This window comes from Ovis canadensis, chromosome 11, assembly GCF_042477335.2.
Source record: "Ovis canadensis isolate MfBH-ARS-UI-01 breed Bighorn chromosome 11, ARS-UI_OviCan_v2, whole genome shotgun sequence".
NCBI lineage: Eukaryota > Metazoa > Chordata > Mammalia > Artiodactyla > Bovidae > Ovis > Ovis canadensis.
This window is the reverse complement of record NC_091255.1, coordinates 40652638-40724329: the sequence shown is the minus strand read 5'-3', so window position 1 is coordinate 40724329 and position 71692 is coordinate 40652638. Positions and strand designations below refer to the sequence as shown.

General features: G+C 47.7%; 1 protein-coding gene and 1 long non-coding RNA gene across 2 annotated transcripts in view; both read right to left on the bottom strand.

Moving 5' to 3' along the window:
* Positions 1 to 8062, bottom strand: part of LOC138414986 (uncharacterized) — a 20876-nt gene extending 12814 nt beyond the window's left edge. Inside the window, exon 1 of the long non-coding RNA XR_011247036.1 lies at positions 7945 to 8062. This is a non-coding gene — a long non-coding RNA (uncharacterized lncRNA). The remainder of the gene's footprint in view (positions 1 to 7944) is intronic.
* Positions 8063 to 25002: 16940 nt separating this feature from the next.
* LOC138414985 (heparan sulfate glucosamine 3-O-sulfotransferase 3B1) lies at positions 25003 to 66124 on the bottom strand. Its single transcript, XM_069542915.1, has 2 exons — positions 64284 to 66124; positions 25003 to 28811 (listed from the first exon to the last, which is right to left on the bottom strand). Exons 1-2 carry the CDS (start codon positions 64829 to 64831, stop codon positions 28193 to 28195), a joined length of 1167 nt encoding a protein of 388 aa, XP_069399016.1. The 5' UTR covers positions 64832 to 66124; the 3' UTR covers positions 25003 to 28192.
* Between the last annotated feature and the right edge of the window lie 5568 nt (positions 66125 to 71692).

The following is a 71692-nucleotide window of genomic DNA, read 5'->3' as shown; positions in this document are numbered from 1 at the left end:
ACGATACCTTCCAGAAAATTCGCAGCACTCTCAAGTAGAAATATGCCAGCCTGTTTTCCCCATAAACATATTTGCCCAAGTCCTAATTTTTTATTCCCAAACTGTGGTCACCTAGGTACAGACAACATCCAAGTCTTTGGTGCTTTAATTGCCCCCTCCTGGGCACATATGAGGTCCCAAATGCCCATTAAAGGAGATTATAGAGCTGTCATAAATGGTCAGAGTGTGTAAATTGATACAACTTCTACAGTGGGCAGTAGAGCAAAATCTTTCAGAATTGCAAACATATACATGCTTTGTTCACGAAGTTCACTTCTCAGAATTTGCCCTACAGATACACACACTCTCCGATTTATGACATCACCTAGTCACTGTAGCTTTGGTCAAACAGCAGAAGATTGGAAATTACCTAAACATCTAGTAAAATATGTTATTGTAAATGTGTACAATATTCAGTCATAGCAAACATGGAAACTTTTTATGCATAGATATGGAACTGTCTCCCAGATATAACATGAATTTTTCAAAAGTCAAAGTGAGGGACTTTCCTGACGTTCCAGGGAGTGGAGATTCCATGTTTTCAATGAAAGAGGGCACAGGTTTGATCCCTGGTCAGGGGACTAGATCCCACATGTTTCAAGGTGCTACCTGCCCCCACCAAAAATTTTTTTTTCTGCACACACTTTCCCTCTTTCCTTGTTTTTAGGGTCAGTCTGTACACACTGTCAGATCATATAGCCATGGAAAGTGCCGTCCTGTGCACTTTTTAACTCCCCTTTAATCTTAGTTCCACAGTAACTTGATGTTGAAAGCTCTGCACTAGCCCGGATGCCACTGCTTCTGACTGTTTCAGTTCTCAGCGCTCATCTTCTAGAACATTCCTCAGTAAGGGATTGTCTTAAAGATGCTCTGCCTTTCCCTGCAGCATAAAACCTCATGGTCAAAAGCTGATAATAACTGAATTCTTTTCCTGAGTGCCTGGCTACTTTTACCTCTCATCCAAAAGCTTTATTTTTTTAATCCAAAGCCTTTGCTCGAATATGTGTCTGTGTTGGTCATTCCGGGTTGATACTCTCAAAGACACGGTGAATTTCAATGTGTAATTTCTAATCTTGTCGTATTTCAGGAATGTTCTCTTACTTTATAGTTCCTAGTTCTGAGCAAATCACATTGCTTGTTTCCTTGGAGACTCACGTTATCCTGAGGTCAGACGCCATGGCTGCACACCTTGGGTTGCACACCTCCAAACACAGCCCCTTCTCTCTCTCTCTCCCTCTCTCTCTTTTTCTCTTTCTCTCTCTCTTCCAGGCTCTTGCTGACTACAACCCTCACTTTCCATTTTCCTCCCTCCCTGCTCTCTCTTTACTTGATGGGTTTTTTTTCTCTTTTTCCTAAAAAGACCGTACACCCCTTAACAACTCAGCCATCATCTTTTCCATCTTTTCTGTAGCCCAAAACTGTCCTCAGCCACACTGCTCTGAGCTCCCTGAGGATAGCCATCAAATATTCTTGTATTCAAATCAAATAACCTCTTTGCCCAGAAGTCCCTCTGACTAGCTCTTGGTGGACAGTAATCATCTTCTTCTTTCAGTGAAGGAGGGGTTGTGATAGAGATCTGAAAGCAGAAAATGCCTTCAAATTTTCAGTAGGTGTTTGGGAGTCATATGACCAGCTGCCCCCTCCTTGTGGGTCTTGCTGAATCTGCTGTCAGAATCCTGGTTGAAAAGCATAGGCTTCTTCTGCTGGGTTTGATTGTTTGGTTGAAAAAGTAGTGCATAGCTTCATATATCATTATTAACAAGGAAGAAAGGCCATTAAAATTTTTGCTTATGCTCGCTGGGTTTGTGGTCACTTTTCGCCTCTCTTATACACTTACTTTGTTTAATAACGTTGTTCTCAGAACGGATTCTATTTTTCATAATGTGAGTCATTTTTGTGTACTATACTGAAAACGGTCCCTTATTTTGTCTTTGACTAATATTGTGTTAGTGTACCCCAGATAATTAAAATAATATTCATAGTCTTGTTTTTCACCTATTAGATTTAAACAGTTTTTTTTATCTTTTCTCATTCCTAATCAAATTAGATTATTTTTATCATCCTTTTCCAAAATCATTTATAAGCAAAAGAGTTTTCAAATGCTTTTGCTGGCAGGGCCCCATCCAAAATATTTTGAAAAAAGCATTTATTAAAAAACCTTTTATTGCACATTTACATAATCACAAAAGTATCACTTCCAGCTCTTCATATTTTATGAACATTTGTAAATAAAACGGTTATGTCACTCAAAAAGTTTTTTCTTCAATAGGTCAATCTAATAAATACTCGGCAGTCTAAGGACTCTTGAGAGTCCCTTGAACTGTAAGAAGATCAAACCAGTCAATCCTAAAGGATATCAACCGTGAATATTCATTGGAAGGACTCATGCTGAAGGTGAAGCTCCAATGCTTTGGCCACCTGATGCAAAGAGCTGACTCATTGGAAAAGATCCTGATGCTGGGAAAGATTGAGGGCAAGAGGAGAAGGGGACAGCAGAGGATGAGATGGTTAGATGGCATCACTGACTCAATGGACATGAATTTGAACAAACTCCTAGGAGACAGTGGAGGATGGAGGAGCCTGGTGTGCTGCAGTCCACAGGGTCACAAAGTGCTGGACACGACTTAGAGACTAAAAAACAACCACCGCCATTTGTTTAGATTCCACATATGCGCTATCATGCAATATCTGTCCGTATATGTCTGGCTGACTCTCTTCAGTATGACAGTCTCTAGGTCCGTCCCTGCTGCTGTAGACTGTGCTGATGGCTTGAATTGCCTTGAATGACGAAGTGGAACGCCACTGACACAGGGCTTTGGTGCGAGAATCCTTGTACTACACCTGAACTTCCATGAAGATAAGCCCAACTCTGCAACATTCCACTGTATGCTGCCTCAGAAAAAGAACAGTATGTCCAGACTAGCCTTCAAAATGAGCCATCCTTCTGGTTTAGAGGAGGAATAAAGACAGCTAGTTCCCAGTGATTCTGAAATCTTCCCAGTCCAGGATGGATGCGAAATCTTCCTTGTTTCAGAAATGCCAAGAGAATATGTGCCTGAAAAGCTAGTTTTGTTGCTTGAATCAATAGACTTTTGGGGCTTCCCTGGTGGCTCAGTGGTAAAGAATCTGCCTGCCAGTGTGGGAGATGCAGGTTCGATTCCTGATCTGAGAGGATCCCACATTCCATGGAGCAACTAAGTCACAACTATTAAGCCCACAATGACTGAGCCTGTACCCCAGAGCCCGGGAGCCACAGTTACTGAAGCTCATGTGCCCTACGGCTGTTCTCTCCAAAACAAGAGGAGCCACCACAACGAGAAGCCTGTGCAGCACAACTAGAGAGCAGCCCCTGCTCGCTGCAACTAGAAAAAAGCCATGTGCAGCAGTGAAGACCCAGCACAGCCAAAAATAAATACATAAACAAGTGAATTTCAAAATAAATCAACAGACATTCAAGGAAGCCTCATCAACAGTAATGCTGGGCCATTTCTTCTAAAAGTGCATTTAGAGAAATGATTCCTCTCAAGAGCAAGAACTCTGTTTATACGTCCTCTCTCCTGAGCAAATTTACTCAAGAACATGGAAATCCTGATGCTATCCACATGCAAACACTCTCAAATCCAACCATCCTGATGCTATCAGACAGAGGCTCATAAAAAGAGTTTATCAAAGTCAGGGGGTCAATTAAGGTGAGTGAAAGAAGCCCAGGGCCAAAAAGACAAATACTGATGATTCCATTTGTGTAAGGGACCTGGAGGAGTCAGATTCACAGACACAGAAGGTAGGATGGTGAGGGCTAGGGGCTGGCAGAAGGGAGTGAGGAATTATTGTTTAATGGTAGAGATTCAGTTGAAGAAGATGGAAAGTTCTGGAGATGGATGGTGAAAGTTGTACAACAGTGTAGCTGCCTTTAATATCACTGAATTATATACTTTAAAATGGTTAAAATGGTTCATTCTATGTCCAACTCTTTGAGACTCTGTGGACTACAGCCCACCAGGCTCCTCCATTCATGGGATTTTCCAGGCAAGAGTACTGGAGTGGGGCGCCAGTGCCTTTCCAATATATATATATATATATATATATATATATATATATATATATATATATAACCACAAAAACTCGAATTGTGGTGCGAAGACTCTTGAGAGTCCCTTGGACTGCAAGGAGATCAAACCAGTCAATCCTAAAGGAAATTAACCCTAAATATTCATTGGAAGGACTCATGCTGAAGCTGAAGCTCCAATGCTTTGGCCACCTGATGCAAAGAGCTGACTCATTGGAAAAGACCCTGATGCTGGGAAAGATTGAAGGCAAAAGGAGAAGGGGACAACAGAGGATGAGATGGTTAGATAGCATCACTGATTTCAATAGACATGAATTTCAGCAAACTCTGGGAGATATCGAAGGACAGAGGAGCCTGGCGTGCTATAGTCCATGGGGTTGCAAACAGCTGGACACAACAGCAATGGAACAACAAGGAACTTTAAAAAAAAAACAGTGAACCACAATGAACTCGCAAAGAGTTGGACATGACTGAGCAGCTGAACAACAACGGCACAATGAATTTCATTCTATCTCTGCAAATGCTGAATGCAATCCAATATTCAAGCCTGAAAATATAGAGGAAGGTGGTTCGGACTTAATTTTCTTCCGTGTGGCTGAACTCAGTTCCTCTGATCCAGAACCTTACTCCTCAACCAGACCCCAGGTATCACGGTGAGTGGAGGCACAGGACTGTGGCCTGGGTGTGTGAGTGGGTGTGTGAAGGGACTGGGTGAGTTTACACAACTGAGCAGAGCAGAGATAAACACAGGGCCAAGGAGACTACACTGCAGGTCAGAGGTCATAGAACAGCATTGGGCAACAGAGATTTTTCCTACAGTAGAGAAAGCTTTTTGGAGGACAACTAGACAAAATGCATTTTTATTTTCAAAACTTGAAGATCTCATATCTACCAGCTCCACTTAGAAGAATTTATAGTCAGGAAGAAAACATAAGTATATACCCAACACTTCAGGCACAAGAACGGTTTGTTGTTCAGTCACTAAGTCGTGTGTGATTCTCTGCGACCCCATGGCCTGCAGCATGCCAGGCTCCTCTGTCCTCCACTATTTCCCAGAATTTACTCAAACTCATGTCCATTGAGTCAGTGATGCTCTCTATCTCATCTTCTGCCACCTACTTCTCCTCCTGCCCTCAATTTTTCTCAGCATCAGGGTCTTTTCCAATGAGTCAGCTCTTTGCATTAGGTGGCCAAAGCATCGGGGCTTCAGCTTCAGCATCAGTCCTTCCAATTAATATTTAGGGTTGATTTCCTTTAGGAAAGGAAAAAGTGAAAGTGAAAGTCGCTCAGTTGTGTCTGAGTCTTTGTGATCCCATGGATGATACAGTCCATGGAATTCTCCAGGGTAGAATACTGGAGTGGGTAGCCGTTTCCTTCTCCAGGAGATCTTCCCAACCCAGGGATTGAACCCAGGTCTCCCTCATTGCAGGCAGATTCTTTACCAACGGAGCCACCAGGGAAGCCTATCCTTTGACTGGTTTGACCTCCAATTTTCAAGAGTGCTTTTGAACCCCAAGCTCAACAAATACTTGTTGGTGACCCTCGCCTCTCCACTCCTGGTTGAGAACCGAGTGAACAGCCAGGACTCCTAGGTCTCCACGCTGATGAGCACAGTACATCTGGTGGGACACCTGCAGGGTGGTTCTCGCAGCCTGGTCCCCTCCCCAGGCACCAGTCAGAAGCCTGTCCTACTGCCCATCAAACACACAGTTCCTTCGCTCATAACAACCATTTGCCAAAAGTGTCATCAAACAACTAACTGCACGTTAATTGAGCTTCCGAAAAGAATGTGCCCCGGGGTGCGTTTAACGGAAACCTTACACACTAAGGTAACAGATGATTCTGTAAAACACAAACCAACACTGTCAGAAGGCTGCTAGCCCACAGATGAACAGACTCGCCAAGCAGATACGTGTGATTCCACGGCTGTACACTGAGTCCTTCTCAGATTGCTTTATCCAGATTTTTGCTGCCTTAGTTGCTGTAACGCTTATTGCACTGCCATATAATCCCGGATTTGTACAAAAGGGTGATTAATACTAAAATAATACCCTCATTACTTGAGACACATTTCTGAGGTTCACAAGAAAAACTATCCAGATAGATGGGCTGGAGTCGGGGCTGCCCCTGGAAGGGCCTTCTTGCCTCTTTGGATCAATGAAATTGATGGAATGATGATTAGGGGAATAAGAGATGAGGATTTTCCTGGGTGGTTCTCATCTGCCTCTGTGAGTGGGACGCTGAGTTTTCTCAATGGCTAAGCACACCCACTTGGATTTTGTAGCAGTCACCCTGGGAGCTCCTCCACGGCCCACAGCATCCACCATGGCCATGGATACTGCCTGGAGCAACTCCCACCGCCCTCACCCTGACTAGCCCCTGCCATCGGCCTCTGCCTGGCCCCTGGGAACCCCCTCAGCCAGAGTGAAGGAGCCTCTCAACCCCTGGCTGGGAAGACTTACGGGTAAATAGCTCTGTTCTCCGTCCTCTTGGGTGGGGCAACTCTGGAGTTTGCTCTGTAGTGTCTCCTGGGGATCCCCAGAGGCACTGAGCTCAGGTACTCCCTGTGAGAACTGCTCAATAATGAATGCATTTAAAAATTTTCTTTTTAACTGGAGGATAATTGCTTTACAATGTAGTGGTAGTGTCTGCTGTGCATCAACATGAATCAATCATATTATCTATTTATCTATCTATCTATACATCCCCTCCCTCCTGAGCTTCCGCCCGAATCCCCATCCCACCCCTCTAGGTCATCACAAAGCGCCGAGCTGAGCTCACTGTGCTAGACAGCAGGTTCCCACTAGCTATCTGTTTTGCACATGGCAGGGGATATATGCCAATGCTACTCTCTCAACTCTCCCCACCCTCTCCTTCCCCGGCTGTGTCCACAAGCCATTTGAGCACTGGGTTCCTTCCACGTCTCTGTCCCCCTCCTCCCAGCTGATGTTTCCTAGGATCACCTCCCAAATGAACTACTTACACAAAATCTTCACCTGAGGACAGCTTCTGGGAAACCCAAACTAGGACTCGATTTAAAGAAGCACATGTCATAGAGAACAAACTTGTGGTTGCCAAGGGGAGAGGGGTTGTGTCGGAAGTTTGGGATTAGCAGATGCAAACTATTATAAATAGAATGGATAAACAATAAGGGCCTACCGTATTGCACAGGGAACTATATTCAGCATCCTGTGATAAACCATCATGGAAAAGAATATGAAAAAGAATGTATATATATATGTTTAACTGAGTCACTTTGCTGTATAGCAGAAATTGACACAACATTGTAAATCAGCTAAGTTGTTGTTCAGCTGCTAGGCTGTGTCTGACTCTTTTGTGACCCCATGGACTATAGTCAGCCATGCTCCTCTGTCCATGGGATTCTCCAGGCAAGAAAACTGGAATGGGTTGCCGTGCCCTACTCCAGGGGATCTTCCCAACCCAGGGATTGATCCTGCATCCTCTCCTGCATTGCAGGTGAGTTCTTTACCAGCGGGCCACCTGGGAAGACTGTAAATCAACCATACTTCAATAAGACAAACACATTTTAAAAAGAAGCGCATGTCAAAAGTAGAGTCTCACGTTATTTTTTTTCTCTCCCTGGTTCCCCTTAGAACTGGTGGAACATAGCTGAGCATCTCTCCCACACTGAGACCCCAGCTCCAGGCATCCCGCATCATCTCTCAGGGAGAACCACAGTGGACAAGAAGAACAAAGCTCATCCTTTCCCTGACCCACCCCAGCACCCTGCTCTGCTCCACACTCCTCCCTGCCAGCTGCTTTCAGTTGTCTGCACCTACAGGGTCCCCAGGCACAAATGGGGGAGAATGGGTTCTCACCAGGGTGGAGCAGGACGAAGCACAGCTGGGCCCGCCTGCATGGCCTCTGCCAGGAGCCTCCCCCCTGGGGTGACTGTGTGCCTGCCCGCCAGGCTCTGCAGCCCTGTCTGTCTGCAGTGACCCCGGATTTCCATGAGCCTCCCCTCCCAACCCGCTGTGTATCCTTGATCTCAGTTTGCTTTTCTGGCCCCTGACCCCTCTGTCGGCCCAAACTTCAAGTGTTATCAAGCTCTTTTGTCCTCATCTCCGCTCTGTCCTGACCGCCTGAACCGGCCGTCATCACCGCACAAACACAGAAGGAGGGGGCATTTCATGTGGCCAATTGAGTGGTTAAGAAGAAAAGAGGTTGCTTTTATTTCTTTTTTAAAAAGCAAGTAACTTGTTTAACTTGCATTGGTCAACCATTTGACCTAATCGACTCGTCGGTTCTGACGGTCAACCCGATAGAATTGGGTAAACAAATGGGAAAAAGCAGAGAGTTCAAGGCCTCCCATCCTTCCCTCCTTCTGATCTGAGAGTGAGAAAAATCGCTACCAAAGAAGAGGAGATTCCAAGCTCGTGCTGTCAATGGACCTCTATTCCATGAAACAGTCGTGTTTGAAGAAACACAGCTTCATCTTCTCTGGGGTTTCGAAAACGTTCTGTAAATCTCTGCTAGAAAAATAAAAGCAAATTTCTCCCAAAGGCATCCATGCTTTGGGTGGTATGTTAGGTCTTAAAATGATCTCACTGAGCAGATAAACAGGTCATCCTGAAACCACCTGGAAAGTATTGGTTTTAAAAAAATCTTCAAAGAAAAACACAACAGTGGAGGGGACAAAGTGAGGGGAAAGTCCAGAATTCCATCAGCCACACCCATACATGCACATAGGTATGGACTTTCCCTGTAGACTCCCAAATAAGGCTTATGCATCAGTCACCTAAAAAAACTGGGACTCATTTCCCCAAAAAAGAAAAATAGAAATACTTTAAAATATATTTAATATATTAAGAAAAACACACACCTTGGTGTTTTATCTGTTTGGGTACAGCTAAGGCAATGTTTTTCATTCTTTCATTTCCCAGCATCATTTAATAAATTCATAAACTGCAGCCTACTTACTTTAGTATACTTTCCTGGGAAATCCCATGGACAGAGGAGCCTGGTGGGCTACCATTCATGGGGTCGAAAATGAGTTGGATACGACTTAGTGTCTAAAACCAACAATAACATCCAATTTACAATGAAGCTAAAAGCATCGAAAAGCTCTGAATACATAAGCAAATTGATTATTTTGACAAAACAGATTCATCAATATAATTGCAGATGTGAGTAATTAAAAAAATTTATATCCATGTTTCAGTTTTTCTGGAAAGTAATTTGACTTTAAAAATACTTATTCTGGGGAATTCTCTGGTGGCCCAGTGGTTAGGATTTCCTGCTCCCACCTCGACAACGCACTCCAGTGCTCTTGCCTGGCAAATTCCATGGACGGAGGACCCTGGTGGGCTGCAGTCCATGGGGTCGCTAGGAGTCGGACACGACTGAGCGTCTTCCCTTTCACTTTTCACTTTCATGCATTGGAGAAGGAAATGGCAACCCACTCCACTGTTGTCTGGAGAATCCCAGGGACGGGGAAGCCTGGTGGGCTGCCGTCTCTGGGGTCGCACAGAGTCAGACACGACTGAAGCAACTTAGCAGCAGCAGCAGCAGCTTCCACCTCAGGGGGTAGTGTTGCAGTGTTGACTATAATAACACAAACCTGGAAGCAACTTACATTCCAACATTAGAATTAGACATAAGAGCAAATTATAATATATTTATGCTATAGAATATCATCAAAATTATCACACTGAAAAAACTGTAATCACGCTCAAAAGTAATGTTAAATAAAATAGGATGTAAAACTGCATGGTTGGTATAATTTCAACTAACTTATGAGCAATATACATACACACATGTGATGTTGTCATTCACGGCTGACACACTGATGATGTTCACAGGGACAGAAGCCTGGAAATTTTGTGTTTCCCCAACTTTACAGAGAACAGAACTTTTCTAATAAAATGAGCCTTACCCATGGGTTGGTTGGTGAGACTCATTCACTCAGTACATGATTCTGTTACACACTTCTGTGGTTTTAGAACTCACAACATTCAGTGAATTTTCAGGAATATCCAAGGATAAGGGAAACCAAATATTCAATCGATGACTCAATGACAGCAAATATATATGAATGAAAAGTACCTAAGGGGGAAAAAAAAAAGGATTGGAGGGAAATTACCCTTAAACAACACATTTTTCTTGGGAGTGATATTATGTATATATATATGGAGAGAGCATATATATAATCACTACTAGCAGAAGAATTAAAGCTTTTGAAGTGTGTTGTTGGATAGACTCTTGAGGGTCCCTTGGACTGCAAGGAGTCAATCCTAAAGGTAATCAGTCCTGAATATTCATTGAAAGGACTGATGCTGAAGCTGAAGCTTCAATATTTTGGCCACGTGATGGGAAGAACTAACTTACTGAAAAAGACTGATGCTGTGAAAGATTGAAGGCAGGAGGAGCAGGGGACGACAGAGGATGAAATGGTTGGATGGCATCACCAACTTGATGGACTTGAGTTTGAGCAAGCTCTGGGAGTTGGTGATGGACAAGGAAGGCTGGCGTCCTGCAGTCCATGGGGTCAAAAAGAGTCAGACCTGACTAAGCGACTGAACTGATTATTATGATCATAAATAAAATGTTATATAAAATCACTACTATTATTTTATGTTCTCCTGCATGGCAGGCAGATTCGTTACTGTCTGAGCCACCAGGGAAGTCCCTTATAGTAAATATATGTACTATATATATATATACACATACATATAAGCGCTATATATATATATATGGGCTCAGAGGGTAAAGAATCTGCCTGCAATGCAGGAGACCGAGTTTTGATCCATGGGTCAGGAAGATCTCCTGGAGAAGGGAAGGGCTACCCACTCCAGTATTCTTGCCTGGAGAATTCCATGGACAGAGGAGTCTGGTGGGCTACAGTCCATGGGATCGCAAAGAGTCAGACACATCTAAGGGACTTTCACTGTCTTCTTATCCTGGACATGGACAATTCTTTCCTCAGGGCCCACAGTATGACTGAGTCCGCTTCACTGGCATAGCCCTCCATCATCTCTCTCCTTCCTGGCCTCATGTACCCCTCCTCTTCTCCCACTTCCTGGGGTGACCTAGAATGGGAAACACCTGCACCCACATCCTTGCCTCAGGCTCTGCTTTCAAGTGAGCCCAATGGGGACACTTGGCTCACAGTGGGTTTTCAGTAAATGTTTCTGGATTGGATAGACGAGTGAATAAATTCTCACTGTGCCTGGTTTGGGCTTAACAGTGTCTGGCACATCCTTTTCTCAGAAAGGGTGAGAAATCATTACCATAAACCAGCCTGTGGTAAAAAGAATCAACACAAAGAAATTTCAGGATAAACCTGCATCTACTTCTTTTCATAGAACAATTTCATGCTATATAAGTTATTTGTACAACCCATGGACCGAAGAGCCTGGCAGGCTACAGTCCATGGGGTTGCAAAGAATCAAACATGACTGAGTAACTGAGAACACATATAAGTTACTTGTGTTAATAAATAAAGCATGTTTCCCCAAAACCCAGGCCACAGTATTGTAGCCATATTTTTCCAGGTAAGGGAAGCAATCATTCCAACCAGGAAGAGAGCCACCATTTTCAAAGGACCACCGTGGTGACAGTGTATTTTTGATCTCCCTCCTTTCCGAGCAAATAAAGGTCATGGGGTAGAAATCACATAGGTCACTTTTGACTAGTTACACATCATTAGGAAGATATTTCAGCTCCCCCATTCACGAGTCTCCTAATTTTCTTGGTGGCTGCTTTCAACATCTGTGAACAGCTGGACAAGCCCACGGAGCTGGGATTGGTTCTTATATGGCCGAATATAAACAATCATTGGGACACTGATTAATTTCTCAAGACTCAAAAATAATTAAGGTAACAGTAATCCCTCACCCACACACTCCCGAATTCTTACAACCATTTAGTGGGGAGGCGGTGGAGGTCAGCCATGAAATCCTGTTCCCATTACTGCCCTGTAGGTTGTTACATGGTGCACCCTTGAGATTCGTTAGGGAAAAAGACCCTTTGGCTGCCTGGATCCACAAGCTGGGAGTCAAACACCCATGCAGACCCCCGGGGAGGGGAACACCTCCTTATGTGAACCCTCACCACAGAAGGTGCTGTGGTGTGTGTGCTAAGTGCCTTTAGTCTTTGCAACCTCATGCACTGCAGCCTGCTAAGTTCCTCTGTCTATGGGATTCTCCAGGCAAGAATACTAGAGTGGGTTGCCAGGCCCTTCTCTAGACGCAAGAGAATATTTAAAGGTACATACCTGGAAAGAATTGAGAGCAGGGACTCAGATATTTAACTCATAGCAACCAAAAAGTAGAAGCTACCCCAGGTTCTAGCAACAGATGAATGCATCAAACACTGTGGTCCATACACACAACTAAATAATATTCTACCAATAAAAGAAGAGAGTTTCCACTTCCTTCAGCATGGATAAACTTGGAGGAGAGATGCTAAGCCAGTCACACATGCTGTATGACTCTACTTTATAAGGTTCGTAGAGGGGTCAAATCCATAGAGACCAAAAGTAGAATGGAGTTTGCTAAGGGCTGGGGGAGGGTAATGGGTGATTCATGTATAAGAGGGACACAGTTTCAGTTTAGGAAGATGAAAAAAGTTCTGGAAATGGACAGTGGTGTAGGTCGTACAACAAAATGAATGAATTTAATACCCTTGAACATATACTTTAAAATGATTAACGTGGTAAAGTTTATAACAACTTTTTAAAATTTTTTTAAATTTAAAAATTTTTTTTAAAATTTAAGCACACACCTCCCTATCTTTCAGTGCCTTCAGGGATCAGGCAAGTAGCTCAGACAATGAAACTGGCATTGTCCATTCAGGCAGCTATAACAAAATATCACAGTTGTTGTTCAGTCATTAAGTCCTGTCTGTCTCTTTGTGATCCCATGGACTGCAGAATGCCAGGCCTCCCTAACCTTCACTCTATCCTGGAGTTTGCTCAAATTCATGTCCATTGAGTCAGTGATGATATCTAACCATCTCATCCTCTGTTGTTCCCTTCTCCCTTTGCCTTCAATCTTTCCCAGCATCAGGGTCTTTTCCAGCGAGTTGGCTCATCGAATCAGATGGCCAAAATACTGGATCTTCAGCTTCAGCATCAGTCTTTCCAATGAATATTCAGAGCTGACTTTTAGTATTGACTGGTTTGATCTCCTTTCAGTCCAAGGTACTCTCAAGAGTCTTCTCCAGCACCACAATTTGAAAGCATCAATTCTCTGGCATTCAGCCTTCTCTGGGCAGCTTCAGAACAACAGACATTTATTTCTCACAGTTCTGGAGGCTGGAATTTTGAAATCAGGGAGCTAGCCTGGTCTGGAGAGGATCTTCTTCCAAGTCATGGACTTCTTGCTGTGTCCTTAGCTGGGGGAAGGACCGAGGAGCTCTGTGCAGTCTCCTTTAGATGACACTAATCTCATCCATGCATTCTTTTCCTACTTTTTGCTTTGCACCTCTCTTCCATCTGGTAGTTCCTTTGGGGAGTGATATCTTTTACAACACAGCAACTCCTCTAGATATGAATGGGTTCCAGTTTGAAAGCACATCTGTAAGTCCAATTTGTGCATAAGTCCAACAAAATTAGCCTAGCTACCAAATCAGCACAACAGGCTATAGAGTTCTGTACCATAATGCACGCGAAGTTGCTTCAGTCTTGTCTGACTCTGTGTGATCCTATGGACTGTGGCCCACCAGGCTCCTCTATCCATGGGATTCTTCAGGCAAGAATACTGGAGTGGGTTTTCCTTACTCCAGGGGATCTTCCCCACCCAGGGATCGAAACTGCATCTTTCGCAACTCCTGCATTGGCTGTGCTGTGCTTAGTCGCTTATTTGTGTCTGACTCTGTCACCCCAAGCACTGTAGCCTGCCAGGCCCCTCTGTCCCTGGGGATTCTCCTGGCAAGAATACTGGAGTGGGTTGCCATGACCTCCTCCAGGGGATCTTCCCAACCCAGGGATGGAGCCCATGTCTCCCACATTGCAGGCAGATGCTTTATCATCTGAGCCACCAGGGAAGCCCATGAATACTGGAGTGGGTAGTCTATCCCTTCTCCAGGGGGAACTTCCAGACCCAGGAATTGAACAGGGGTCTCCCTCATTGCAGGCAGGTTCGTTTTGTTTTTGTTTTCAGGTGGATTCTTTACCAACTGAGCTACCAGGGAAATCACAGGTGGGTTCTTTACCACTAGAGACACTAGGAAACCCCACTGTACTGTAATAGGTTTATAAAACTTTCTACACATATAATACATTTTTTTAAAAAAGATATTTTTAATCTTACAGTATGGTACTTTGAAAAGTACAGTAGTCAAGTACAACAGCTGGCAAACAGGGGTTGGCATCCATGAACAGGCAGGAAGAGTTACTGACTGGAGGTGGAAGAGGAGGCGGGAGATGGGAGAGCTGAAGGATTGTCCACAATAGGAGACTTGGAGGACAAGCTCCAGTGTCACTCATGCCTGACATGGATGGAACACACGTTCACACATTTGAAAGTTCGCAACTTGAAGGTTCATATGTAGGGGACCTACTGAAGAGGCAATTTCAGTCAGTTCAGTTCAGTTCAGTTGCTCAGTCTTGTCTGGCTCTTTGTGACCCCATGGACTGCTGCACGCTAGGCTTTCCTGTCCCTCACCAACTTCTGGAGCTTGCTCAAACTCATGACCATCGAGTTAGTGATGCCATCCAACCATTTCATCCTCTGTTGTCCCCTTCTCCTCCCACCTTCAATCATTCCCAGCATCAGGGTCTTTTCCAATGAGTCAGTTCTTTGAATCAGGTGGCCAAAATATTGGAATTTCAGTTTCACCATCAGTCCTTCCAATGAATATTCAGGACTGATTTCCTTTAGGATTGACTGGTTGGATCTCCTTGCAGCCCAAAGGACTCTCAAGAGTCTTCTCCAACACCACAGTTCAAAAGCATCAATTCTTTGGCGCTCAGCTTTCTTCATAGTCCAACTCTCACATCCATACATGACTACTGGAAAAACCATAGCTTTGACTAGACAGACTTTTGTTGGCAAAGTAAGATCTCTGCTTTTTAATATGCTGTCTAGGTTGGTCATAGCTTTTCTTCCAAGGAGCAAGCTTGGACTTCATGGCTGCAGTCACCATCTGCAGTGATTTTGGAGCCCAAGAAAATAAACTCTCTCCCTGTTTCCATTGTTTTCCCATCTATTTGCCATGAAATGATGGGACAGGATGCCATGATATTAGTTTTCTGAATTTTGAGTTTTAAGCCAACTTTTTCACTCTCCTCTTTCACTTTTATCAAGAGGTTTTTTAGTTCCTCTTCACTTTCTGCCATAAGGGTGGTGTCATCTACATATCTGAGATTATTGATACGTCTCCCAGCAATCTTGATTCCAGCTTGTGCTTCATCCAGTCCAGCATTTCACATGAAGTACTCTACATATAAATTAAATAAGCAGGGTGACAATATACAGCCTTGATGTACTCCTTTCCCTGTTTGGAACCAGTCTGTTGTCCCATGTCCAGTTCTAACTTTGCTTCCTGACCTGCACACAGATTTCTCAGGAGGCAGGTCAGGTGGTCTGGTTTTCCCATCTCTTTAGGAATTTTCCACAGGTTGTTGTGGCCTTTCCCTTCTCCAGGGGATCTTCCCAACCCAGGAATCGAACCCAGGTCTTCTGAATTGTGGGCAGATTCTTTACTAGCTGAGCCACAAGGGAAGCCCAAGAGTACTGGAGTGGGTAGTTTATCTCTTCTGCAGGGGATCTTCTGACCTAGGGTCTCCCCGCTTTGAAGACAGATTCTTTACCAACTGAGCTATCAGGGAAGCACAAACAGGCAATTTAGTAAGTAAAATTCTCTGCATTGTGTGAGCCACTCCAGCAAATTAATTGAACCCATGAAGGGGATTTGTAAGATCCTCCCACCTATAGCCAGGTGGTCAGGAGGCTGGGTGACAACCTGGACTTGTGATTGCCATCTGGAGCGGGAGGCAGGACAATCTGATCAGACTGAGAACTCACCAGTGGATCTGATGCCATCTCCTTGGTGGTGCTTGAACACCCATTCAGTACTAGAATTATTTTACCTCTCAACAGAGTCTTGCATGAGGTCAAGGATCACACCCACTGTCAGAATATCATAGGTCATCATTAAATATATTCTGAATAAGTGTATTGTAATAACTAAGACCTTTTAAAAAGCAGTATGCTTTAAAATTCTTTAGCAATTACATGCAACTTAAGTAATTGTAATTGTACTTATAACTTAATACTTTTCTCTTTAAAATTAAATGGTTCTGAATCATGGATGGATCTAATCCTGGCCACGCACCAAGCTTGAGAAAAGCTCATTTTAATTTATCTTGAAACTTTATTTTGACATGAATTATGGGAAGAAAACTTAAAGGCTTCAGCACTAAGTGTGTGTTTACTAATAAAATGTGATTTTGGAGTAATCTGGCATCAGAAGGCTTTGATGGAGACACAATGTAAAAAAATTCCCAAAACGAGTTGAACCTGAGTGCCTTCTGAGGCGTGGAAAGAGGCAGTGACTCAGGGAGATGTCATTTAGGTTGGAAGCCTTGAAGAATTCACTGGCATGCATAACTTTCATTTATAAAATCAAACATCTTGAAAAAAGAAAAGAAAAAGTGAATGGAGAATTTAAGGCAAACAAAAGCAGAGCATGATTAGAGGTGAACACAGCTTACTATGGTGGCCCATAAAAATGTGTCATGGGGGGCAGGGCAGAAAGACTGTCCACCAGAAACTTTAAAAGTCTAAAGAAGTGTGTAAAAGAATTCACTACTCAGAGGCAATCACTACAATATTCTTGCATAACACATATTTTAATGTGTTTTAAGTCATTGCAATAACAAGGAAGATACAATTTCATATCCTACTCTTTTTCATCTGATACTACAGAAAATCCATTTTTTCCCAGATAACTATGGCTAAAAAAGAGGGAAAGTGGGACTTCTCTGGTGGTGCAGTGGTTAAAGAATGTGCCTAGCAATGCAGAAGACGCAGGTTCAGTTCCTGGTCAGGGAACTAAGATGTCACATGGCATGGGGCAACTAAGCCCTCCTGCCTCAACAATAGAAAAAAAGATCCTAGTGCCACAATTAAGGCTAATAAACAGATATTTTACAAAAATTAAATTAAAAAAAAATTTTAAAGAGGGAAACATTTCCATGATGTCTTTATAAAGGTCATAGCCTTTGATTCTGTGTTTGTCTACTAATTCTGCTTATATCTAGACTGAGAAAATAATCCAAAATGGATAAGTATTTATGTCTAGAATTTTCACTGAAGCGTTATTTGTAATAGTAAAAAAATTGGAAACAGGCAGATTTTCCAGTAACAGGAAAAAGGCTAAAGAAATTATGATAAATGTATAAGATGGACTACCTTGCAGTCATTAGAAATGATGTTTTCTAATAATGTGTATTGTCAAAAGCATGTTTAATGTGTAAACATGTTTCGTTAAATAAAGCAGGATACAAAATTATATATTTTTATCTAGTCTATATAATATACATGAATAAATTTATATACAACTATGAGCAGATAAAACTGAATATTTGACCTATGGGTGTTCAGCATGATTAATTCCAGGTGGTAGGAATCAAGTGATTTTTATGTTCCCATTATATTTTTCTATAGTTTCTAAATTTTGCATAATAAGTAGGCACTAATTTCCTTATCCAGAAGGGGAAAGATAATATTTTAAGAAAGTTTCTTGATTGAGTTAATGCAGAAAAGTCATTAGAAAAAAAAAAGACTTGGATAATTCTACACTATACATGAGTGATAACTGTAGATAAATCATACTTGTATGACAGTCCTTAATTAGGTGGAAATAGTAGTACTTAAAAAAACTTTCTTGGCTTCAGTTTTAAAGCTTTTGCTTCATAAATTCCAAGCTAAGTACTAGAGCTGTCAGACCCTCCAGATCAATCACTGCATTTCCAGACCACATTTTTTTTTCTTTATGACACTTTTGAAATGTTATTTCACCATCTTAGGGACTGAAGATGATCGAAACGATAGAGGATTGAATTTTACCAACTCTTCAAGTCAAAATTTATTTTTTCAGGGACATATTTATGTTTCTTGCCTCTGAAACAGGGCAGTCAGTGCACAGAACAGCCTGCCAAAGAGAAAGATGCTAATGTTCCATGAAGAGCTTAAATGGGTTTTCTTATCAGTAGTAAAGTTTCCAAGCAGGCCAACCCACAAGGCCATGGGCGAGAGCGGACCCCTGAACAGGGCCTGGTGAGCTGGCCGCAAAAAAGGGAGCAGCTCTCGGCCCCAGGGAGGCACTGTTTCTATCCACATTCGCTTTAAAAGTTGAGGCTGATTATTCTACTGGAAAAGATACAGACTCAGGGTCAGACAGGAGGGTAAGTCCTGGATAGACCACCTGAAAGGTGAGTAACTATTTAGACACTTGCTTCACCTCTCTTGATGGACTTGAGTTTATCCCTGGTATGGCAATAAGGGAACTTCCCCGGTGGCTCAGACAGTAAAGAATCTGCCTGCAGTGCAGGAGACCTAGATTTGATCCCTGGGTTGGGAAGATCCCCTGGAGAAAGGCATGGCAACCCACTCCAGTATTCTTGCCTGAAGAATTCTCTGGTAGGAGGAGCCTGTCAGGCTACAGTCCATGGGTCACAAAGAGTCAGACAGGATTGAGTGACTAAGTATACATACGGCGATAAGGATTCTTCCAACAGTGGGAAAAAAAAATCTCCAACTTCTGCAATTTTAGCTACTGATTTTTATTTTCATTAATTTTTTAATTGTATTTTTTGGCTGAGAGAGAGACATGTGGAATCTTAGTTCCCCGACCAGGGATCCAACCTGCACCCCCTGAATGGGAAGTTCAGAATGGCAAACCACTCCAGTATTCTTGCCTGGGAAATCCCACGGAGAGAGGACCCTGGTAGGCTACAGTCCATGGGGTCTTGAAAGAGTCGGACATGACTTAGCAAATAAACAAAAACCTTTAATGATATATTGCATTAAACCAAGTCATCAGTCAGCAATTTTAAACACTTGATGCCTCATGCAGTAGATTGTTTATGTATGTGTATGCATGTGCTGAGTCGTGGCCAACTCTTTGCAACTCCACAGACTGTAACCCACCAGGCTCCTCTTGTCTGTGGAATTTCCCAGGCAACAAGACTGGAGTGGGTTGCCATTTCCTACTCCAGAGGATCTTCCCAACCCAGGGATCAAATCTGCATCTCTTGCACCTCCTGCATTAGCAGGCAGATTCTTTTCCACTAGCACCACTTGGAGAGCTCCAGTAGATTGTTTGATGCTATGCAAATGCCTGGATCCCTAAGAGGCCAAGAAGCCTTGAAGAACAGACATTCAAAGTGAGAATGTTCCACAGCTATTGACCAAGTTATTATTGGACACTTGGTTCCATTCATGGATCATTGAGGAAAAAGAGTTCAGTTGACATATCAATAGTATCAGAACAAAACTCTTTAAAAAAGAAACAATTATTATTTAAAAACTCAGTGGGATAATACCATTTTCCCCCAGAGTCCCCAGTCTGGCTAAGATCTTCTCTGACTTCCAACAGTTCAACCTGCCCTTCCAGGCTCCCAGATACTTAAAGAGCTCATTCGAACTGGTGGTGCCCATAGTGTAACATCTGGGGAAGCAGGCCAACTGGAAAGGCAGGGGTCAGTCAGCAAGCCAGGACCTGCCCCAGCCACCACCCCAACCAGGCCCTCATTCTGATGCTCCCCTATCACTATGGCAACAGGCGAAGCCTTCTTCACTTCCCATCTCCACCCGGGTTTGTTCTATTGGTTAAAGCAGTCACATCAGCAAGTCAGCATGATACCCAAGTATGTGAATGCCAGGAGGTGTGGCTCACAGGGGTCACCATTCACCACAGGCAGTTAGAAGAGACCCTCCCTGAGGAATTCAAGCAGATGGGGGTGGGGTGAGATCTGAAAGGTGAGTGTCTGGTTAGCAGGGCAAGGAGCTAGGAGAATAGTGTCCACAGAGAGAAAGAAAACTACCGCAGCTGGAGCACAGGGACCAAGGAGGGAACCAGGAGGGATGTCCAAGACAAATGAGGGAGTCCGGGTTTATCTGAAATGTAACGGGAGGCTGTTTAAGTGCGTTTAGCCAGAGGAGTGCACTGTCCAATCTGAGTTGTGTTAAAAGATGCTGCCAACTTCTATGAGCAGAAGAGCTTGCAGGGAGCAGCAGGAAACGCGTGGGCGGTCAGGTGCAGGGTGACTGCAGGAGTGCAAGGATGCACTCCTGGCAGCTTGTACCAGGTGTCAGAGGAGAGAGGAAGGAGTGGATGGATATGGGAGAATTCTGGAAGTCGTCTTGACAGGACTCATGATGGATTGGACGCGAGGAATGTGCAGGGAAGAGATGCCAAGAAAGCCTCCAAGTTTTCTAGTTTGAGCGCTGCAAGCAGGCGAGACAAGGGGAGAAGATTTAGGAAGGAGAACCTATTGAATGGATTTCAACTGGGGGCATGCTTTTATTAGAGATGCTCAGGGACACGTCCAAATAGGTGTGTGTGGAGGGGCGCAACTGGCTGGAGGAGTTTGCAGCTCAAAAGTAGCTGGACTGCAGTGAACTTGCCTGGGATACCATCTTCTGTTGGCCCCTCTAGAACCCTCTTGCCCCTCCCCCATACACTCCAAGCTCGTCCCCATGGATCTGCCTAAAGTTCCCAATTGGCTGGATTCCTGTACATCTACATCCTTGCAAGGATTGATTCTCTCCCTCTGCCTCCTGACCACCGTCCAGCCAATCACCTGGCAGCATCCTACCGGTGGGGAGGGTTTGGCTCTTCTCTTCCCCCACCCCACATCTGGCTGGAGCCCCGCTGTCCTGGCTTCCCACAGTACCTCCTCACGGCCCCTTATCACACTGTGTTGCATCTTTGCCTCCCCCAGGAATTCCTCGAGGCAGGAAATGTCTCTTGTTTAGGTTGTGTCCAGAGCAGCCATAACCACTCAGTAAATATTTACTGAATGAATGAACTCATCTCTGCCCCAGCCTCTTCCTGCTCCAAGTCATAGGGAACAGCGCACCCCGCATTTCTGAACTTCTCTCCCATCAGACGACTCCCCTTCCTGAGGACTTCCGGAGCCTTCTGTTGTTGATGTTTCCGATGGAGACATGGTGGCCTCTGGTGCTCTTTTTTCTGCTAAAAATATCAAAAGAGAAAGCTCACAAGACTGAGACGTTTTGAGGTCAAGATCTGTGGAGAATGGTCACAGCTTCATCTTTATAAAGATGAAAAAGAGCCTCTGACACCTGCACAGATATGTAGGCAGGAGGGACGAGCATCAGTGTGTTCTACTCACCTTTCTCAGGACTCTGTGCCCTGGGGTCCTTAAGCTCCTTTTAGTTCCCATCAGACAGATGATCCCAGGCTCTCAACTGGAGAACACAGGCTTGAGCCCACAGACATATGACTACAGCAAGTCTTGGGCAGTATCGTGAGCACTTGATCAACTTTAACCCCCAGTAATAATAAACATGAGTGGGAATTAAAAAATAAATCTAGATGCTAGTGAAGGACATCGTCTGTTCAGATGAGCTTCTTGTAATTGAGAAGGTGACCCTGGGGGAATCTTCCACTTTGAATGGCCCGTCAGCCCCTGAGGAAGTCAACTGTGTATTCAGTTGTGAAGGATAAGGAGAAATAATAATAGATCCCATACAAAGTGCCAGAAATATATTGATGAAGACTGAATTGAGACTGGAAGGTGACATTAGGGATTTCAAGGGTTTGAGCTCTCTTTTTTTGAAATCCCTGATGAAAAATCTGTCATCCCACTTTGGGGCAGTTTCAGGGACAGGTCAGGCTTTCCAGATGGCACTAGTAATAAAGAATCCACCTGCCAATGCAGGAGACATAAGAGACCAGGGTTCCATCCCTGGGTCAGGAAGATCCCCTGAAGGAGGGCACAGCAACCACACAGGTATTCTTACCTGAAGAATCCCATGGACAGAGAAGCCTGGAGGGCTACAGTCCATGGGGTCACAAAGAGTCGGACACAACTGAGCGCTTGTCAGCAGCAGCAGGAACAGGTTATCAAAGAGGACCCAGTGGAGTGAGGGACGCCAGGCGGGCATGCCCACTGTTTGAAATGGACTTTCCCTTAGAGAAGACCCAGAGTTCCAAGGGGTGATTGCTTAGTGCTGTTCTCGGTAAAGAACCCGGGGCAGAGGAAAAGGCACCTGAAGAGGAATGCAAACTCTCCAGTGTTAAACTGAAGTGAAGTCTAGGCTCTCACACGCTGGTTTTCAGACGTTAGCAGGAATCAGAATCATCTGACAAGTTTGTGAAACCCAGAGCTTCTGACTGAGTAGGTCTGATACCGGCCCAAGGATTTGTGTGTCTATCAAGTTCCCAGGGAATGCTGATGCGGTCCAAGAAACATACATGGAGAACCAAGGCTCTCAGCCTCGGCTCCATATCAGAGTCAGTTGGGGAGATGTTCATATTATAAAAACTTTTTCAGCTTTACTGAGATATAACTGACACATAACATTGTGTAAGTTGAAGGTGTATGTCTTGATTGAATATGTTTATAAATTGCAACTTAAGGAATTCCCTGGTGGTTCAGTGATTAGGACTCTGTGCTTTCACTGCAGGGGCATGGGGTTTGATCCCTGGTCAGGGAACTAAGATCCCACCTGCCAGGTTATGCAGCATGGCCAAATAAATAAATTAATTAAACTGCAATTTGATGACCACCATTGTATCAGCTGGGCTTCTTTAGTGGCTCAGAAGGTAAAGAATCCACCTGCCATGCAGGAGACCTGGGTTAGACCCCTGGGTGGGGAAGATCCCTTGGAGGAGGAAATGGCAACCCACTCCAGTATTCCTGCCTGGAAAACCCCATGGACAGAGGAGCCTGACTGGCTACAGTCTACGACCTCCTCTATCCTGCCCCATAACTGCCATTTCTTTTTTGTTTTGTGGAAAGAACCTTTAAGATCTGCTTTCTTAGCAACTTTCAGGTACAGAATACAGTATTATAAGCTATAATCCCCATACTATATGTTAAATACTCACGCTTTTATAACCGGAATGTTGTACCCTTTGACCAATATCTCCCCATTTCCTCCACTCCCAGCCCCTGGTAACCACCATTCTGCTCTGTTTCTCCACGTTTGCTGTTTTTAGATTCCATACATAAGTGAGATGACACGGTATTTGTCTTTCTCTGTCTGACTTATTTCACTAAGCACAATGCCCTCCAGGTCCAAGCTCGGGGAGTTTTTAAATGTGCCAGTGTCAGGGCCTTGTCCCCTAGAGTTTCTAATGTAATTGTTCCGAGGTGTGTTAGAGCGTCAGTAATTTTTAAGACCTCTCTAGGTCATCCGAGTATTTGCCCAAGCTTGAGAAATACTGCTCTAACCTGTGCCATCAGGTTAATGAGTAGATTTTAGGTCCCTTTTATTATCTTTCTGTAGAAAAAGCAAGAAATTGATGGGCTGGGGTGCGAGGTCAGGTCAGCACTCAAGACCCATGAATACATCAACCAGTGGCATACTCCTGGGTTTGCAGGAGCGAGCTCTATAAAACGCAGGCTTTTCAACACCAAGTGTTAACCGGAGACCTGTTTCTTAGCTGAGCAGCGGACATCCCCCCATTTGGAGGGGTGCTCTTCTCAATGCCTTTCCAAAATGGTAAGCTGGACTCAACCCCCAAAAGCAAATCGTTCCGTCTTCAATTCTCTTCCCTCCTTCATGGCAAGACACGCATCTCAGGTTAAGTGCGAGCCTTTAACAGGAGTGGCCTTTGCCAGGAGCAGAGGTTAGCTTATGGCAAACATGGTTTGAGTTATACATAACTAGAAATTACTAGCATCAATTAGTTTTTGTTCTATTAATATTTATGCTTTTGATTAAGATCGCTTCTTTATGGCATGAGAGAATGGCTATTCACCTGAAACTGTTCAGATGTTTCCTATTTAAATTGAATAAAATTTCAGTTCCACAAAATGAATTAAATCCAAGACACCTAAGATACACCATAGTGTCTACAGTTAACAATACTATACTGAATTCTTAAGAGTTTGCTAAGAGGGTGGGTCTTGTGTAAAATGTTCTTACCACAAAAATATAAATAAAAATGGTGCTGGGGGGAGCTTTTGGAGGTGATGGCTATGCTTACAGCATTGGTTTCACGGGTGTGTACTTACACTAAACTCGTCCAGTGGTATACGTTAGACGTGTACACTTTTTGTATACCAATCTCGCCTCAATAAAGTGCCTTATAAAACAACAACAACAAAAAAAGAGGTCAGGATTCTTGAGCCTTAATTTATTAACTTAGTGTCGGCTACTTTAAAATGAAACCAGAGGGACTTCCCTGGTGGTTCAGTGGCTAAGACTCTGTCTCCCAATGTAGGGGGCCAGCTTTGATCCCTGGTGGGGAAACCAGATCCCACATGCTGCAACTAAGACCAAATAAGACCACAGGCAAAGAAATAAATATTTTTAGAAAATAACAATAAAGTAAAATGCAACCAGAAAGTAAATCTCAATTGAAAATTCAAAAATATCAAGTAGAAGAATGAATTGAATGTTTAAAGTAGTAAATAATAATCCATATAACCATGGAGATGGTGGCTTTGTTAATAGAAAACAGGTTGTTTGCTAAAGATATGGACCCTGATGCTGGGAAAGACTGAAGGAAAAAGGAAGAAGGTGCCAGAGGGTACGATGGTTAGATAGCATCATGGACTCAATGGGTGTGAATTTGAGCAAACTCCAGGAGAAAGTGGAGGACAGGGGAGCCTGGCACGCTGCAGTCTATGGGGTTGCAAAGATTTGGGCATGACTTAGTGGCTGAACAACAACTGCCACCTCCCTGTCCATCCACAACACACAATAAAACACAGAAATACCCACGAGTTGGTAAAATATATTTTATTTGTTCATACAAAGAAATAGTATGAATTACCAGAATTTCATTTTCCTAGAAACATCTTTCTCTGTGTAAAATTAATTTGTGTTATACATAGGACAAAATACTTGATTTAATTTTTTTTTCCTTTTTGTACATATTGGCTATTCTAACATCCAGGTTATAGTGGAAACAGCTAGGATTTGCACAGTATTTCAGATTACTGGGTTGAATGAAACTCAGTCATAAATTAATGTTACAAAAGTGAAAAAAAAAAATCTAACCACACCTTGACGTTTTACTGACCATCTTTCTTGATCAACCGAAAAGAAAAAGACATCGACTTCCACCTCGGCCTTTTTGACACTGAGTGTTTCTAGCTGAATGGACTCTTCCATTTTTCCTTTCTTATGAAAATATCCTGGTAGGATCTGGAACTCTGTTTCTCCAATGTCTATAATGTACCTGTCACTCAGAGTGACTTTCTAGGAGGAAGGAGACAATTTCTCCTTCATCTTCCAACTAGATGCTTATGGTGCAGTCCGTGTACCTAAACACCTTCCAGGTCCCACGTACCAAGTTCACAGACTCCTGGACAAACACCTCAAAGACAGCGTGGGCTAGATAGGAAAAACAGAAACCTCCAATTTTTTTCTCAGCAGTTTTGTTTGTTTTTAAACACACTGAGTAGAGTGAAGAGTACCTCATGAATATCAGAGCTTTTCCTATAACCTGGAAGAAACCCAAAACGTGCGTTAGGACAAAATTTGCCAAGAGGTGATATGGTGTTTGCCTTCTAGCAGCAAAAAAGTTAAGTTGGTGGTCTTGTAGATGGCTGGAACAGGAAGAAAGTTAAGGCCTGATTTTATGTGTTGCCTGATTCCTCCAGGGGAAGACATGTGGGCCCTGTAATACATATCACGCAATGGGGTGTAACCTTGGGAGCCGTCAGGAGCAGTCAGAAACCGCAAGCCCTCAGACCCCTCAGAAGAGATGCACAGGAAATCTGATTAATTTGTCTTCCACAGAAAAACTCACTCTAGTCCTTCAGTGCTAATTATCAACATCTGTTTGGATTCAAGGATTTGACCTAGAATGGAACCTTGACTCACTTCAGTGTTCATGACTAAATGACCCTCCTTCAAGCTGAGGATTTCCTGTTTCAGTTTTAAGGCAGAGAATAAACAACTTAATCAAAAATGGTCCAGCTTGAAAAGACAAGCAGGGACCCGGAGGGGAAGGGGAAGCTTGTGTGCATTTCCCCCACGGCTTTGTGGCAAGCCCTTCTCTGAACTTCTCTGCCAACTGGACATCACGTGCCACGCAGGGCACCAGAGCGGCCAGAAAGCAGATGGGGCAGGAGCAGGTGGTGGTTGTGGACTGACTCGGACTTGAAGCCATGTTCTACTCTAACGGAAAAGAGGCGGTGTTCCGGTTTATTTCTAATTAGCTTTCTGACTGGAGAAATGTATGATCAGTCAGCACCCTTATGAGGATGTCTCTGACACCCAAGCAGCAAGAAGGGAGAACCACCCCGTGGTTATGGGTGTTCCCCTAAGTGCAGGTTCACCTCGGCTTGGTAGAGGCAGTAACAAAGCTAGGGAATGATTACAGCATCTCAGGAATGCGTAGCTCCCTGCCCCCACCCCGTGTCCACCCTCCTACACCCAACCTACAGGATGACAGTTTTGCTGCTAAGCACAAACTAGCTACGTGGGCAAAGACAAACCAGCTTATCCACAAGACATCCCTTAAAGACCAGTATTTTGTTTCTCTAGTGAGCGAGTTATCGCATAGAACAGACAAAAGTGTCCTTTGTAACGACTGTAACCCAACCAGGTTGACAACATCTTCCCATATATTCCTTGATGAAAGTATAATGCAAATGACAATTCCCATTCTGGGTTAGAAAACTGAGGATCAAGTGAAGACACTATTATTATGTCATATTGCTATACGGTTACCCAAGAGCTGATCAGCATCAAATGACTCCCCCGGCCTTCCCACCCCACCGCTCCCTCCAGAGAGAAGTAGAGGAGAGCATTCCGCATCAGCAGCTACAAGGCTGGTACCTCTCCTGCCAGGGCCTGGCTAGAAGAGACAGCCCAGGCTCAAGTGTCACAAGGCAACACGGGGCCAGCGTTCCCAGTCTCTTTTTATAAGAGCCACTCCTGGTTCTATCTGGCTGTTGGCTACAGACCGTGTTGTCTGAGATGAGCTAGAAAATCCAAGGGGAGGAATTCCAGACCCCAAACGCGGGCTGGTCCTGGCATCTTGGTGGAGTCAGGAGGGGAGGCACCTGACCCCTTCAGGTCTCGACACCCGGCACCCCTGGTTCGTGCTGGTCGTTCTGCTAGCCGGGGGCAGGGCAGGGTTCTTTGGTGTGTCAAGGCAGAAACTGTCTGCCTGAGAACGGAGCATGATGCACTCACATGCAGATTAGAAGGGAACATCTTTATTTCTAAAGCAGCAGCCAAGCACAGGACCTGGGAAAGGGGGGGCGGGGGGGGGGGGCTGACATTTGCATACACTTCAAGCTGGTTGATGAACTGGGGATGGGGCAGAAGAGGAGGCAAGGGGGCAGCCTTCAAAATCAAAAGCTAAAGTCCGTAAACTTGACCCCTCACCAGCAGGCTCTAAGAGGACATTGATGTCCCTGCCAAAGTAGCGATTCTCCCCGGTGCTGAGCGGACTTGAGGGGATGTGTGTGTGGTGGTGGGGGGTGGGGCAGACCTAGCACTGTGGTCTGGAGTCTGCGCCCTTGGACGTGTCAGAAAGTGGCCGAGGAAGCTGCCACGTGGCAGTCTGTCTCTTCAGAGCTTCCAGAGGTGGCCAGGCAGCCAGGGAAACCGGAGTTTCAGAACAAGGAGATGACAAATGCACCCAGACAGCGATCGAAGGCTGCATACCCGTAACAACAAAAATCTCAAGTTGTGCTTTTCTTTAAATACAATGGGTAGAAAGGAAACTCAAAGGAGGGGGAAAAAAAATGGAAGCACCATCCATTTCGAGGACAAGAAAATATTAGAAAACACTTTGGAATGTTAACAGATTATGTGACTCTCTAAAAGAGTGTGGCTAGGCAGCTTAGTGAATTAATTGCTTATGAATTAAAAATAAATTATTATAAAATAGATTTCTGTACATTTTACATACATATAATCTCTCTCAATATTTCCTACGCCCAAGAGGGTGCCATCAGTCCCAGCCGAAGTCGTGGCCCGTCATCTGGTAGAACTTGCGGTTGAAGGGCCGGTAGAAATCCCGCAGCTGCCGCAGCACCTGCGCGTCGATCTCGGGGTGCGGTCTGCCCTTGGTCTTGCCCAGGCAGTGGGGGCGGCCGCTGCCCTCCGCCTTCTTGAGGCAGGGGAAGCCCTTGGTCTGGTTGAAGTAGAAGTGCTTGTCCGAGATGATGCGCTTGAGGCCCAGGAAGTCCTGCACGCGGCCCAGCTCGCCGGCCGGGTCGCGCACCAGGCGCTCGCCGCTCACGAAGAGCATCTGGCGGGCGGGGAAGTGGCGCAGCCAGCGCTCCAGGTGCTCGGCGTACAGGCCGATCTGGATGGCGCTCCACGAGCGGTCCACCAGGCCCGCCGAGCGGTTCCGGAAGGCCAGGCTCTCGAAGCTGGGGATGTCGGGCCGCTTGGAGAGCGTCTGCGTGTAGTCCGACACGGCCCGCGTCACCGGGTCCCGGACCACCACCAGGAGCCTGGTGTCCTTGGACATGGCCGAGATGCGCGCGGGCGCCTCGCGCGTCACGAAGTAGCTGGGCGTCTTCTCCATGGTGATCTGGCCGTCCAGGGTCCTCGGCATCAGGTCCCTGCGAGGAGCAAACAGACCAGGGCGGGTCAGAGGCCACAGCTCTTTGGCCACACGTCTCAATAGCGATACTTTTTTTTTCTCTATTCTTGCCTTTTTTTTTCTGTTTTTTTTTTTTTTTTAATTGGAGGTTAACTGCTTTACAATACGTTAATTTCTGCTGTACAACACCCGTGAATCAGCCATATGTATCCATATATTCCCTCCCTCTGAGACTCCTTCCCACTCTTCCCACCATCCCACCCCTCTAGGTCATCACAGAGCACCGAGTGGCAATGTCAGCACTTTTAATCCTGGCTCCATCTAATTTCAGTTTGTAGAAACGTTAAAAAAAAATGCAAGTTGAATTTCAGAGCTAAGAGATATAGGTACGTCCCATCTGAAGGTTGGAGGCCAGCTGCTCTCCACCTAAGATGGGAAGGCACTTTAATTTAGGGTAGAAGGAGTAAGATTCGGCCTCTGAGATCTCCCCAGTGTCACCTCTCCCTTATTTTGGGGGGTATCCAGCTTTTAGATGGCCCAGAATATCTGACTTCAGAACACAGAGACCTCTGGCCTCTGGATACGTGCCTTTCAAAATAATATCACCTGGAGTGCCCAGAGATTTTGGTGTCCACGTGTCCTCGCTTTCCTGCCTTGCTCTGCTTACCACGCTGGGACAAAAGCCTGGTAGACACAAGAAGGAAAATGTCCCCTGAGCCAGTCAGGGTGTACTAGCATCGCCACAGTGACCACTGACCAAACGCCTTCACTGTGAAAGACATCCCTGAAGGCCTCGAGGCACATAGCTGCCAAAAAATCGGGAGGAGTCAGATGAAGTATAAACTGATGCGAAGAGAGAATTTGCTGAGACACAACTCTAGAAGCCTCCAAAACTACTTCAGATTCCATTTTATAGCTAGCTGGTGGAAATCTATTTTTATAGATCCCTGGTGTATGATGCAGGGAGCTCAAACTCAGTGCTCTGTGACAACCTAGAGGGGTGGGATGGGGTGGGAGGTGGGAGGGAGGTTCAAGAGGGAAGGGACGTGTGAATGCCTATAGTTGATTCATGTTGATACATGGCAGAAACCAACACAATATTGTAAAGCAATTATCCTCCAAATAAAAATAAATAATTTAAAAAGAGACAGGGACTTCCCTAGTGGTCCAGGGGCTAAGACTCACTCCTCGCTGCCAATGCAGGGTCCTGGGCTTGATCCCTGGTCAGGAAATGAAGGGTCCACATGCCACAACTAAGACCCGGTACAGCCAAAATAAATAAGTTAATAAATGAATATTTTTAAAGGGAGAGAGAGACTTGTATGATATTTATTTATTGCCACATGATTTAAATGTAACCACACAGGCAGAACTTGAGCAAACTCCAGGAGATAGTGGAGGACAGGAAAGTCTGGCAGGCTGCAGTCTATGGGGTCACAAAGGGTCAGACGTGACTGAGCAACTAACACCGTATATTCTAAACGCCCAGCTTCAAGCCGTCCCTCAACTACTGAGACCAAAATTGCTTTACAGAGATGTTTATAGAAATGACAATATAAACTCTATCACAGGAGCAAGAAAGGGCAACAGACTCCTCCTTCACAGCAAATTAGAAGAAGCAGGCTTCTCCCTGATGGGGGGTGGCCGCACAACCCTGCAACCAGCCCCAGCTTAAGCTAAAGCTGGATTGACCCACTTTGCCCATTTACCACTTAGCTGAAGGTAGCCCTGTCATCAGGCTAATTCGATGGAGGATTAAAGAGGGCCCGGCTCTCAGCTTATTCTGCATTTCCCTCAAAAGCAGGTCGGGTCTGATTAAGTCCGAATTTTTTCCCTGTGTTCAGCCACCTACATCTAAACCGAGTCTACAAGAAAGGGTTCAATAGTCAAAATCCAAGTGCTATCCCTATGACTGAAGAAAACCCCACCCGCCACGTTCTCCAGGGCCATGCACATGGGGCAGGTTTGGGGTCTGTCTGCAGAGGGTCTGAGTGACCAAGCACAGGCACTGAAGTCCAGCCCCTGGTCTGACTCTCAGCACCCCGTGGACTGAGGTGTGTGCCCCTCACCTGTCCATGTCTCCATTTTCTCAACTGGTCCGTGAGATAAAGGATGATGTCCACCACCCAGGGTTTCTCCTTGGGACCGAGCCTGGGAGCTAATCGGTGCCAAAGAAAGGTTGTCAGTTCCCTGCTGTTGACAGCGTCAGGGAAAGGGTGCAAGGAGGCAAGGCTTGCATGCAGGGACTGGTCACTCCCTTGGTTCACCTGCAGAGGAGCCATGGGGATGCCCCTGGGACAAGCAAAGCTTCAGGAAGAGTGGACGTGGCTCTCTGCCCACCTGGGCTCCAGAACCACCTCTGAGCCCTTGCTGCATGCATCCCCTCGACAACCCTAGACAAGGGCCTGGCGATCACGGAGCAAAATGGCCAAGTGAGAGAGCCCATACCAGGATGAACAGAAAAGGAACAGGAAATGCTCACCCTCTTACAGTCCAAAGGCACAGCCTACTCAGCCATAATGCATCCTTGGACCGGGGTCAGATTCTTGGGTGACCCCCTACCACGCTGCAGTATAGGCTCCAAAGGACCCCGTCTCCCTAGGGCAGTCCAGAAGTTGCACACAGATGTCAACAAGCACTCAGGGTCTTAAGACTTTCTCTGTTTATCAATAACAGCTGGGGAACTGCTGACACCGAGTCTCAGTCCCTGTTCACTGCAGGCTCCACAGCCACCTTCCCCTGGGCGTGCGTGGTGTGGACACAGAGCAGCTAATGGGTGAATACGCTACGGGATTCTCCATCATTTCAGCAGGTGCTCCCTGAGTCTTCTCCATGGGTTTCCAGGTGCATTTCTGTGGCAGGGGGAGGGGAGTAGAATAAGCCACAAGAAATATGTCTCTTTGGGTTAAGGATTATTTTAGGCTGATTATTTTTAAGAAACAATGGACATTGAAAAGCTCTGAAAACCAGTGAATGCTAACTTTTAGTAAGAGACATTTATATTTATAAGGGAAATGCTGGGAAAGATTGAAAGCAGGAGGAGAAGAGGGTAACAGAGGATAAGATGGTTGCATGGCATCATAGACTCAGTGGACATGAGTCTGAGCAAATTCCGAGAGACAGTGAAGGACAGGGAAGCCTGGCGTGCTGCAGTCCACGGGGTCACAGAGTCAGACACGACTGAGCAACTGAATAACAAGAGTGTCTTCCTGTCTGTACCAGGAGGAGAAGACTGGCTATATCTCTAGAATCTCGTATCCATGGAGTTAAGTCTGCCCAACAGCTGTGCCCTTATCTACTGGACTTTTCCCCGCCACCTCCCAGAACTGGCCTCCCCCTTCTAAAAACCTTTTGTCTCCAGCTGGAGATGACATTTAAGATGGAGGCTTGGGCTGTTTCCAAGACTTGCTCAGGTTTCCTGGGCATCTCCCTTGTACACAGGAGGGACACATGTTATTAAAATTGTTTGTTTTTCTTCTGTTGACTATCTTTTATTACAGGGAACTGGGTTGGGGTGGGGGTGTCTCAGCTAAGAACCTGGAAGGGAGGAGGGAAAATTATTTTTCCTCCTCTCCCCTGGTCCCGAGCCCTGGGCTCAGACAGAGTGGGGCACCTCCCCAGCATGGCCCAAGAAGTGTGCTGTTGACCCTTCTGGGCAGTTAGAGGCAAGACCCTGTTCTTGCCTCTGTCAGCTCTTCTGTCACCCTCCACCCCCTCTGCCTCCCGGCACCCCTGGTCCTGGAGTGAAGCCCTTCTCCATTCACTTCCTGGGCCCAGCTTCCTACCACTCCCATCCTTCACTGGCCAGGCTCTTCTGTCCGGACACTCAGAACCTCTCTGGGCACAGCAGTGGCTCCGAGAAGAAAAGATGGAGATATGGCCGAGGGTGACCCCCCTAACATGGGCCCTGCAGCTCACCCCAGTGACCCCGCCGGTGGTGGCTACAGCCACAGGCGGGCCTCGCAAGCCAGCAGGTGGATTGCAGTTAAATTGAGCAGCTCATTAGGAAAGCCAGTTTCTCAAACTGATAGCCGCAGCTAATAATCTAGGCGGCGCTTTGGGGCTCTCAGAGAAACTTTCACATACTGCGCCTCACCTAATCCCTCATGCACAAGCCTTCGAGGGGGCACTGCCAGCCCCAACCTACTGAGGAGGGAGCTGGGGCTGACGGGGAGGGTCACCCACTGCCAGTAGGCCGAGAGTTGGGCCCTCTGATACCCACATCACCACACCTCCTCCACCCAGCCTTCTGAGTTTTTCCTACTATGATGAAATGTACAAAGAGCTACACACCTGTCCTTTCTTTAAAGAGATATCTGTATTTCTTCTTCTCATTTGGAGATTAGCATCTTAATAATAGGTATTCCAGGGCTAGAATCACATGACTACGATCACAATTGTTCAAAGATGAGTCAGATTTCCAAACAATAGATGTCTTAGGCTCACACACGCTTGCTATTAACTGCATAGGATAAGGCTGGGGGTTCAAGACAGGATGGAACAGTAGTTCCTCCTGCCAGAGGCCGCGCCCCCGCCACCCGCCCCATCCTCCCCACTCCACCTCGTGGGCAGGAAGGGACACTCTTCCACACCTGACACCCATTACCCAGGCTGCTTATGAAGCCAGTGGACCTGGAGGTCTCTCTGGGGCAAGTCTCAGGAAGATGCATGCTCTCACCCACCCATCCTCAGGACAAGAAGAAGAGATGCTAAGCAGAGGTTTCAGGTGACACCCATGACATTCAGGCCTGGGGATGACCAGTCTGGGAGCACCAGGGCCCTCAAAGACCTGGACCACGGAGCAGGAACCTGGGAAACTGGAGGATTTGCAGCAGGTATTTCAGGCTTTCAACATGTTTCAGGAAACTCAAAAGAAAGCAATGGGCCCCTCTGCGGTGGTGGGATTCAGCCTTGTTGCCGAGGGACTGGATGCCCGGGCCCCGCCCTAGACCCATAGAATCAGGCCCCTGTGGGTGGGGCCCTGACAGGGGAATCTCTCTGATGATGCCAACCTGCAGCCAGGCTGGAAGTTGTCACCCTGGGGCATCCATGAGCCTGGCAGCTGCCCTGCACTTCAGCCCCTTATTCTGCGGATGCCCTGTGCAACTATGTCGGGGGGCATGGTGCTGGGTGGTAATGGAGGCCCCCCATGGTGGAAAAAAAATCAAGAAAACAATATTTTTAACAGAACAAAAGCTGTTCAGCTAATCCAAGGCAGGATTTGAACCAAATTCTTGGAGTGAAGTCTAGAGAACTCGGGGTCATATCCTCCCCGCCAAAGCAGACCAGGCCCCAAAGAGAAGGTGCTGCCCCACCTGCCCATGTGTGAGACACAGGTTCGATCCCAAGGTCAGGAAGATCCCCTGGACAAAGGAGGCTGGCAGGCTACAGTCCATGGGGGTCACAAAGAGTCAGACACGACTGAGCAACTAAACAACAACAAAGACATGCATGTATGCAGATGCATAGAGATGCCCCCCCCTCCCGACACACACACACACTACACCGAGCTAATCATCAAACACAAATCAGGCTCTCACTGAAACAAAATGAGGCACTCTGAAAGAACTAGAAGAAACCCGAGTGATGACAGACTAAGGCGCATCTAACTCTTTCATCATCTGAAGTTAGATAACATCAACATAAACAGAGGAAAGGAAAAAACAAACAGGTGAAGAATGGTACAAGCCTCGAATCATCCGATTTATGCTTTTGCCAAATTCATGGCTTAAAATGAAACTAAGGTCTCTTCATTTTTGAAAAGCTCATGAAACTAAGATGAATTGAGGTCAAAACGACCACTGGGCCGTTTCCTCTTTCACAGGCTTGTGGCAGGTGAACCAGGAGGATGTCTAGAGTCAGGTTTGAGGATGTAGAATCTCAGCCCCAGGTCTGGGCGCTCACCTGCACCTGTGCCTTCGCCAGACTCAGGAGTAGCTGAGAGCCGACCTGTGGACTCAGCCTCCTGAGGGGCATGGCAGTCACGGGCTTTGGAGAAGCCCAGTGTTTACAATGAACAGCCCACGTCTCAACGGGGCTCTTATGCGTTACCTCGGAAAGCAGACTCTTAAAAACACACCTTCAAGCCAACAGGCGGAGGAAATTTGAATGAACCAGACAAGTTCTAAAAGCCTTGTAATTCTGATGTTCTTCAGCGGCCAATGTTGCCCTAATTTTCTTTTTCTGCTTCTTTTCTTTCTGTGGATGGCATGTCGGCTCCCAGAGTCCAGCAAGTGAACTTATTGTTGGAACTGGCAAGTTACGCAAGAAAAAAGAGGAAGATTATTGAGATGGGCGTAACCCACCGCACTACAGCCAAACAGATGCTGAGACACTGACACAAAACAGATGATGGAAGGGAATGAACTTGAACTTCAGAGAGCAGACAAAGCGGCAAGCCACAACGGGGTGGGGTGGGCCCCGCTCCCTGCGGGACTGACGAAAACTAGAAAGAGGGGAGGATGATCTCTTTGTTTGGTTCCAGAAACACCATATATATATATACACACACACACACTAGTATAGATAAAATAGATAAATAAGTACCTGCTGGATAGCACAGGGAATGCTACTCAATATTCTATAATGATCTATTTGAGAAAAGAATCTGAAATAGAGTTAAATAGATAGAGACAGGTATATGTATAACTAAATCCCTTTGCTGCACACCTGAAACATAAATTAGTTGTAAATCAGCTATACTCCAATTAAAATAAATAAATAAATAGTCTCATGTTTCCTGACCTCCAATAAAGATCTTTTTTCTTCCTTTTTAGAACCTACTTTTTAACCTATAGACACAAATCATCATTCTGTCCAATTCTATGCCTTTGGACAAATGCACAGAATTGTCTAACAGCCAGCCTCACAGTCATGATCCAGCTCAGTTCCATCATGCCTCACTCTTTCTCTTGCACTGCTCCTTTCCATCAAAATCGAAAATCGAACTCTGTGCATGAGGCAAATCCCTTTACAAATGGCCCTAGGCTGCCCAAATCCTTGTGTTGATACCACTGGGATGGAAATATTGATTGAGAAGAGAAAATGGTCAATAGACTTAGACATTTTGACATCACAGATCTATTTACTGTTGCTTTAAGAGAAGAAGAAGCTACAAGTTGTTTCCGGGTCACTGTCTTCCAGTTCTGGCTCCTAACTAGCTTGTCCCCATCCCCCACCCCACTCCCACATCCCTGCGTCCTTGGCTTCCTGGTCTGTAAATCAGTACCACGGAGGAGGTCAAATTCTGATAAACTACCCTGAGGTCAAGCTCAGGGTGGGGAGGACAGGCCAGGAAGCAATGATGCCACATCATCTTTAGCTGTTCCCAAAGCCCACATCCTGGTGGCTCAAATGGCAAAGAATCCGCCTGCATTGTGGGGGACGTGGGTTCGATCCCTGAATTGGGAAGATCCCTGGGAGAAGGAAATGGCTACCCACTCCAGTATTCTTGCCTCGAGAATTCATGGACAGAGGAACCTGGCAAGCTACAATCCATAGGGTCACTGAAGAGTCAGAAGCGACTGAGTGACTAACACTTTCACTTTCAAAGCCCACATCCAGCCTCTGAGAGCTCAAAAGCTCACAGTGCGGCCAGGAGAAACCTTTACAAACAGAATAATCAGCATCTCTAGGAAGGTTACGTCTCTCCTCCCACCCTGCAAACAGATAGTAAATAGTCAAACCTCCTCTCACAGTCCCAAATCGGTGCGGGAAGTAGGGATATCACCACCTTAGAAGGGTTAAACAAATAAAGCGCCATTTTAAAAACATAGCTGTTAAGTTGCAAGTATCAGCTGCAAAACTCAGAAGCCCTGGGATCCCAGGGATGCAGGGAGTGGGACGCTGCAACAGAGCACAGAGGGGTGAAAACACCCTGAACGATACCATCGTGATGGACACATGGCAACATGTCACACCGTCAAGTCCACAGAACACAGCTCACCAAGGGTGGAGCCTGCCGTGAACTGTGGACTTGGCATGATGACGCCTGATGTGTCAGTATGAGCTCGTCGTGACCAGCGGACTGCTCTGACGGGGGGGTGTCGATGGTAGGGGAGGCTGTGCTTGAGGGGGAGCAGGAAGCACATGGGAATGTTCTAGAACCTCAGTTTGAATGCCCATGCTTGGTTTCTAGAACTCTGCCCTTTCTGCTTGATTTTGCAATGTACCTAAAACTGCTTAAAAAAAGAAGAAAAAGAAGAAGGTTGAGATCCTGTCTGTCCTCTTCCTGTCTGTGGCAGTGGCTTCCTCCATGGGAAGGACGGGGTCACGCACCCTCGTGTCCTCAGCCTGGGCCACCAGCGCTGGTGCGCCATGCTCACGCGAGTCTTTCCGTACCCTCGCCTTCCCCTGCGACTCCGGGCCGAGGGCTCCTCCTGGGATGCTGGGGTCACGGCACCTTTGCATTCTCTCTGCTGCCTCCTTCCTCCCCAACCACTCAGGAAGAACGAAAACCCTTTCCTCCTGGGGTCTGTCCCTGACATCTTAATCTGTGAACACAGGTAGAACATCTTAACCTGTAAGCAGCATAAGGGACTAAATCTCCAACTTCCTGCCTTGCAAATATATGACAAAAAATAAACTCAGAAAACAAACAAAAAATCACAAGCCTTCTTTTACGAAAGGATGCCCTTGGGTTCTTGGGATCTGACTGCTCGGCTGCCCAGGCCCCTCCCTTAGCCTTTCCTCCTGGGCTCAGAGGCCCACTGCTCTGCCTGTTCTGCAGGGGAGGGAGTTAGGCTGAGGTTAGCTGAGTGCCTCAACTTCCCATCACCGAGGCCAGGGAAGCACTCAAGTGGCCAACTTGAAAAGGGCAGAAAGGGCTGCTGGGGGCTTGGGGGGGAAGGGATGCTGCCTGGAGGAAAAGTGCAAAGCTGCTGACAGTCCAGGAGGTGACAGATGCTGACAGGTTGAGGGGGGAGGCAGGGGGACATGTCCCCAGGCTTCAGCAGGCACTGGGTGCTCTGGAGTTAAATCATTTTCAAAAGAAAAACTGGGGAGAGGGGCTTCCTTGTTTGTCCAGTAATTACAAATCCACCTGCCGGTGTAGGGGACGTGGGTTCAATCCCTGGTCTGGAAACTAGGACCGCCTGTGCAACGGAGCAGCTGAGCCTGTGAGCCACAACTACTGAAGCCCATGCGCCCTGCAGAGCCACAAGAGAAGCCACTGCAGTGAGAAGCCCCCGCACTGCAACTAGAGCGCAGCCCCCGCTCGCCACACCTCGAGAAAGTCCACGCAGCAATGGAGACTCAGCAGAACCAAAGGTAAGCAAAAAAATAAATAAAGATTTTCAAAAATGAAAAACCAGGGGGAAGAAAAAGAGCAGTCTCCAGGGTCATTGCCATCCTAATCAGAGGGGTTTCTGCTGTGACAAGTGTGTGCAACTGGGGTCCTCTTTCCCGAAGGCCTGTCTACCAGCCCTGAACCTCCATCCCGGGTGAGTACCCCAAACTGTCCCCAGGGCAGCGTCCTTCTCCCTTGTGTGTTTGTAAGTTACAGTGGACTTCAGGTGGATGGGGGACAAAGACAAAGGTCTAGGCTTGTGGCTTCTGTTCGCTTCCAGAAGATGAGAGCTGCAGAGATGAGAAGAGAAATCTGCCTGCAACCTCGACGGTGGACGAGGAGACATGGTTGCTCCTGAGACTTGTAACTCGAGCTGTAAGTGGTAACCCTGGGAAGTTTCATCTTTAAAGCAGTTTTCTTCCCTGGGGAGGAGGGAGGAGGCAGGAGGGCTGGGAGGAGGCTGGGGATCAGCTCGGCCCCTTCTTATCTGGAACCCTCTTCCTTTGTAGGAAGTCTCTGAGCCCAAGGATTCGAGAGCTCCCTTTCAAAGGGCCACACATCTCCATAAATAATTATCTCCGTTTGGGCGAGATGTTTGCATATCAAAGAACTCCTTCGGGAGTGTTTAAAATAATTTAAAATGAAATTATAAATAGTCTGTTGTTCTCCTAGTTTCTCTGGTCCCTGGAGCGGTTGGGCTCCCGGAAGTGATGTTGTTATTCATTATAAAGTTTACTGGGTCTTTTTACTTTTTTTAAAAAAAGGTAATGGGTAGGAAAGAAGAGACATAACAAAGGATGGACTCCCCCAGACCCCCTCCTCTGCCAGCCCTCGCCCCTTTCGCCCCTCCCACCCCTCAACCCCCACCGCAAGGATTTGGCCTCCATTGTATGAGAATTTCAATACTGCTCAGAAAATGAAAAGCCTTTGAGTGCCATAAGGGGGTGGTGCTCAAAAGAGCATCTCGCAGCTCTGGGTCAACCCAAGATTCCTTTCATTTTGGCAGAATCCTCCACTATAGACCCTGCTTCACAAAGGCCTGAGTTCCTGTTCCTGGAAGGGACTGGGGGAGTTGGGGGACAGAGGGAGGGTTTCAATTAAAAGCTAATAGCCTTTTGTGTCTGGGCGCTCTGGGGCACTGCTCGTGTTTATTAGGCCTCACTGTGTGCGGGCACAAACCATGTGAAATCAGAGTAATCTGTGCCCCCCGTTTCCTGGAAAAAAAAATTGTTTTTGATCAATAGAAAGAGAGGGAAAAAAAAGTTTTCTGGGAAGCGCAGTCTTTAGAAAGTAAAATCAGCCTGTCCGTGGGCAGGGGGGTGGGGGCAGAGCTCAGGACCCAGAGGGAGAAGAGACCTCGGCAGCAGCACAGCCAGCTGTGGGAAGGCTGTCCCTCCCTGGACAGATTCTTCTCTGTGTAGACCCGACCCGCCCTCACCTCTGATCCGTGTGGGCTTCCCCTCTGGAGTCCGCTTCTTCTCCCCAGGGTGCTGGGAGCCCGGCTCTGCCTGGGTGACTCCCCAGAAACAAAGGGCCAGCCCTCAGGCGGCTGCACTGGCTGGTATGTTTCACAGGCTCCTGAAATCCTCTCCCAGCTCAGGCTTCACCCCAAGAAAGGCTCCCCCCATCCCACCCCACCCCTGTGCTCTTGGCAACCAGGTACAAATGTTAGTAAACAGACCCTCACTCAAGACTGAACCACTTAGCACCGCCAGTCAACACAGAGTGCATGGAAATCACTTCCCCACGCAGGGAAGCACCACCCCCCTGTCCCCCCAAACCACCCGCACCCCGGATAAGGGAAGGGGGCTTCCCAACATAGTGAAGTCTACAGGGTGCTGGACGCCTGAAGCCCCGGCTCTGGTTCCTGCTCAGCCGCTGACAAGACCTGACACTCAAAGCTTCGGGCTCAGTGTAGAAAAACTAATGGGTGACTTACTTAACTCAGAAAGACAACCTCTAGGTCCATCCATGATGCTGCAAATGGCGTGATTTCATTGTTTCTGACAGCTGAGTGGTATTGCATCGTAAAAAGACGTGATACAAACGAACTTATTTCCAAAACAGAAACAAACTCACAGACTTAGAGAACGAACTTATAGTGGCCAGGAGGAAGGACAGGGAGAACGGGTAGTTGGGGAGTTTGGGATGGACATGTACATGCTGCTACATTTAAAATGGATAACCAGCAACAACCTACTGTGTAGCACAGGGAACTCTGCTCAGTGTTACCTGGAAGCCTGGATGGGAGGGGAGTTTGGGGGAGACTGGATACATGTATATGTATGGCTGAGTCTCTGCTGTCTGAAACTACCTCAACATTGTTGACTGGCTATATTCCAATACAAAATAAAAAGTTTAGCCATTAAAAAAAGTTGATTTTGACACTAATAAAAAAAGTTAATGGGAATTTTCCTGGCGGTCCAGTGGTTAAGAGTCCATTTTCCAGTGCAGGGAGCATAGGTTTGATCCCTGGTCAAGGAGCCAAGATCCCACATGCGTTGTGGCCAAAAACCTCAAACATAAAACAGAAGCACTGCTGTAAAAAAAAAAAAAAGTCAGTAAAGACTTAAAATGGTCTACATCTAAAAATCTTTTAAAACGTGAATGGACTGGTTTAAAAGGGTTGTTGGCTCTAAAATTCTGTAAGGGGACCCTTACAATCTCCATCTCTCCCACCACACCCTCATGCCACCTCCTTCCCCAGCCAGTTGTAGGTTGGCACAAGTCGGTACAGGAGAATCTATACAAATATTTAATGATTGAATAGGTACAAAGGGTACTTTAGGCACCTTGAGGATACAGGTCAACCCCAAGAATGTAATTCAGATGGAGGTTACTGCCAAGGGCTCCCCCAAACTAGGCAACCTGGTGCCTGAGAGAACAGAAAGGAAAGTAGAGCTCAAGGTCAGGCTGTGGGTCCTCAGGTAACTTGTCTAACATCTCTGAGCTGTCTCTCCTCATTTGTAAAATGGAGATACTTTAAAAAAAACAAAACAAAACAAAACAAGAATGAGACTCAGTCGTAGTTCATACGTGAACAAGCTCCTAACACAGCAAAACCCTACCTAAGGGTAAGGCGGGATGACCCCCACACATGTCCCCACTTTATCTCCTTTGACTTATGGCTCTAGGTACTAGGGAGATTTCTAGGGAAATACTGCTAAGGAAAAAGAAATTCCACAGTGGTTCTCACATTCAAAGTCTCTTGTAAAACAAGTATTTGAAAGAGTCTCCATTTCCTGAAATTCTCACTTGTGCCAGGAAGGATCCCGGGTGTGGACCTTCTTTCTTAGTCCCCTGGTAGGACCTTGGCAACCAAGAAAAACCAAGCTCCCCCTCTTGCACTGACATTACTGAACGGATGTGATGACCCAAGCCAAAAAGGAGCAGCAAATGAGGCGGCCTTTCATATGAACACTTCCAGCCTTGGAAGGTTCCTTCTCTCTCTTTCCTCCCTCCCTCCCTTCTCTCTCTCTTTCCTCCTTCCCTCCCTTCTCTCTCCCTCTCTCTCTCTCTCATTCCTTCTCTCTCTTTTCTCCTCTTCCCCTCCCTCTTTTCCTTTCTTCCTTTCTTGCTCTCCTTCCTCACCTCTCTCTTTCTCCCTCTTTCTTTCCATGACAGAGAATGAGGTTTACAGGAAGTAAAACAGTCCGTTTAGGGGCAGGAGCCATCTGAGGCTGATGAAAAGAAACAACCCAACTGCTGAAACCAGATCCACAGAGTGAAGACTTGACATAATCCGTTACCTTCCTGCCCCCTGACTGCGGGGCCAGCGGGAGTTGGGGATGAGAGAAACCCCAGTCAACTCTTAAGTCCAAGATGACGGCTGCATCCTGCTCCCCGCTCCCCTTCCACTTAACAAACAGAACCCCATTTTATGGTTATCAGCTGAAAACAGTATAAAGTAAATTAGGTCAATAAAAACTCCAGACATAAGTTTGAGTAAAGCTCAACGGATGGGAAATGAGAACAAATAAACCCCCCTTATCACAGGCTCTAAATAGCTAAGAACATTTTAGAGAAGAAAAGAGGTGCTTTCTGCCCATAGAGAACATCCCTGGGAGTGTATTAAGCTGGAGACAGACGCGCAGACAAAGAAGACCCGCAGTTTCTTATCTCACACACCTATCAGCAGCAGCACTTGTTTCTTCCCAGTGGGTCTGACCTAGTGCTTGAAGCTGATCGGAAGGTGTCTTGAGACAGGAAGTGACGCGCAAGGCTGACGGAAACTCTAAAGACACCCATCAAAGTCCACCCTCTCCTACGCTTATGGAGACTCTCAGTTTGGAAAGGATGGAGGCTTCTAAGAGCCGATTCTCAGGAGGAGAAAGGTAAGTGCAACCTCCTCAGAGTCTCATCCACTTATTGTCACAGTCACCATTTTTAATAAAACCTCAATACACCTGTAACAGATTGCGAAGCAGAGTCCAACTTGCCTGTATATTTTGTCCAAGGATAGGAGAAACGGAAAGTCTTGGAGGCTTGAAGTTTTGCTTAAGTGTTCTGGATTATTTGAGCACATTCCCTCATGACAGTTCATATTCTGTGAGAACCTTTTGGTAGATGGTGAGTCTTAAAACTTCCAGCCTTGCTTCTGTTCTTGACACAAAGCATTCCCTCCCCCTCCCCCACAACTCCCACAAGGGAACAAAACTGCAAGCACCAGGGGGATCAAATAACCAAATGGTTAGTGAGAGGGCTGCTAAGAATTACAAGTGAGATTAGCCTTTTACCCTGCATTAGCCCCAGTGAAAAACTAACCCTGTAACTACTTTTAAGCCTAATGATGATTTCTAAGAACAAGATGTTTGGTTCAATCTTATGGCCTGCCCTGTTTTGTTTTGTATTTCTTTGGATGGTACTCGTAAGACGGTACATCTTCAAAAGAAATACAAGAAAAATGGCAAAAAACCTGGGATAGGAAGCACTGGAAAATAATCTGCTGAATGAACACAGGAATGAATGAAAGGAAATTAACTTGCAGTGCTTAAAGCTAACGACTGGGGGTCACAGGGCAAATATGTAAAGAGAATTGGGGGCAACCTGGGATGATAAATTATCATTTGGGGAAGGTTTGAAAATGGTGACCATATCAGGATCTGAATGCCCAAAGTAATTAATCCTAGAGCAACATTTATGTACCATCACACCCATTACATTAAGTGACACTATTCCATCAGGAGGCCATCCACATAAAGAAGGTCTTGACCTTGCACGTGAAGCTATAACAAAGAACAAAGTCCCTTATTTCACCTGAGGGACAGATGCCAGCCATGAGCTCTTCTCACTTTTGAACTTTGGATGTCGCAGAGTTTTGGGGGAGGCCGGTAATAAACCACCAATGGATACGAATCTGAGCAAACTCTGGGAGATGGTGAAGGACAGGGGAGTGTGGCGTGCTGCAGGCCATGGGGTCGCAAAGAATCGTACACGACTTAGTGGCTGAACAACAGCAATAACAAAAAGCCTTCTCTATTCAAAGAATAAGTGGTTGCAGGGGTTAACGGGGGGGGGGGGGGGAAATGACTCTAATGAGCTGATTTCTATTCATTGTCATTTTACTTATTATTTTGCTTTAATTATTAAAATTCATTTGCATTCTCTAAGAGATGGTGGGGTGAGAGACCCCAGATGTCTCTCCTCTGGTCGCAAGAGGAAAGACTAGGAATGTGGGCAGGATCTCTCATGGATGGTTAAAGAATCAGGGAAGGACTAGGAACGTGGGTGGGATGGCGAGTGGACAGTTCAGGAACCAGTGACACGGTGTGAAGGTATCATTCAGGGAGACGTTTCTTGCCCTCCGGGGGCTCACTGTGTATTTGGAGAGAAATTCCACATCCAGGAAGTTCCCCAATAGATACTGCATTGAAACGTGTAAAACAAGCATCCAAAAGTCATGTCCTTCGGGACGTCTGCAGCTTCCTTGAGCTGGTGCCAAGGCCAAGGGGAACAAAGCTGTCAAGAAGAAAAGATTCCCAAGCGTAGGAACATAAGGCAGTGGTTGAGACACTGGGCTTGGACTGAAGTTTGTTTGTTTGAGGAATGGTGAGAAATAAGACTACAATGATTGGGAAGTGGCTGGAGTGGCCCCCTTTCCACTCTGCCGAGCCCTGCCCCTACTGCTTCCCCAACATCTTTTCCAGAAGCCAAACCTAGAAAACTTCACAGCTTCTCATGATATTGAACAAGATGTTCAAGTTTCCTGGCTGGGAATCTCCCTACCTTTCCAAAAGAACATGCTTGTCCCATTCCTCCATTGTTACCCTTCACCCCAGCCACGGGCAAGCAGAGTCCCCCTCCTTCTCATACGTTCCTACAGCACTCATTCCCACCCTAGGCTGGGTTAGCAATTCTTGCTCCCTTCTTATGATCCTACCCTGCCAACAGCCTCCCTGCAAATATTCACACGTGCGTGCACACTCACACACACATGTTAGCATACCCTTTCTCTGTCTGCTATTATCCACTTCCAGGGGGTTGAAGCATGGACTCTGCCTTATTTGCACTGTGGCCAGTTTCAACGGCTCTTAGATGAATGAAAGGTGCACAAATGAATGGACAGTTGCTAGAAAGAACTTGGATTTGATCTCAGACAATGAGAAGCCATATCAAACATGGGACTGAGCAACTTGAAGGTATATCAGGAGTGGAGGGGACAGATCCGGGCTGTTAGCTGATGATACACTCCGTGAGGCTACTGAAGCTTGATACAAGAAGGTGTAAAGAACACTGGAATAAGCAGAAAAGATTACTGGGTGTCTCCAATGGAAAACTGAACAACACATTATCTGGAGATAGCTTTCTTATTGCTTTTGAGATATTTTGCAACTCTGTAAATTATAGGTAACAACATGGCAAGGCAATATGATTCTTGACCACAGGCATGCAAATAAGTGCTTTCTGGTAGAACTTCTGTGGGTTTCCCTCTCCATTACCCACTACATGGGAAAAGTCAATTTTGCCCACTTGTAAAGTCATCTCAACGTTCCTTTATTCCAAGGAAACTTAGGTTCTTTTGACTTCTTTGGACCAATGGTAACAGCTGCCAAGTTCTCTCATTAATAGTAAGTAAAATAAAATCCTTAACATGGTCATTAAGGAAATATAATCCTTAACATTGTAAGTGGATGAATCATGATTTTACCTTTTGCCTTTAGAAAATTATCCTTTACCAAAAGCCTGGATTAGCCATGTGCTTTTCATAAGAATGCTATCCAAACGAAGATGTGGTATGCATGTGTGTGTGTGTGTATACACACATGGATTTCCCTGGTGGCTCAGATGGTACAGAATCCACCCGCAACGCAGGAGACCAGAGTTCAATCCCTGCGTCAGAAAGATCTCCTGGAGAAGGGAATGGCTACCCACTCCAGTATTCTTGCCTGGAGAATTCCACACACAGTGGAGCCTGGAAGGCTACAGTCTACGGGGTTATAAAGAGTCAGACATGAGTGAGTGAATAGCACTTTCAGTTTCATACATGTATATACATACATCCATACAACGGAATACTACTCAGCCATAAAAAAGAATGAAATAATGCCATTTGCAGCAACATGGATGGACCCAGAGATTATCATACTAAGTGAAGTAATTCAGAGAAAGCCAAATGCCATATGATATCAATTATATGTGGAATCTGAAATATGACAGAAATGACCTTATCTATGAAACGGAAATAGACTCACAGACATAGAGAACAAACCTGTGGTTGCTAGCGAGGAGGGGAGGGATGGAGTGGGAGGCTGGGGTTAGCAGATGCAAACCATTACATATAGAATGGATGAACGAGTTCTGACTATATAGCATAGGGAACTATATTCAATATCCTGTGATAAGCCATAATGGAAAGGAAAACAAAAAAGAATGTATATATATATACTTTTCTGTACAGCAGAAATTAACACAGCATTGTAAATCAACTATACGTCAATAAAATAAACATAAAAAAGGGTGCTCTCCACACCAGCGGTTTTCACCCCACAGCATCCTCTTGATACCAACCACCTTTCCATCTTAGTACCAAGAACAGTCACGCTTTCTGTTGAGCAAACAGCTTGTTTGAATGACTTGTGTAACTGAGGCCTGTCTGTCTGTGAAGGCTGCCATGAAGCTGAAGGTCACGTCCACTTTGTGGCCCCCACTATGGATTCTCCTTTCTTACTCTCACATTTCACGTGTTTGTGGCCCTTTAAGTATCCTTCAAAAACCACCTGAAGTATGTGTTCAAGAAGGCGGACACAGAATAAATGCAATTCTGTAGATCTGAATGGGAAGGGGGTGTGGGGGCAAAAACAACAGGACAGCTGATTGGAAAACACATTGAAGGAAGGAAAAAAAAGGAAAGCAGGTTAGAGATGAGGAAAGACCTTCAGTTTTTTAAGCAAGATGGATCGAGGGCGGGACGCTTATGGGTTCTGAGTTCACCCACAGAAACTGTGGCTTCCAATCCATTTTTCAGGATGGAAGTCAGGACACAATGAAGGTGCTCAGCCCAGAAATGAAATAAACACAAGAGGGTTTAGGATTCAGTGCCTATGTAAAAAGCAGAAATGGAGATATGGTGAACATGACCCCAGATTCTAAGTTAGCTTTGGGTCCAGACAGATTAGCCCAGGTGGTGTGCAAGGCTCCCTGGCAGGCCAGCCTGGAGGCCGGGGTCGTGAACAATGACTGCCTCTCCCTGCAATGCTCAGCACTGCCCTCCATTCACTGACAAAACCAAATAAAGACCTTTAAGATGCTACTTTCCCAAATGAATCCACTTCCAAGTCCAGGGCTGGGAACACACAGCACTAAGCCCGTGAGCAAACACTCCTAAAGAGCAGAACAAGAGAGTCCTCTCTGCTGCCCCATTAGCACATTTGGGAAGTTAATATACCTCCCTTCCCCCGCTACTCCCCCCAAGGACACCGTTTCCCTGGGTTGGCTGAATGCACATCAATTAACTTGTCACACGGAGGCAGGCAGGACCGCCAGGTACCAAAATGAGGCATGGAATCAACTGACTGTGTAAGGAGGCCAAGAACTGGAGTCCTGACCATCTTTTTTCTCTTCCCTTTTTTTTTTTTAAAATTGAAGCATTGGGCTTCCCGGGTGGTGCTAGTGGTAAAGAACTTGCCTGCCAATGCAGGAGACAGAGAAATGGGGATTTGATCCCTGGGTTGGAAGATCCCCTCGAGAAGGTCATAGCAACCCACTCCAGTATTCTTACCTGGAGAATTGCTTGGACAGAGGAGCCTGGTGGCCTACAGTGATGTGACTTAGCATGCATGCTGCTGCTGCTGCTGCTGCTGCTAAGTCAATTCGGTCGTGTCCAACTCTGTGTGACCCCATAGACGGAAGCCCACCAGGCTTCCCCATCCCTGGGATTCTCCAGGCAAGAACAATGGAGTGGGTTGCCATTTCCTTCTCCAATGCAGGAAAGTGAAAAGTGAAAGTGAAGTCGCTCAGTCATATCCAACTCTTAGCAACCGCATGGACTGCAGCCCACCAGGCTCCTCCATCCATGGGAGTTTCCAGGCAAGAGTACTGGAGTGGGGTGCCATAGCCTTCTCCGTTAGCATGCATAGTTGATACATATCATGTAAGTTATAGTTAAACAATATACTGATTCTGTATTTTCATACATATACTCCATTTAAAGTAATAATAAACTATTGGCCAGATTTCCTGTGCATAGTAGTTTGTACTTTTTAATCCCCTCCTCCTATCTTGCCCCTCCCCCCACCGCCTCCCCAATGGTAACCACTGGTTTGTTCTCTGTGAGTCTGTTTTGGTTTTATTAATTTCATTTGTTTATTTATTTTTTAGATTCCACATAAAAGTGATATCATACAGTATTTGTCTTTCTCTGATTGACTGATTTCACTCAGCATAATACCCTCCAGGGTCATCCAAGTTGTCGCAAATGGCAGAATTTCATTCTTCCTTACAGGTGAGTAATATTCTATTGTATATGTATATACCACATCTCCTTAAGCTGTTTCCATGAATGTGTAATTCTGAGAGACTTCTTTATGAGACAAATACAGTGTCTATCCAGGAAAGGACCCCTTTTCCTGGGGCCCCCTCCTCCTCTGAAGAGAGAGGATTCTCCTCTCACTCAGGTCAGAAATGGGGCTTATTAATTATCATTACAGAACATTACCCTTGCTGCCTGCAAAACAGGCATGCAAATCTCAGAGTCGTGCCCTCAGAGCAGAGTGCTCCCACTTTTAGGGGTTGCAGAGAATTTGGGGAAAGGGCTGTGTTCTCTGGAATCTCTAAGATCTCACGTGCCGCACAGTGAGGCCAAGAAAGAAAAAAATCTCTCCAAATTCCAGCATTCTGCAGGAGAAAAAAACACTTGCCCCAAATCCTAAGAACAACCTCAAAGACCAAAATGGTTCTATACAGCTCGCCCAGAATGCTCTGCTCCCCACTCTGCTGGGGACAAAGAAAGAACCAGGATTGTGCACAAGGTGTTTTCAGGTACCACAGACAGAGGCTGCATCCACTCTGCTCTCCTTCTTCTCTTTAAACAAACCAGGTGCAGAAGGCAAAGCAAGCTGGTTCTAAATGTCCAGAGGCCAGAAGTCATGGCTCAATCCATCTTTAGAAGCGGGGAGATACACAAAGCTGTGCCAGGCTGAACAAGTCTCTTCAACCAAGAAAAACAGTCTGATAAATTAGTTCTGCGAAGCCACAGAGCAGAGCCCCCAAGAATCAACTCAATAGGCTGCCTCCTCTTCTAGCTCATTAACTATTTGAGATTACCATCATGTGGGGAGTCGCCTCTCGGCTGGAAATTAAATTAGCCTGGCTATAAACCAGGAATGTCGAGTGGAAAGTATCTGATGAACCATCCTGGGGAAAAAAACTCCACCACCCAATACCACCCCCCAAGCAGCTTACTCCCACCCTCCAAGCTGGGCCCCTTGGTGCAGAGTCTCTTCTGAACGATGAGGAAAACAACACAGCCAAACGGGCAAGACTACTTTCTTGGTTCTGGTTTTCAGAGAAAAGCACAGTTCACCAGGGCCACTCCTAGTGAAATAACCAAAGAGGTGGCTTCATGAGATGAAATGGTCAGGAATGTGGCATTCAGAAAGAGACAGAGTAACAAGTGTTCAGATGATTAGAAAGAAAGAAAGATTAGAAAGAGAGGGGAGGGTGAGGAGGGAGAGGATAAACACACACACAACTAGCATCCTTGGGGATGCTCCATGCACAGTCGTCTGCCCAGTGAGGGGGCAGCAGGTCCTGCCTGCACCTTCACAACAGGTGTGTGCTTGCAAAGCCACCTCATAATTACCAGGTTTGGCATTTTGGCTCTGGCAGCCGGGACCACGAAGATCCTAAGATTTCAGGAACCAGCCTCTGCAGGGCTGTTCCTGCCGCGGGTCCGTGAGCCGAGAAGTAGAATTTCTAATTACACGGCTTTGGGCTTTACCCTAATGACAGGCTCCATCCAGGCAGGCAAAAAGCACGCAGCTAAGAGGATATAGGCCTTCGAGCTCATCCTGAGAGGCTCCTAATGCTTGCCTTTTTTTTTTTTTTTTCTGGATGGCATCTTCTCTCATCACCAGCAAAACAATTCCTGTTTCATACTATTCAGCAGTACCTTGTAAATACCTCTTCCAAGCTGAAATACTTGACAGAGAGGAAAAGTAAGATGCACAATAAACTGTACTAGTTGCCCCCTGATTGTTAAAGGCTTGCTCACCAAAGACCTCAGTCCCCTTGATGCTGTTTTCCTTACCTTCCTTTCTCCTCCTCCAGTCCTTCCCTCATCCACGACACTTTTTCACACAAACCTCATTGCCTTTTCATGTGTGTTCCTTCTGCCAAGAAGACCTCCTTCCTTACTTGGTCTGCACACGAACTCCTATTCATCTGTCAACCCCCCCGCCCCCCATCAAAACCCTCCTCTCTGAAGCCTTTCCAGGGAAGCTCCTTCCTACTTAGATTTAATCACTCCTTCTTCTGCAATATTTCTTTGCCTTGAGCATCCTTCTCTTTTTGCCTGCATTACACATGACTGTATTCAGCCACCTCACCCCCTGCCTCTGCTCGCACATTCTATACCCAATATCCACATCATAGGCTAATCTCTGTCCCCTCCCTCATTTACAGAGACCCCAACAGGCACCACTTCACACTAAGAACAAGGCTAAAAACACAGAGAGCCTCCTCTCTGCCCCTAACCTGCCCTCTTTCTTTGATCTCCGACCACAGTAGCTGCTCACAGGGGCCTGCTCTTGTCGCCAGGGACCTCAGATATCCTTTTTCTTCCTTCAGGTCTCTGCCCAACATCTGCCTAAAATAGCCCTTTTCTCCCATCATCCTCTCCCCCACAACTCTCCTTCCCCTCTCTCTGTTTTATGTCTCTTCATGGCTCCTATCACCGCAGGGGATCTTCTATTTCTGGTAGTTTGCTTGCGTATCAGTCTCTCACCCATCTCCCTAGTAGAATGTAAGTGACAGGAGGGCAGGATCAGTGCTGACAAAATAGGCAGTCAATAATATTTGTGAGATCAATGAGTGGCTGCATCCACAGAGTCTGGCACAGAATAGCTGCTCAGTAAATTAATAAAATCAATATGCAACTATAAGGAAAAAAGCTGACATCTGTGGCCATTCTAACCCAGGGACACCACAAGCTAAGTGAAACCAACTGGATTTGTCCAGAATTCTCTGTCCCCATAGCTGGTTTCCAAACGACACAATCCACAGGGTTTGTGCTGTGGTTATTCTTCAGTTGCCGAGTCATATCCGACTCTCTGCAACCACATCGACTGCAGCACTCCTGGCTCCCCTGTCCTTCACTATCTCCCGAAGCCTGCTCAAATTCTTGTCCATCGAGTCAGCGATGCCATCCAACCATCTCATCCTCTGTTGCCCCCTTCTCTTCCTGTCCTCAATCTTCCCCAGCATCAGGGTCTTTTCCAGTGAGTCAGTTCTTCACATCAGGGGGCCAAAGTATTGGAGCTTCAGCTTCAGCATCAGGTTTGTGGGGATACCCCTAAGGCCTGCCACCCCCAGGTGGTCCTCTCGAGAGATTTCACTGAGGAGAGAGAAGCCAAAGGATTTTAGAGTCGAGACAAAACAGCCCCAAATCTCAATTAGAATGTAATCGACAAGCAACCAGCAGCCAGCAAATTCTTCAGGGAGGTCACGTGCTATAAACGAGTGAGGCTGACCCTGAATGGTGCTGTCACCCGAGAGTACCTTTACCTGCTGCCCAGACCACAGCTGCCCACTAGTGCCGGGTCCACAGCTCCAGCATCTGGGACCTGCCTCCCATCTGCCACAGCTAGGGGGCGAGCAACCATGGAGGATACACGCCCCTAGGTGCCAAGCCCTGGCACTTCCCATCCGCTAATGAAGAGTCCCCCGAAGATACCATCTGGGGTAGGTTCTCAAAACACATGCAAGCTTGAGTCTCGAGGAAACTGGCACTCATTCTCTCTCCCGCACAAATGCTCCTTTAACAGAACACACACACAAAAAGCCACGGGCCTGTTCCCTACTTCTGTTTCCAGCTGGGACTGTAAGAAAACAACCCTAAAAATAACCATGAGTGACAGAACATCCCCCCGGAGGGGACGGATGGAGAGAGACAGGGCCGGTGCACAGGGTCTGACACTGGTCACGTTGGCAGCCCCCTTATACAGAGCCCCTGGCCAGACTCTCCTGGATCCACCCCTTGACCTCTGGCTCTGGTTTTCTAAACTGAAATAGCCTCTGGATCAGGGAAATGCAATTCTAAGCCACGCTTGATGGATAACTCCCATCACTTTTATAAGCCAACGTGGGCCACTCCCAAGCTTAACTGAGTTCCTTCACGGTAAGTGGTGGGAATAGGACTATATCACTTTGGAGACGCTGGAAACCAGCAGCCTAGAATGCTTCTCTCGGATCCGCCCAGGTTCTGAGACAGTGGCCAGGGTTAGCCCTACCCAGTAGGGCCAGGGAGCAGGGGCCACATGGCATCTTCCCCGGGCTTTCTCTGCTTGCTCAGAACCTCACCCCAGAGGGATGACAGGGCTGACCACGCTGCAGAACCAGGAACCAGAGGAGGGGGTGGGCGGTCCTGCCTGTAGGCTGCAGCCATCTGTTCCTTCCCCACATCTGCAATCCAGTTGGGACTTGGGAAGAAGGGCTGTCTTTCCCCCAAAGCCCTTTGGGACAGTCATCCAAGTCCCCAGAGACGAATGCTGGCTTCTGGTCCTCCTCCTGAGCACCATGGAGACACAGACTCATCCTGGAATTCCAAGAGCCTCGCACAAACCATCCAGTGGGGCTGTGTGTTGTCCACCCCAGAAAAGCATCCATATGCATTTCTTGCTTTCTCTGCTTTGGAAAGACCAAATCATTTCATTTTCCTTAAAAATACATTCATATGATTCATGCATAATTTGTATAAAGCCTGAATTTCTTCAGTATGGGAGGCTCTGCTCACTCCCAAATCTCCTAGTGAGTTGAAGGCCCAGCTTCGACATAACATTCTGCCCCTGAGCCAGCTTCCTGCACCCTCTCCCCATCCCCAATGTGTCTGTAGCACTCAACCAGGCCTTGCTCTGGGCCTCTGGGCCTTTTCGACAGAGCAGCTCTACCCTGAATGCTTTTTGGGATAATCAGCCAACAAACTCCTATGCATACATCAAAGCCCAGCTCAACAGTGACCTCTCCTTTGGGCCCTTTTCTCTCTGTTCCTCTGGCATTTCTCATTTTGTTCTATATTATCTATCATTACAGCCCATTGCATAAGACCATGAGCTTCCTGAAGTGACTAACAACAGTTTAACATCTAATTTTTCCAAGTACTTTCACACCACTTGGCCCATCCCAGGTGTTCCAAACTGTCTGGTGGATGCAATCAAATCATGAGGGAAGTCCCATTAGGATGGCCACCCAGACGCTCCGGTCATGACTTGGCAGGAAGGCTGTGTCATTACTGCCTGATGCTCACAGCCCCATAGAAAGAGAAGGTGGGTATTAAGTGTCCAGGTAAAAGATACGTAACTTTATAGGAAAGGAAGTGTGATAAGAGTGAAAAGCTAGTCAAGAATACACCATTGAGGACCCCACTATGGTGTGAAACTGTTCACCTCCAGACCATGGGAAATGCCCTATCCAGACTCCTCTCCCACCTCCAGGCAGGGTGAAGGGGCCATGCACACAGGCACTCGGATTTCACCCAAGACGAGGAGGGGTCCTTGCTAAGTGCATCAGGAGATAACAAGGTCGTTGGAGCAAGCAGAGCGCACGGAGGGGAATGCAGATCCACCCTCCTGTAACTCAAGGTTTGTACCAACAGGGAACCTAATCCCCATCTCACTCTGTAAAAGGTCTCACTCATCTCCCTTGCCAGCGACACCCAATCTGAAAGTTTCCTTCGTTTCCAGCGCTGGGACACCAAAGAAGACTTCTAAGTGTCCCGTCCTTGGCCCTGACACAAAGAGGGGAAAATGCATGTTAAGAAAAAAGGCTATCGGCTTTGTTTGCGGCTCAAGGCTGCCAGTGTTTCCACGTGGCTCTGCAGTTACTTCTCAGGCTTCTGTGCGGGGAGAGCAGTCAGCCTGGGGTGACGATAACACAGATGGAGACCATGGGGGCGACCCTGGACCAGGCAGGGTGCAAAACAGCCTCGCCCCTTTGCCCAGCATCATCAGACATCCTGCTCTGTATAAATAGCACAGAGACGAGCCCTTACCTTTGAAAACAGACATCATAAGCTCCTTGGAAAGCTGAACCGGCAATTAGCCTGCCGAGGGCACGGCGATGGAAGCTGGCGAAAGAAGCTAGCAGCCAGATCCGACTGTGAGACAATAAGGAACAGTGTGGACTGTGTTCAAGGGAGAGACAGACGTGTGCCCCACCCCAGTTCACAGACCCAGCTGTTCTCCAGCTCCAGCCAGCTGCTGCTGTGAGGAAGGCAAGCCCAGAACTGTCAGATCCCCCTTCAAAAACAGAAAGCTGGGTGTGGAAGGACAGACTGGGAGTTTGGAATTGATACGCACACACTGCTCTATTTATTTTCCTAAAGGGGAGGGGTTTTGGCAGGGGCGTTGTTTCGGCTGTGCTGGATCTTCATTGCTGTGCCTGGGCTTTCTCCAGTTGTGGCGAGCGGGGGTTACTCTCTAGTTGGGGCGCGCGGGCTTCTCAACGCAGAGCCTTCTCTTGCTTAGCATCAGTTCTAAGCACGTGGGCTTAACCACCCTGCGGCATGTGGGATCTTCCTGGCCCAGGGATTGAACCCATGTTCCCTGCATTAGCAGGTGGATTCTTAACCACTGGACCACCAGGGAAGTCCCACATTGCTCTATTTAAAATAGATAACCAAAAAGACCTAGTGTATATCACAGGGAACTCTGTTCAATACTGTGTAATAACCTAAATGGCAAAAGAATTTGAAAAAGAATAGATACATGTATAACTGAACCACTGTGTATACCTGAAACTAACACAGCATTGTTAATCAACTATGCTCCAATATAAAGTAAAAGTTAAAAGAACAGAAAATCTGCATTTGTATGTGCAATCTCCAAATCTGTCAACATCGGCAATAAATTTGCATGTTTTTAAAACACTATAAATATTGCCAACAAAGGTCTGTATAGTCACAGTTATGCTTTCATGTATGGATGCGAGAGTTTGACTATAACGGCTGAGTGCTGAAGAATTGATGCTTTTGAACTGGGGTGTTAGAGAAGACTCTTGAGAGTCCCTTGGACAGCAAGGAGATCAAACCAGTCAATCCTAAAGGAAATCAGTCCTGAATATTCATTGGAAGGACTGATGCTGAAGCTGAAACTCCAATAATTGGGCCACCTGATGTGAAGAACTGATTCACTGGAAAAGACCTGATGCTGTGAAAGACAAGAGAAGGGGACGACAGAGGATGAGATGGTTGGATGGCATCACTGACTCAACAGGCATGAGTTTGAGTAAGTCCCAGGAGTTTGTGATGGACAGGGAAGCCTGGCATACTGCAGTCCGTGGCGTCGCAAAGAGCTGGACAGTGAGTGACTGAACTGAACTGATAAATATTCATTCAAAGATTTCATTTGCTCTAAGTCCATCAACAGTGAACCAATCAGTAGTGGTAAGAGGTGGGACAGTGGTCACCCCTGGTACAAGAACAGTGTCCAGAAGGGAGTATGGGTGTGGCCCTGGGGACTCCGGCACCACCATTAGACAGGGATGCGGCCTGTGAAAATTCATCAGGGTGCACACTTAACGATCGGTACACTTTTTCACATGCATGTGAATAAAAGTTACCAAAGAAATACATATAGATGTATATATGCGTGTGCTAAGTTGCTTCAGTCATGTCTGACTCTTTGAGACCCCAGAGACTATAGCCCCCCAGCCTCCTCTGTCCATGGGGATTCTCCAGACCAGAATACTTGAGTGGGTTGTCATGCCCTCCTCCAAGAGATCTTCCCGACCCAGGGATCGAATCCACATCTCTGTGCCTCCTGCATTGGCAGGTAGGTTCTTTACTACTAGAGCCACCTGGCAAGCCTAAGTATATATATGTAAATATACACACATATATAGATCAGATATACAGACAAAATTTATTTTCTTTAAATATTATTTTCTTCAAATAATACGGAAAAGAGAGTACACTTCCTGGAAACAATGGAGGGATGTTTTGGATAAAGTATACAGGAATCAAGGCCATGCAGAGAGGTGGCTAAAACAGCGGAATTCCTTCAGGTGCTTCAATTTCTATACGGTTTCTCCCAGTGTTGGGGCTGGGGTGAGACGTGTTGACAGGTGCTTGCAGGCAGAGGATGTCATTCAGAAGGATCAATGCACGTGGTGGTTCTGGCATGGGTCAGGGGTGGTGACAGCAGGGCTAATGACCTGAAGAGTAAGGTCCTAGTTCTTGGTGGAGGGTAGGAACTCCATGGGCCAGGGCTGCTCTGGGGGAAGACCTTCTTCTGCCAGCTACTGGGGATGATACACAACAGGGAGTGTACAGAGCGCAGGCAAGGGCGGTTAGGTGTCAGATGATGACGTAGCAGAAGATCGCAGAGGGTTTCAGTGTCATCTTGAGAACTGAGAACCTGAGTGTTCTGCTCGTGGTGGGCAGCTTCCAGAACAGGTGAGGTGAAAGAAAGAGATGGGCTGGCGAATGGGGATATGGAGGGGGGTTGAGGTCAGAAAAGGAGCATCAGAGATAAAGATCTTATCTCGGAAAGGCATGGGGATGACGCCAGAGGCTGGGGTCAGTGCAGGGGTGACATGCATGAAAACCACCAGCACCCATGCAAATGTCTATTTTTGGTTTTCTACTTGCTGAATTGCATTTTAAATATCCCTTATAGAAGTCAATGAACTGAGAATTACATATTTCTTCCCCAGCCCACCCCCTCCCGTCCCCAAAAGAGAAAGGTGAGGAGTGGTGGTAAGGAGAAGAAAGCAAAGAACCATGCAGGTTGAAAAAGGTCCCACTCTCTTCCTCACTCACAATAAGGCCCTAAAAAGACAAAGCTTCCACACCCAGATGTACAGAATTCATTCATTCAGACACACGTCCGACACCGAGGACAATGGAAAGGCAGACTCAGACTCCGGCGTCCTCACTGCTCCACCCAACAGAGGCAAATGTTCTAAGAGACACAGATCAGCAGTAAAGCCCAGTTTGTAAAGCGGCTCACAGCATCTGCGAAGCTCGCGGGAAAGAAGCGCAGCAGCTAGGAAGCCCGGCCCTGCCGCAGACGGGCCCGCCCCACTCTGGGCGGGGCCACCCCTAAGACGGGCTACCATTGGCCTCCCGGCTCCTGCTCGGGCCAATCAGCGTGGGTCCAGGCCCGCCGGCACCACCCCCTGCGAGCGCGGGATGCTTGACCCAGCTGCGCCCAACAGGTGAAGCCGGAGCGCGGCGTCTCGGCTGGTCACGTGGCCGCGGCCGGCGACCCGCTGGGCCAAGGGGCAGCCGGGCCGCGGGCCCCGCCCCCGACACGAGGCGGCGCCGCCATCTGCTTCCTCCGACCAGATGCGGGGGTCCCACGCGACCCAGGGGCCGTGCGCTCTAGTCCCCGAGGCCAGCCGGCAGAGGAGCCGCGTCTCGCGCCCTTGACTGCGCATCGCCCACCCCCTCTAGATCCGGGGGCTCCGCTATGGCTGCCAGAGAGCAGACACGGGGCCTGTCGAGCCTGCTGGGACTTGTTGGCCACTTCTGTCACCAGACCCTCCCTCCCGCCCCCATTCATTAAGTCGAGTGTGCGTGAAAAACCTTACCTTCCCAATGTATATGTACCTTTTTTCCTTCCACTCTCCGTTTGTTGCCCCAAGCTTCATGTTGCCCAGAACTATCTTTCCAAATTTTGTGAGTTTCTAAGCAAGTATAATCCTGTTAAGTATTGTGTGGCAAAGATCTGGGGGAAAAAACAGGAATTCTGGATCACGTGCTCCCAAGTTGCGTGATGAGCGCATATGGCATCATTCACATCTACTCAAAGGGTAGTTTAAAAGACGTGACCCCTTGGCAGTCGTCTAGCTTGGGCTGAAATGCAGTGTACAAAAATTAGAGCCTTAACACATCTGCCATAGTTAGGACAAAAGTATTTTGTGCCAAGAGTTTATCTGTTCTGTAACAAATGTATCAACTTAAAGTCACAGCAAATTCTTGTCTACACACACACACACACACACACACACACACACACACACTTTTAAAATGCAACAGAAAATATAAATGCCTTGCTGGTAGTACTCTTTATGCCAGCTCTCTCTCTCCAGACCGGTACTCATAAAACAGCTCTCTTTGGGAGGCAACAAACTGCACTCCAGCTTTGAAATTTAAAAATTCTTCATACTTGACACAGTGAAGCACAATTTTTTAATGCCCCAGTAAACTTAGGCTACTTTTAATATTTTTCAAGTCACAAGATGGGTATTTAGGGAAGAATTTCAGATATAATACAAAGGAAACCAATGTCACTCTTATCTCCATACTGAGAAAATTAATGGGGGATTTTAATAGCATTAGATGTATTTTCACAGTCTTTTGGCTGGAATGAAAATTATTCATTAACCTATCAGTAAGCTGGTAATTGCTCCTAACATCCTAAACTTTTCCCCAAATCTAAAATCCAAAAGAGAAAGCAACATACGCTAATATCAGTTTTATTTGATGTTAGTTTTATTTTGGTATAGTTTGAGGAGAATGAGAGTTCTAACAATGTCATCTTTTAAATATGTATATATTTTTTAAAGTTTTACATTCTATTCCCAAAGAGTTTTCAAAGATATCAGTATCTTATTTCTTTTTGGTCATGGTAAATGTTTTCATTTGAGGTAGGCAGCATATTGTATTCATTACCCTTGAAAATATGCCACATACTTGGGGAATTCATTTTGCTGAGATGCCTGACTATCCCAACAGCTTAGCACTGAAATTTCCCTTACTCTCTGGAATCACTGACTGTTAAAAGACAGAAGTAGCACTCTATTTGGGAACTAAGTCTATTCACAGCAAAAGCAGTGCTCATTATGCTGTGCCTTGAGACTGGACATTTTGTGTTTCTGTCAATCAACTTAATTTCCATGTTCATAGAATTAAGAGCATAAAGTATTCAAAAACTACTGACATAGAAAGCCATGGGCAGGCAGCCCTGGTCATGTATTTCAGTCCTGAAGCTTTAAATAAATGCTTTTTTTTTTTTTAATTCTTGGTGATTAATTTCTTTTAATTAATTCTTTTAATTCTAAATAATTTTGGTGATTCAAAGAGTCATCTCATATAACCAGAAAACCTTACATCTTACAACATTTTCAACAAAACAGTATATCAGCATATATATCTGGAGTGAGTTTTTGTGACATATTGATTTTTCAAACTATCAAAAGTTTTTCTTCAGACAAAAAAATAATAACAGCAAAGCAGGAAAAAAAACAAAAACCAGAAGCTTGTGATGGGTTATTTTAAAAACTATCTAGCAATAAATACAACTTTAGCTGGGAAAGAAAATATTAGTCTACATTAAGTTGAAAATTTTCAATAATCTGGCTCCATTAAAAAAGCAAAATCTAGTTTAGTAGCTTAGTCAAATTGTAGTATTCTATTTTGATACATATTCTTAATAACGTGGGTTGCAACCTGATTTTTAGAGATGAGTTCAATAATAGCATATCATTTGGAAATTAATAAGTGTAATTTAATTCATGAACTTCAGCATTTTATTTACCTAAAACAAATAGGTTGCTCTTTAATATTGACTATTTTATTAACTCAGAGCATCTGGGAAAACACTTATGATTAGGTTAATTTATGTTATATTTTCCCCTCAACTTGTAAAAGATTAATCAACCATTTTATGGTCTAATTTAGGTGCCTAATTGAAAACAGAATCCAACACATGCTACACTGTCTTGCTAATAAATCTTGACAGCTTTGTAACAAGATGGTTTGTATTTCAAATTGTTGCATAGAAATGTAGATTTTTGATCTTCACTCAGCAGCTTGAAGTGAGCTGCATATTTGATTTAACCTGGAATGAAAAAATGCAATTACTTCAAAAAAGATTATCCCCAATCAGGTCTTATCTTAAAGTTCCCTTAGGGAAGACAGAAACGGTCTGCCACCAAATTTCTGAAAACAGACTAGATAAAGAGGGGAGAAATTAGTTTTCTCAGCATTTGTTAAATTTAAAATGTAGGGAAAGTTGCTATTTTCAGGTATAAGCTTTCCAGACAGAGATTTCTGAAGTTACTGGGTTTTAGATTCTAATACTAAAGCACTCTACTCAAAATGTAAGTTCTGTAATGGTCTTCTGGCTAAGAAGCCCACGTTTTAAGTCTTAATTTGAAACACGGTACATTTTTAAATGAATAAATTCATTCCAGGAGTTTCTGGAACATCTCCTTTAACCCTGTGTTCTCCCACATCTCCCAGCCTTAAAAGAGGACAAATGGAGGAGAATAAATTTACTTTCAGTGGGGACACTTGCCATGTTTTCTCCGTCTTTATGCCTGGGGATATTTTTGTCATTTTAGTGACTCCATTGATTCTCACTGTCTGGTGCAGGCAGAGAAAGGAAACTGCGCGGGTGATGTAATTACCCTCACTTTGGTTATAAACCAACTCTGGATGTCCTTACTATTACTATCCTGTTCTGGAGCTGGTCTTCTTTTTATGCTGAATGACAAAGTGAGCAACCCTCATTGAGGTCACTGGAGGTACAACAGAAAACTCAAACCCTTAAAAAAAAAACAACTCAGCAACTCAGTTATGAATTCATCATATATGACCAATATCACGTTTTGTCGCTTAAGCAAGGGAGAATGGCACAGAGTGGCCTCTGCAGCAGGACTCCTGGGTTGGTGTAAGCTTTGCCACTTTCTAGCTGTGAGACTTCAGGCCAGTGTCTTAACCTCTCTGTGCCTGTGTTTTCTTATCTGCAAAAGTACAGGCTTCCCAGGATCATGATGAGGATTAAATTTGCTAATCCTGTAAAACCTGAAACAGTTCCTGGCACATAGGGAAAACATTCAGTAAGTGTTAGCTGCCAACCGTACTAAACTACACACATTGCACTTTTTTTTTTTTTTTTAATGTGGCCACAGCATTAAATTGTCAGTTTAGTTTTTATAGCCAAACATGGAAAGAAGAGTCAAGGTGGAAAGTCTAAGGAATATTTCCATAGATTAAAAAAAAAAAATAGTTACACCATATTTGGCTAACTTAAATCCCAAACTGAGGTCATTCAAATTTGTGACAATCTACAAAACCTAAACCAAATCAAAAAGAGAAATTTATTAAAGAATATATACTTAATTTTGAGCTTCTCTGGTGGCTCAGATGATAAAGAATCTGCCTGCAATACAGGAGACCTGGGTTCCATCTCTGGATGAGGAAGATTCCCTGGAGAAGGAAATGGCTACCGACTCCAGTATTCTTGCCTAGGAAAACCCATGGACAGAGGAACCTGAAGGGTTACAGTCCATGGGGGTTGCAAAGAGCCAGACAGTACTGACTGACTGTTCACAGTTTAAATCAATGTTGAAAGCCTAAATGTACCCGGTGGGTGTTTCTCCATCTTGGCAAGTGTGAGATTCTCTTGAACCACCTGTCTCTGTTTTTCAAACAATATCACCCCCTGCAACAGAAGGTAAGGGCCAGTTTCACCAGAAGTCCTGATAAGCCCCTCGGGTGGGATCCACATAAGTACCTGCTAAATTTGGGAGGCCAGATTCAAGAGTAAGCTGAGTGATGAACTGGAAAAGTAAACCCAGAAGAGTTTGCATCCCAGACGAAAACAAACTCTTAGGTTGAAGGGCAGCAGTGAAGAAAGTGGTGACTGAGCACGCACCCACGAAGGACGTGGCAAACTTCCCCACTTCTGGTGGATGGCAGGTCAGCTCCGCATCGCCACCATTGTGGGCTCCATCCCACCACGATCCCGCCCGGTGTCTCGTTTTGCCACGGCAAAGGAACTACAATCAACTTGGGAGCCTTCAAGCAAATCTGCCCAGGCCTTGGGTTACCGGTTAGGCCCGCACCCCCGCTGTGTATCAGTCCCTGAAACTTACTAACCGCTCGCTCAGACACAGGCAGAATCTCCTTCTCCAACCCATGACCGATGCTGACCCTTGGATTCAAACATCCATCCTTGCCCTCGGAATGTCTCCCCTGTTTCCTATTTTCCAGCTTTGAGGATTTAACTACTTGCTTCTGAACTGCAACGCCGGCTAATTATTATTTATACTCTTCTCCAATCCAGTGTCTGATGGCACAGACCGAGCTGAGCAGAGCTCCTCTAGCGAGGAGACTGGGGCCCGCGGACAGAACTCCGTGGGGCGGGGGAAGAAGGGGGCTTGCTCCCTGGACACCGGATTTTAGGAAAAGCCTTCTGGGTTAGGCTTCTTCTCCCGGTGTGGTCTGCTTTTCAAGTTAAAACGGCCGCCTTCAAAATAATCAAGTCCACATATTTGCCCAGACATTCAGAATATTCCAAGTTAATTTAAAAGTTGTAAGTAAGCAGATGGCATTGAAAAGATTCCTTAATCCACTAACCCTGCGGCCACGCCCAGCGAGGATCCAGGCAGCCCCGGAACCCAGCTTTGGGGGTGAGCTGCGATGTTTATAGTTTTCTCCTCCGGCCGCGCTCCGCGGGGTCATCGCCGCCGGCGCTGGGCCTCCGGGCTGGACAGTCTGGCCCATCAGTGTAGCCAGGTGACTACCGGGGGAAACGCACTTTCCGCCCGCCCCCTCTACCCCCTCTCGCCCCGAGGCCCGGCCAATCCCCCGCGTCCCCCAAGCCCAGCCACCTCGGGGGCCACGATGCGAGCGGCTGCAGGCGCGCGGCCAGGCTTTCCAGGGCGACTTCGTTCTTTATTAAGCATTTTGAGTCAATCAAAAGGAACGTGGCAGGTGGAGGGCGGCCGCCCAGGAGCCTGCGCGAGTCTTCCTGTGGGGATTTCCACTGCCTGCCCAGGTGCTGACGGAACCGCCCGACATTAAGGATTCAGTTCTTTTCCTGTCAGTTCCTACCGGCCCGCGCCCCGCCCCGCCTCGCCCCCACTGGCGCGTCTGATCTCAGAAAACGCCAGACTGCCTGCGGCCTCCGAAGGGTTCTACCTGGAGGGCGCTAGTAGCAAGCCTGCCCGCCCAGCCCCCGGAATCGTTATCCCCCTAGGAGGAGGAGCGGTGGTGGCTACAATAATGACAACAATACAGTCGGCGACAATAGCCGGCAATTAGCGCGGCCCCCATCTGCCAGCCAGACACCCGCACGCGCCGGCGCACTCGCTCCTCCGCGCGCCGCCCGGAGCGCAGGTGAGGGCGCCGAGCACCCCCGCTAGCTGCCAGGGTCGGGACGAGCATCCACGCGCCGGGCTCCAGAGCCACCATTCGCAACAACCGGTGTCCAGGGCCTGGGGACGGTGGGAAGGGTGATGGTCACGGCTGGCTAAACCTCGAGACTTGGGCAACTCCTGACAATAATAAAAACGTTAGGACAAAAGGGAGGGGAGGGCGAGGCTGGGGAGAGAGCGGTTTTAATCCGCTCGCCCAGCTCCCTTTTATCTTTCGAGCTCTCCCGGTCCCCAAAGAGGGGATGGGGGCAGGGATGGGGTTTGGTTCGACTCTCTTTTGTTTTCCGAAATCCCCCGCCTCTTGCAGGCTGGTTGGGCCTGGAGGGGTGCCGGCGAGTCGAGGGAGTTATGTTTGTGGGGGTCGGAGGCAGTGACCGGGGAGAAGGGCCGGTCCCCTGGTTGGCGACGAGACTTCCCGACACCGGAGTCTGGATCCCTTGCTCACCAGCGCCTCACGAGAAGCTCAACCAACCCAACCGCTCACCCCCAAAGACTGCGGGAGGCCTTGGTAAGAGGTCGTGATTATGCCCCCCCCGGGGGGAGGGGCAATGTCCCTTTGGAACCGCACCCATAACCCGACCCGAGAACCGAGTTTACGGAAGCCCACGCAACCCGCATTTCTCAAATTCATGCACCCATAATATTCTTTGCACCCCGGCGCGTCAAGGGCCCGCGGAGACAGGCGACCCTGCCCCGGGTCTCTCAGCGTCCCGGCCGGGGAGGCGGAAACCGGTGGGCCGTGCCCCGGGCGCCTGGAAGCCTTCAAAGCGGCGCGCCTCCCGCCGGCTGCAGTGCGCGCCTTTGCCCGACAGGGACCAGCACCGCTCCACGCGCCGCGCGCCTGCCCGCTCGCCCGCCGGAGCCCAGGCTGCCGGGCCGCGAGCGGTCTGACCCTTTCGGAAAGTGAACGGACTCCCCGCGGCCTTCGCAGCACGGCGTCGCTCCCACTCCATCCCCATCCGGACAGCAGAAGCTGCTCTAGAAGTTGGTCTGGGGCGGAAACCGTCCCGGACCCGACAGGAAAAATAAAACACGAGACTCGTTTGGGAGGCAGCCGCAGTTAGAGGGTTGCGCGCTTTTCTGAGCACCTTCCCAGTTGCTGGCCTCCTTCCTTGAGGAAAGATCGCCGGATTAATCCCTAGGCACCGTGGGCCGCTGAGCCGCCAGATATTCTGGAGAAGTGTCTCCAGACTGGGGCGAGAGCGGAGCCCAGCGCACCCCGTACGGCGCTGCGGGCCAGCACCGCGAGGTCGTCGCTCGGCTCCCCTTCCCGCCCCTGTGGTCCGAAGTTGTACCCCTGCCAGCTCCCCGGTGTACATGCCACGCCCGCGTCCTCTCGTCAGGATCGCGGCTGGAGCCCCTGGCCCTGCCCGGGACACTCACCGGTACCAGGCAAGGCCCTTGTCGTAGCTGCGGTCGAAGAAGTGGGGCTCTGCGCCCACGGCGCGCACGTCGGGGTGCACGCGCAGGAACTCCAGCAGCGCCCGCGTGCCGCCCTTCTTCACGCCGATGATGATGGCCTGCGGCAGCTGCTTGCTCCCGGACCCGCTGAAGAAGCTAGAGATGGGGCTGGGGGAGTCCGGCGTCTCGGGGCTCTGCTCCTCCTGGCTCGTGGCGCCTTCGGCCACCTCTCCGCCCGCAGCCGACTGGGTGGCTGGCGCCGCCGGGAACGGCAGCCTCGGGGGCGGCCCGTCCGGACCCGGGGCCGGCGGGGCGTGGGCGGCGCGGGACCCGGAGCCCAGCAGCAGCAGCCCCGGCGCGGCGGCGCAGGAGCCGGCGCACGAGTAGACGAGCAAGTAGAGCCAGACGCAGAGCATGGCGAACAGCAGCGCGAGCCTCCTCCTCACCGGCGGCGGGGGCGGCGGCGGCTGCGGCAGGAGCCGGCCGGGGACATCGAGGCAGGACCGGCCGCCGCTCAGGCGCTGCCCCATGCGCTGCCCGCGCGCGCGGCGAGGAGCATGGCTCAGCACATGGCGCAGGGCCCGCCGGAGCAGGGAGCGCTGCGAGAGTTCCCTGGACGCCGGGAGGTTCGGCTTATTGGCCCCGCGCGCCCGCGGTCGCTGCTGTTGCTCTGCCCCAGGTGGCGGCGGCAGCTGCACGGCCGGCGGCTTTTGACATGTTGCCGGGAGGAGCCACAACTGGAACGAAGGTCGGGTGGTGGCAACTGCCGGCCTGGGGCTGCGACGCCGCGCTCGGGGCCGGCAGAGTTCTGCACTCCGGCGTTTCGACTCCTCCGGACTGTGCGCGCCGCACGGCCGCTCGCCGGGGCTGCCTCCTCGCGGTCCCGTGAACCGAGCTCTGAGCGCAGCCCCGGCGCTTCACCGGCGGAGGCTGCGAAGGAGGACTGCGCAGGAAGAGCGCCGGAGACCGAGGCAGAGTGGGCGGGCCCGGCCACCGGGAGTGATGGGTCACTCCACCTACCAGAAACCCGGGGCGCCATGCAAATCCCGCCGCTTGGCTGAGGGTTCGGCAGCCAACCAGCTCCCGGAACATGGGGGTGTGGAAAGGGTTTGGGGGCGGTGGAGAGCAATCGGGGGCTGCTACTGGCTGAGAGACAAGGGGCGGGCCTGGAGGGGCGGAACCAAGGGCTGGTGACAGGCGCAGCTGGGAGGAAGGATGCTGGAGAGACCGCGCGCGCAGGGAAAGCGCCGACCCTCCGATCGCTGCACCCCGGCGCCCGCACACACTTCCGCACTCGTTCCCCAGGAGCCGGGCTCGGCTGCATTTGCCCCTGTGTGCGGACACGTGTCCCCATCCAGATGGTTCGCCGGCGGGATCGTGGTGTGTGCGCGCGTTAGAAGTAGGGAAGGGGTGGAAGCGCAAGTCTGGTCGGAGATGCCCGCCCATCCCACTCCGGGACTCGGAGGGGGGCCCTTCCGGAACTGGCACGGGTTTAGGAAGTTTAAGTGGAAATCGCTGGCGAACTTTTTTCTTTAAGTCTCCTTCTTACTCTTTGCTGGGAGTTGATCTCTCTCGGGCAGCAGGTTAACGCGATCGGTGGATCGTTAGATAGTTCCTGAGGAACTATCCTTAGGAAAAATTCTTCCCTCGCTTCCCAAAGTGCTGGAGAAAGGTCGGGAGAAATTAACAGGGAGTTAAAGGCTGTGGGAATTTTTCCCGGCGCCGAAAAGTGTGTGTGAAAGTTGAGTCCGGATATGAGCTGTTGGGGACGTTGGAAAACGTTCTCTTCCCTTCCCATGAATAAATATCAAAGCCAACATTCGCCTGCATCAGGAGTCGGTTTGATTTGCTGACCTGTTACACGAAGTATTAGGTGTTTTCTCTATGTCGAAAGTCAACTAGGAGCAAATCGATCCTGGAGTTGCACTTAAAGTCCACTCCAAGTCTCTTTCCTAGAGTTTCCTCCATAGAGTGACCCGTCCCAGCTTGGCGGCGGCCTCGCTGCTACATTGATGCGCCGCGTTCCGGTTGGAAGCTTCGGCTCACCCCGGCGGCACTCAGGAAGTTCTGGATGAGAAGACTCGACCCCAGAGGGGTCAGAGGGCCTCCCACGCTTGGCCCCGCGTGGTTCCGGGACAGAACCTTCCTTCCGATCCCAACCTCCACGCGGCCCCAGGCTGAGCGCGGCCCCAGGCTGAGCGCGGCCCCCGCTGCCTTCCCAGTGCGCGCGGGCGGGCGGCGGAACCGCCGAGCCCCGGTCCCCTTGCCGCGCTGTCCCCTCCCGAGGAAGTTCCCGCGGGACCTGTTCCCCTCCGCCCGGAACACACCGAGGACGCCCCTCGGTCATGAGCTTCTAAAGTTGGAAAGTCTGCCGGAGAGCGGGAGCGGCGACCCCGGAGGGTTCTGGTGACCCTGCGGCCCCCACCCGGCCCCCACGCCCAGCTGTGCTCCGAGCGATCTCCTGGTAACTCTGGAGCCCAAGACATTTTCTTATAGAGTGGCTGCGAGGGAAGTAATTTAGAAAAAGGATTCCTCCCCCTTTTATATTCACAGGGAAATTTTATTCCCAGGGTTCTTTTCTTTTCCCCTCTCCTTCGGAAGTGACTTATCTCCCCTCAGTTTTTAATTACATTAATTTATTACTAATTTATTTTAAAGTTCTGAAACATGAGAATGTATTTCTGAGCATTAGCTTAGGCCAACTTTTTCTTTTTCTTTTTTTAAGCGAGAGGGAAAATGTGTCTCCGAAGCGTTTCCTCAAATTCATATTATTTCGGGAAATGAAGTCACTGTCTGCTATCTCTAGGCGGCTTTGAGTTTGTGGACGTCTGTGGATTTGGGGGTGGGTGATAGCGGTTTATGATTTGTGCGTGTTCACACGAATTGTAGCTACCACATGGCTAACTTTGGACGTGGTTGGGTGTGAATGTTATGGTTTGTTTTTGGTTTTCTAAATCAATAATTCTAATTAAAAATGGTCCCTGTCCTGAGGGTATGCAAAGTCCAGTGTAAAAGAAGAAAAAAAAAGTCAGTTCGCCTGATATATTTAGGACTTTTTTTTCCGGGGGCGAAGGGAAAGAGTGGGTGGAAGCAAAGACTTGGGCATCGGAAATTGTCAGGAGAGCGCAGCGGAGCCGAGCGACCCCGGGCCAAGTCGCGGCCAAGGCCAGCCGAGCGCGTTCGATCCCCACCGCCGAGCGACGGGCTGCGCGCGGAGTTGATGTCCGCGGTGATCCTGGACTGAACAGCGCCCGGCGGGCAGTTCAACCTGGCAGAGCAACCCTGCCCCGCGACCCTGCGCTTTGACCCTTCTTCCCACTCGGCTGGTCAGCCCCAAAGAGCTCCGCGAAAACCCCTGGCGCGGCGGCCGCTGCTGGCTCTGCCCTCGGTCAAAGCCGTCTCCCTGCATCGTTCCAATCAGCTGATGCATAACCCGAGGTCAGCCTGCAAGGATCTGTCGGCGCGGCCGACCGTGAACCCAACTGGAGCTTCTCCCCTTAACCTGTGCTCAGCAGTGCCGGGTCCCCACGCCACGCGACCACCCAGATACGAGAAAGGCCGCCTTTGGATACATTTATGCATAAGTTTCGCCACCCCCAGGAAACCCAGAGAGGAGTGAATGGGATTTCAGCACACGTGGAAGGGCTGTTTTCTCTGGGTTGGTTTTTTGCGCTTACCTAACATGGGGTGCTCACCTAGGACCACGGACGGCCTAACTTGGCAGGCAGCCCCTTCCCCTTAGAAACGCACAGGCCGCCCCAGGGGCCACCTCCTGTCCCTCTTCACCTCCTGCTGCCTACCACCCTGTCGGCTCACTCTCTGGCGCTAAAATCCCCCATCTGTAAAGCAGGGGACTTGCGCCAAAGTTTTCCGCCTGAAGGTTCTCTGGTTCTGGGCTGCAGCCCCTGACGCTCATCCCGCCCACCCTCTGGCTCCCCCGGCCAGGCCCCCAGCTGCTCGCCACAAAGGTCGCACTTCCTGGGCTGCCTGAGCTGGTGGCCCGGAGCCCGGTTCCTGTCACCTGAACCCGTGTCCTCTCCCTGCCCCCCAGCCGGGCGACCCCGGAGTTGGCAGCTGCAAGCTCCCTCCACCCTATGCCCCGCTGCGCCCAGATGCCCGCCCGCAGGGGGGCGCTCCGACAGCTGCGGGGTGGGGGCGGGGGGCGCGGCGCCCCAACTCCCAGGGGGCTGTCCCTGGCGCGCCTCGGAGCCCCCTGTCCTCGCAAAAAGCGCCGATCAGAGCTGAGGGCTAGAGGCAGGCTAGCAGACCAAGTGGAAAGGGCTTCCCAGGCTGGGCTCCAGCTGCACTTGAGGGACAGTATGTCTAGCGACCTCAGTTGGATCCATCACCCTGGCGCCGGGGCTCTGGCAGTTTGAGGTCCCAGGAGGACCCTCAGCACATCACAGAAGAGATGACTGCTCCTGTCCTAAGGATAAAAGAACTCACTCTGGTGGTTGATGTCCTGAGGAGTCAAGGTCTTGTGCTGATTCCAGCTCCCTCACAGTGGCCTCTGTGCTCTGGGTTTGGAGCTTCCCTTGTCCTCAGGCTTCCCTTATCCGAAGGCTCCCTCTGGGCTGGGTCATCAAAGGCGGGAAGCTTCCCTCTTCTGCAAAACACTGCCTTGCTGTCACCAGGTTCTGGAATGGCTGGCTGCTCGCCTCTGCAGATCTAGGCGGTGATGACACCTCCCCTTTCCAGCGACAAATACGTGTCCTCCCCAGGTTCTCCTTCCCCTCCAGCATCTTTGTAAATGGTCCTTCTGTTACACAACCTGTGCGTTACTCAGGTGATGTCCCACAGCTTTCTTGCCAGGACCCTGACTTTGTCACTGTTACTATTAGTTGCAGCCCCATGGACTGTAGCCCACTGGGCTCCTCCATCCATGGCATTCTCCAGGCAAGAACGCTGGAGTGGATTGCCCTGCCCTCCTCCAGGGAATCTTTCCAACGCAGGAATCAAACCCTGGTCTCCTGCACTGGGAAGTTTATCACTAGGGTTGCATTACTTTGCCTAATCTGGTTCCCAGCCACTTACCAGCTGTGTGACTTTGAGTAAGTCACACACCCCTTCTGAGCCTCAGTACCACTGGCTGTCATTGTGCTCTTCTGCTCTAGATGCTGTCAGCTCCCTCTTTCTCCTCTTTCTCCATCAAGGTCTCCTGGCCATGGAAATCTTCCAAGGCCTGTCCTGCCTTCAGTCTTCTGGGCCCGTGCTGGAGGAGGTCACGTCTTAGAGATGATGGGTCCAGCTTTAACTTTTCCTCCACAAACTTCCACGGACATGTAACGGTGCAACTCTCCTAAGTGTCCCCAGGAGGCCCACTTCCCCAGCCCCTGAGACAGCATTTCTTATGATCCCTCTGGCATTTCTCAAAACCTCTTTGAGAACATAGATGTCCACACCTTTACACCACCAGACGAGCACCCACCCAACTCCTCCCGACTCCTCCTTCCTTCCTCTTGTTGCAGTGGAGGCAGCTGTGGTCTAGCCTGACACAGAGTGAGCCTCAGGCTACTCTGAACCTGCGCACTTCTCACCTCCCATCTCCTCAGCCATGAGTCACAGCCCTTCTGTGTGGACACAGGCCACCCAGTCCCGGTCAGTGAAGGGCGAGCTGTCTCAGCTGCTGTGTGCCGCACAGCCTCCAGCTGTCAGTCCCTCCAGGCTGCAGAGGGCTCCTGCAGAGGCCGGGGGTCATGCCCTTTCCCAAGCAGGGATGGGGGTGGGGACATCCAGTGACCACACAGGAGGATAAGGCCTGGTCATCCTAGTCAGCTCCAGGCATCTCTGAGAGCCTCCTGCTGGGTGGGCAGATGATGTGGGGCTCGAGTTGCAGCTGGAGTCTCCCTCTGCCCAAGCCTGCCTTGCCTCCTCCTCCTCCAGCTGTTGGTCCCAGGGCAACCTGCTTGGTTGTCCAGGAGCCCGACCTGACATATTTCCCTCCCTCTCTAGCTCTTCCCCAATGGCTCAAGAGGTAAGGAACCTGCCTGCCAATGCAGGAGGCGTAAGAGATACGGGTTCAATCTCTGGGTCAGGAAGATCCCCTAGAGGAGGAAATGGCAGCCCCACTCCAATATTCTTGCCTGGAGAATCCCATGGACAGAAAGAGCCTGGCGGGCTTTAGTCCATGGGGTCACAAAGAGTAGGACATGACTGAGCACACAAGCAAGCAAGCCCCCCTCTCTCTGTTGTGCCTGTGTCAGAATGTCCTTCCTCTTTAAGAAGGGATAATATTCTATCCTTAAACCATGGATGGCGTCATGGACTCAGTGGACATGAATTAGGGCAATCTCAGGGAGATAGTGAAGGAAAAGGAAGCCTGGCATGCTGCAGTCCAAGGGATTGCAAATGGTTAGACATGACTTAGGGATGGAACAATATTCCATAGTATAAGCCACACTTTGTTTATCCATTTATCCATCAATGGACAGTGGAGTTGCTTCCACTTTTGGCTATTATGAATAATATTGCTATAACCAGGAGTATAGCCATATTTCTTCAAGACCTTCCTTTCAGTTATTCTGGATATCTACCTAGGAGTGGAAGTGCTAGATCCTGTGGTAATTCTGTTTCACTTTTTGAGCAACAGCCATACTGTTTTCCGTGGCATCTGCCCTGTTTTAAGTTCCTACCAACAGGGCAGGAATGTTTCACTCTCACCAAAGTGAAAACAAAGGTTTCACTTTCTCCACACCCTCACCAACAATTGTTATCTTATTTTTTCTCATAGCAGCCATCCTAATGGGTGAGACCTCACTGTGTTTTTTAATTTACACTTATTTAATAGTTAGTGCACCTTGCCGTATTTTTACACATTCATAGGATAAACTTTTTATAGTTTATAAGCCCCACTTATAGAATGGATGGGGGGCATCTGATGTAATACAGATGGGGAATTTTCAGTCACATCGTTTAATTTTAAAAATAGAACACGAATCCAGATTCCTTACCAATACCCTTAAAATCCCGACCTATTTGTGTTTTTCAGCCATCACAATGGGACCTTTTTAGATACCCATCTGGTCTGTACTGAAACCCACCTTCAATGACAGCTTCTTACTGCACACACAGAGAGCACACCTAGAAAATGGTAGAAACCACACCCAGGAGTGTGAATGCCCTACAGTCATCTGCTCAGGGAATTTAAAGAGCTTTTCAAGTAGCAGGTGGCCACCTGAAAACCTTTGAGCAGATTCTCTTTGCTTATTGGCTAAAGAGGAACCCTGATAATCCTCAGCGGTGTCTGGGGGCACCAGCGCTTCCTATAAATTATCTCCCAAAGGTCTGTATATGGTTCTAGATATTTCCTGCTGATTCCTCTTAAAGTGGCAGGAAGTCACTGGACACAGTATCATATGGACCAACAGCCACAGACTTGCTGTATCACACGC

Excerpts from the sequence above, each read along its gene's own strand:
- LOC138414985 (XM_069542915.1), bottom strand. The coding sequence starts at position 64,831 with ATGGGGCAGCGCCTGAGCGGCGGCCGGTCCTGCCTCGATGTCCCCGGC. Across the intron at positions 28,812-64,283 it reads AAGGGCCTTGCCTGGTACCG|GGACCTGATGCCGAGGACCC; the intron begins GTGAGTGTCCCG and ends TGCTCCTCGCAG.